Raw genomic sequence first — 70,793 nt, 5'->3', positions numbered from 1 at the left:
TGTACCAGTTTTTACATGACAATTTTAAATGTCACTGAAGCTCTACTGACACTCCCACTGGTGGAGTCACAGGTGCCACACACAGAGCTCCAGAGGTTGATACATCTGCTCCCAAGGAAGCCTTTATCAGCACCCTGACCAACAGGCACCTCCAGCACCTTATAAGGCAGCTTTAACCGCCCTTCACCAGCCTGACAAGTTCTCCTTGCACCTTTGACAGCGTCCCAGTATCACAGTCAATACCTGCTTCCCACCATGACCCAGCCTCTAGTGGCACAGCCCCTCAGTTCTGGGCTGTGGGCACTCAGAACATTCCTGCACAACTTCACTTGTACCTTGTGGCAGCTCTTAACATCTGAAGCACATATGCTTCATATGCCAAATTTAAATATCCCTGATGCATTAGAAGGATGTGTTTTCCAAAATCTGTGAACAGGGTTTGAGGAAATCTCTGTGGCAGACAGTGGAAATGGGACAAGAGCTGTACCATTGAAGACTCCATATTTGTGTCAGATTATCCAGCTCCTAATCTCTAACACCCCCCCCCCAAATCAAGCTCCAACACTACCTTTAAAGAGGTAGAGCAGTCATAGAGCTGTCAAAACATTTCCCTGGCAGGTGAAGAAACACTCTGCCTACCTTAGTTCACCAGAGAAGGAATCTATGCTGGTCTCTAACCAGAAACCGTGCCATTCAGAAGTTCAATGGTGTTACAATAGGGAGAAGTTGCTTTACACACCATTCAGGACTTACTCCCAGTAAGCATGTTTCAGAGGTTAACTCCATTTTGAAATACTTCTGAGTTATTCCTTGAACTCATAAGCCAGAGCTGATTTAGAACTGTTCCTGGGGGCAAAGCACCCTCCCTCAGGGCTAGGGAGATGCCACCTGGCACCTCCACCATAGCTGTTGCTTTATTAGTCCAAAGTGGTAGCAGAGGTAATGAGGCTGTGCAGCTCCGGGATCAGGTATGAACTAGAAAGTCACTTGCCATGTAGACTGTACTGTCAAAGGCTGAAGACCAGTTGTAGCCTTGCCACTGCCAGGACTTTCAGTAGAGGCTCTGCCTCTGGCACTCAGTCAGCACTTGAGCAGCCTGCTCTTCACATCAAGTGCCAGTCCCAGCGTCAGGACCAGCCTTTTGCAGCTGCAGGGACAGCTCAGTCAGGTCATACAGCGAGAACAGGGACCTTGCAGGTGAGTCAGTGACACCCTCTCGGTACAGGGAGAGGCTACAGAGAGCCTTCCAGTCAGGGAGATCCAATAGCACAGATCCAGTTTCACCAGTTGATACATTCAGAGAGGCTCAGAACCAGCCACACACACTCCACCAGCATTTGGTCCATTTAGAGCCAGGAATTCCTCCCGTGTCCCACCATGGAGAAGCAGGTTTCCACACTGCACATGTGACAGATTTCCAGAGCACTAACATACAGAATTCCCCTCCATTAGGAAGTGAGCTAGTGACACAAGTCAGATTTCCAATTAGGATACCACAGGTTACTACCACAGCAAGCCTGAAAGACCACTTGGGATGAGCACTTACATCTGGAGCCTTTTACAACTCATCACTATCAAATGGGCTGCCCTCTGCAGCTTCTCTGGGAGCAGACAGGCACCAATTCAACACCACCTGTCCATCCCTGAGCAGGTTGTTCTCAAATGGCTGGAGAACTGTTAGAGGTGACATCCAGGTCCAGTACAGTCCTCGCTTTGCCATGCCAGAAACCTGGGCACATCCAAAGAAACAGGCTGCTTGCCACTGGTTTTCCCTGGCCCCTCCCCATCCCCCCCATTTGACACAGCTCCACCTCAGGTTACAGTAACAGATAGTCCACGGCTGCTTGGAAAAACCCTGTTGCTCTTCCCAGGTGCATCTCCACAGGACAGCCAGGGGAAGTGTACTCGGAGCCTATGCAAATTCCCATCCCACTGGCTGAAGCCAGTTCCCCAATGGAAACCTGAGGGGTAAACAGAGAAGCCGCCCTACAAGAAGCTGTAGACTCTGAAGACTTTCAGTGAATCACCTGTTACAGGATTAGCGATGGCTTTTTGCTCTTCCCTAATGTAATGAAAGGGTGTGTGGATATCCACCAAGCCTGCCACTGTCAGCCTACATTATCAAAAACCCTGCAAGGCTGGCAGGCCTTTTACTCTTGTGTCAGTAAATCTGAGAACTTAGAAGTCCACCAGCTCCTTGAGAAGTTGTTGCAATAGCAGCAATCCAAGGCAAAGAGGACTTGCTAGTCAACTGTCCAAGAGCTGGGACAGCTGCAATTGGCACTCTGGATTGTCTGACAGCACACAGAATCCTTTGATTTATAAGTATGGGAAGGCCCAGCACTTACACCGCAAAGCAAAGGCTTGCCCTTCTGCCAGCAGCAGAGTCCATCCACCCACTTGTTATTTTATCTTTATCATCATACAAGCTCCCCCCTGCAACCTTAAAGACAACCCATTTCACAGCCTGGGTGACCAGTGCCCTCTAGGTACTGACTGGCAGAGTAGTTTGTTACACCAGTTAGCAGGACCCCTTTCCACCAAGCAGGTCCAAGGGCAGCTCACAGCACTCAGCAGCACCAACAGCCCCATCCCTGCAGTGTGGAAAAGCCTGCATACAGCAGACACTGCTGTGGTCAGACCAGCCTGACCTGAAGCCTCGTGCTCACAGGATTCAGTCTGGAGGAAGTGAGTTCAGCCAGTTATGCCTCCCTGGTGAAAAGCCCACACTGCTGTAAACCACTGCTTGAAGCAGCACCCAACAGCCTGGGACGCTGTTCAGCTTGCAACCTCTGCATGTGACCAGTCAGGCTCTGGAGACAAAGAAGAGGCCAGTTTTAGGAAGGAAAAAAAGGAAGCTGACCAAGAGGTCCTGAGGCAGCTGGCATCCATGTCTGCTGTTGCTCCCAATGTTCCCACCAGAGGGGAAGCACCTGCAGGCTCTGCAGTGACTCCAGGGTGAGACAGGGATCCATTAGGAAGCCACAGTACAACCTGCAGCATAACTGCTTCGGCCACATTCTGCAGAGCCAATGGCTTATACTGACGCTCCATCTCATTTTCAGATGTTCCCAAGACTGGCATTTACTGAGAAGAAGTGACGCCCTTGTCGAGATGCCTTCCCTCAATCTCGAGCTGCAGAAACATTGCCTACCTCACTTCTGTTACAGCACGTAGGTCTTAGCAGTCCACTGCTTTACCCGCTGTAAGGACGAAGGCTTAAGCTAATCTCTGGTGCAGACAGTCTGGGAGCTCCCACACCTGCCCACACCACCAGGCCTCTAGGGCAGAGACTACCTAGAGCCGCACAACGCTCTGCCACTTCATTTTACCTGCAAGCTCCTCTTGGGATTAGGTCCACAGCTCCTCCCTGAGAAGCAAGCAGCTCTCCTGTTCCTCCTCCCCGAGAAGCAAGCAGCTCTCCTGTTCCTCCTCCCCACCTCTCAGACAGTATTTCAGGAAGCACAGGTGCCATTTGCCTTTGAGGCTGCAAGTTGTTTATAGTCACGATGCCTTCTAGAATCAGACTGTGCTGGGCTGTCAGTTGCATCAAGCGACATGTTCTGAGCCAGCAACTCCACTGTGGAGGTCCCTTAAGAGCCAACCAACTGCTATAATATCCGCAGCCCTAGTTTAAAAGAAAAATACTATTTCATTAGCTCCACAGCAACAATGAGGAGACGCAGGACTAATCTAACACTGCTGGCTGGAGTTCTCTTTGTGAGGAATCTTTCAGCTGCTTGGCAGTGCAGTGGGTATTGAAAGCACTGAAAGCCCAACTGGAGTGCGAGTGTAAGGACAATTCCCCACACCATGAGGGGCGCAGTGGGCACATCTGGGACAGCAGGCTTTACATCACCAGCACACTCAGAACCAGCCAGCTTGGCCCAACACCACACTTGTCTGTTCTGGCAGCTCAAGTCACATGGAAAAGCCACAATAATTTAATCACTCAACAACACCTGACCCTGAGCCACCACATTTTACACATGGGAAATAAGGAACTGCAGCAATGAAACCAAGTTGTAATCTGCAAATAACCAAACAGGCTGGAAGATGCCCAAGGTCACAGCAGTCTGCTCTTGTCTCTGGCTGACTAGAACAAGTTCTGCTATCTATTTACCATCAGCAGGTACTGATCACAGGTCACACAGGACTGCACAAAGTCACTTGTTTTCACATCAAACCAGCATGGACAGTACGGAACCTGAATGTGTTTACTACAAACAGGTCTCAGAACTACAAGCTCCACAAGAATGTGATCTTCAGATACAGCATGAGTCAGACATGATCACTGCACTAGTTAACACTGATCTGGAACAGTTTTAGAGAGTTTTACACTGCTTGTCCAGACATAGCTCCTTTCTTCTAAATCAGGGTGGGTTTTTTAACAATATAAAATTAGCATCAGAACATGCCACAACTCCCTTACAAAAGCTACATGACACTGCAAATTTTAGTTTATCCTATATTGACATCTCTGCCATATTGCCTTAAAAATCCAAACTGCTTCACTACAACTCCACATCTAAGAAACAATTTCTCTTTGCAGTATCTATAACCTGTTGAACCCATCAGAGGCCCTAGCAAGAGCACCTGCATGGCTCAGACCTGCTGGTATTACAGCATCACTGGTTAGGAAAGACCTCTAAGCTCATTGAGTCCAGGGCCACCTGACACAGATTCTGCACCAAGGCCCAGTCACATACCAGCAGTGACAGGACAGATACCAAGCCTTCATCAACACAGCTTAAGAACTGACTGTGCGTTACCCCACTCAAAGCTCCCCCCTGCAATCTCGCAGCACCATGCTGTCACCGTGCAGCTTCTAGGAAAGGCTGCACTGCTGGTTCAGACACGCCAGCACCACTCTGAATTCCTGTTAAGGCACTGACTCAAGCCTACATCCCTCCCCAACGTTCTGATGAAGCACACTCCCATGTGTGGCTTTAGCTTGGTGTCTAAAGCCACACAGACATGTTCTTTTGCTTCTGAGGTCAACTCTGCAAGAGGAGTCCAGTGACTCCTCCCCTGGAAAGAAAGCTCAGTATTTAGGACTATTTTACAAAAGGCAGTGTACTGCTGACTGCTTTTTCCCAACAAGTAACTAGGTCTTAGTTTCTTCCTCCATTATCTTCATTAGGTAAGAGGCAGGTAGGTTGGCAGTCCCAACACTGGCTCCTGTGGCATTCCAACCACTGAGTTTTCAGGAAATCCTTACCTGTCAAGTGCGAGTACAATGTCTGAATTCCAAGGTGGCAGGCCACCAACTGACCTCAGCACAGACATCTGCATCCCACCACCAGGCACAGACTGAGCAAGACCAAACACGGCCAGCTAGGCTTTTGTTTTACCAAAAACTAAAACCCTAAATGGGGCTGGTGTGAAACCAGTCCATGGTGCCCACATCAGCATGGCTAGACAGCTTCCTCTCAAACACCCGTTTTAATCCACCACTTGGCTGTCTGCACAATTTAATCTACCACACTAATCAATCAAGAGCAGCTTCCCCAAATCTGTCCTGCACACCCAGCCACCATCTCAGAGGCTGTATTGACACAGTGAGACCCCAAGCACACCAGCTACAGCCAATTCGATACTGAAGGGTTTTGACTGCCCAATTGGGAACCAAGTGAGGTGGCAGATGAAGGCCAGTCCATATCCTCCGGCCTGAGGAGGCACCACCTAAGACTTCAGAAGAGAAAACCAAACTGGTTCCTAGTTCTTTTATTCCCAGTTGCTGTAACACTTGCACTTGGGAAAAGAACAGCTGAAGCCTTCCCCACCCTATAACCCAAACAGACCAGCAGGTCTGCACCCCCCAGGAATCAGCAGTCACCCTGTGCAGGGGTTTAGCCAGGCTCTGAGAAAGGGAAAGCACGGCAGGATAGTGTGTCTGGTGTAACCCAGCGCGGATGGTCCCCACACCAGCGCTACCGCAGGATGACCCAGTTTACACCGCACTGAGCTCACCGAGCTCGCCGCCCGGAGCCGCACAGGGACAGGCAGGGAGCGGGACCGGCCTCGCCGCTCGGGCATCGCCCCATGGGCGGCTCGGGAACCCCCTGGGACGGCGTCACCGGCCGCGAGCGCTGGCACGTTCAGGTTTCACCCCGCTGAAAAACCGGCTTTGCGTTGTACGGGAATGGTTTAAACGCCCGTCGTGCCCGACGCACAGGGGGCCGGGCCGTGGACGGGGGACCGTGCCCGGGGGACCCCCGGCCCCCGGTGCCCCGGGGAGGCGGCGGGCGGCGCCCGCCGCAGTCACGTGGCCCCGGGGGCTCCGCCGGCGGTGACGTCACCGGCGGACCCTCCGCGCTCCCGGAGCCCGGATGGAGCGGGGGGAGGGGAGGGGGAGCCACCGCCGGGCCCGCAGGACCCCCCACCCTGCGGGCTGCGCCCCCGCCGGGCGGGGGGAGGGAAGGGCAGGGGAGAACACCCTTCCCCCCCCTCCTCCACGACAGCCCCGGTACGGCCGGTACTCACCGCTGAAGACCATGGCGGCTGAGGCGCCCATCACGGCGAAAGAAGGAGGCGTACTCGGGGGCTGGCGCCGGAGGACATGGCTGCACGGGCCGGGCCGGGCCGAGGCGCCGCTGAAGGGGGAGCGCGCAGAGGGCGGAGGGAAGGCGGGGGGGCTCCGCCGCGGCGCCGGTCCTCGGCAGGCAGCGCTCGGCCACAAAAATGGCGGAGGCGCGGCGGGAGCGGGCGGGCGGGGAGGGAAGGAGGAGGCCGGGGCGGAGGCGGGCGGGGCGGCGGCGGGGGCCGGGCGCGGAGCTCCGTCCCGGCAACACTGGTGGCGGCGCGGGCGCTGCCCCTAAATACGGCCTCCGCAGCCAAAATGGCGGTGGCCCGCCCGTCAACGTGACCGCCCACCGCCCCCCCCGCCCGCCCCGCCTCGGCGCGCACCGACGCGCGCGCGCGCGCGCGCGGGGGAGCCCGCCAGCCTCCGCCGCTCTCCCCACGCCCCTCTAGCACCATGCCGCGGCGGGGCCGGCCGCAGAGCGGCCGGCAGAACACGGGCCTCCCTGCGCGTCCTCGGCGTGCGGGGCAGGCATTTGGCCGCGCCGGCCGCCCCGCTCTGCTCCCCTGCTCTCGTCCCCCCTCTCTCCCGGGTGGGCCCGTCCTGCCCGGTGGCCGCGGCCCGCTGAGCGTGATTCAGCGCTCATTAGCATAAGAGGGCGTGGTCTCACCAAACCACGCCCATGAAGGGGTGGCTCCGCCCCGGGCCGGGGGCTTCGCTGCCACGTCTCGGTGTTGTGTCCCGATGTCAGATCCCGGTGTCAGATCTCGGTGCCGTGTCCCGGTGTCCTGCCCCTGCGGCACCGCGCGGGCCGCGTCCCTGTCCCCTGACCCCGGGATACGGCCTCTGCCATGTGTTGCTGTGGCCATCTGCCACCTTGGGGGTGTCCAGCCCCTGCACTCACCTCCTCACCGGGTCCAGTACCACTAGCATCCTACTGGGGTTCTCCTGCTCCCCTCCTCCATCGATCCTGCTCCCCTGGAGATTACAGCCAGCGCCTCTGGCCCATCCCTCAGGGCAGGAGAGGAGCTGGCTCTGAACCACGCTATCACCCCCCTCCATGGGCACTGCCACCCACCCCGAATGCAGGCACTCCTCTGAGCCAACCTCATCCCGAAACATCCCAGAGGGATACTCCTACAGCCCGTCCTGGAAGGGTGACTGATGCCATTTTGTTCCCAGGATTTGGGGGGCTCCTTAACAGTCCCCTGTGTTGAGGTTTCCATGCCCCAAAAGTTACTTGAGGGCCACCTGCCTTTTCCCAGTGTTACCACTTTCCTGGACACCTCAGCCTTGTCAGAGCTCACAGGAAAGATGAGGACAGGATTTATTTGGGCAAATTCCCTGCTGCTGTTTGAGCACGAAGGGCCCTGGTGCTGCAGTGGGTAGAGGTGAGTGACACGTGCTGGGGACTGGCACCAGGATACGCCGGCTCCGAGGGGGATGCAGGCTTGTGGCAGACAAGGTCTTCATGGGGACATCCAGCATGTGGCCCATGGCAGGGACTGGCAGAAGGCACAGGGAGGAGGAGAGGGCTGGGGCACTGCTGGGGGTCAGAGGGGGACCCCATCCTGAGCCCTGGTAACGGTGGGTGCAGGGGCTGTGGGTCCCATGTGTGGAGCACACCACCACTGCCACTGCCACTGTCACCACTGCCCCTGTCACCACCACCACTGCCACTGCCACCTCCACCATCACCATCAGTGGCACCACTGCCATCATGGCCACCACCACCATCACAACCACCCTCTGGTTGCTTTTCCTACAATTGCACCCTGGGACCGGTTGTTTGTCACCGCTCTGTGGCAGGGGCTGTCACTGCTAATGACTTTTCCAGCAGCCCCCCAGAAACCTTTCACTAAGGTGGGGACAATCCCTGCCCCAGGGGTCCCGAGCAATTGGTCATTGGGTGGATATCTCACCCCTTGGGCACCGGCAGCATTGGCAGTTAGTTCACCAAATTTGGGCTGGTGAGGGGAGCAGGGGCTGATGGTGCCTCATCCCACCCTCTCACTGCAGTCTGAGCCCTTCTGGCGCTCGCCTGGGCTGTGTCCAGCCACATTGCCACCAGCCCTCACCTGGAATGGGCACCTCTCCCAGCACTGTGGCTGTAGTGAGGGGTCACTGCAGGGCTCAGAGTCCAGGCAGAGAGTGGCACAAGCATCCTGGCTGTCAGAGATGAGCCCAGATATCTGCCCCATGGGATTTATCCAGGTGTGATGGGAGCTGTCATGCTGCTGGGCCCCCAGAGGATGCTCTTCCTCCTGTGCCTGCACCCACTGCCCCTGAAGTCTTCCTGTGCCACTCCTGGGTCCCAGTGGGCAGTGCTGGCTGCCTGAAGGAGCAGCTCCATGACCCCCCACACCACAGCTGTGCTTTCTCCTCGATGGAGCGGCTCCATGACCCCCCAAACCACAGTGCCACTGTGGCTCCCTGTAGCCGTGAGCTCACAAGTTGTGCCGGCGGTGACGCTCTGGGGATGCCGTGTCTGCGGGGGGCTGAGTAGTGGGACCCCAAGGACCCTTTGGAGCTGGGGGATGCTGGGAGACTCCTTGCCCCTGTGTTGTGGTTGAGCAGCTTGAACCAAACCCTCTTGTCCTTCCTTCTCCTCCTCCCCCGCTCCTTGCTGGGCCTCACTCGGTGTCTCTGGGTCTCAGTTCTCCAGCACTGAAGATCTAACGGATTGTTTGGGTTTCACTGGAAACTGCTGATTCACAGAAGGAAGACTTTTTATGCTTTTGACAAAGCTTCCTTTCAAAATATTACATCTTGCATCTTCCCTGTGCTCTGTATTTATTCAGTCCCCCTATCCAGGCAGAGCCACAGAGGCCATGGTGGGGTCAGCACTGTTCCTGCTACACATCCTGGTGCCAACACAGGGAAGGTCTGGATGTCAGAAACAGGAGAATCCATCTTCTTCCATCCACATGGGGCTGCCCAGCTCTCCTTCACTTGCCTCACATCACCCTGGACTGACTGGGTACACAGAGGGACCGTATGCTGAGCATCCTCCCAGGATGCCCATGGAGCCACCCCGGTGGTCCAGGTGTGGCTGTGATGGGTGGAGTGAGTGGATGTAAGGATGCATAAATCCTATGTGGGCCAGAGGAGAGGAAGGACCATTTGGATGCTGGTGACAGCACGTGTGACCTTGCCCGGCTCCCTGTCGTGCCTGGGAGCTGCAGCAGGTAGCCAAGAACAATTTAATGCTATTAAGACCTTTCCACACTATTGCAGTTTAAAAGCACCACGGCATTCCCACCACAGCATTCCCACTGTGGTGTTCCCACCACCACCAGCCCTGCTGCAGCTGCATCCCCTGGCCCGTGCAGGTCCTGGAGTGATGGTGCTGCTCGGCCGGGGTCTCTCACTCAAATCGGGGTCTGTTCTGCCCCCATGGGAGCTGCACCCATCCAGTCCTCCCCGGGTGCCACCATCCCCCTGCCACCCCCGAGCAGGGGCACCGAGACTCTCCCACCACTGCTGGTTCTGCCTCGTGGAGGTGCAGGGATGTTTCTTCCTCAGGGAAAGGGCAACTGAAGGAGGGAACAAAAAGCAAACCAGGAGGCGAATGAAACGTCAAAAGCAAAGAGGCAGATCCCAGATACAGAACAACCCGAATTCCTGTTCCCACAGCAACCGGCACTCACCCCTCACCCCAGCGCCAGGCATTCCCCAGGCTGGCACTGACACCGGGGTGGGGGGGTGGGGAGCTTGTCACCTCCAGCTTTGCCTTTTCGTTTTGAGTTGGATTAACCCTCCTCTGTGTGCACAACCCCACACCAAACCCAGCCTAAGGGGGATTTTAGGTTGTCTGTTCCCATCCCAAGGAGGGAGCAGAGGGATGAGGTGCCACTCTGGCTGCCACCACCTTTTGAGGGGGCACTTTCTGAGTGGCCTTGTGGCAGATGCCTTTCCCACTGCCCTGGGCCATGCACATCTCTGTGTATGGACCAAACCTGCAGGAGAGCAATTCCAGAGGGCTCCAGCTTCTGTTGGCTGCTTTCAGCAAGCAGGAGCCAGCTACTGGCTGCTCCACGCTGCAGTCCAGTACCCCAGGGCTGCTGCCCTGCCCTGCCTCAGCTGTTTTTTGGCAAACTGGAGCAGCTGGTTGCCAGGAGATCTGTTTCTGAATGCCACAGCAATGCTGGTGGCTTTGCCCATGTCATGAAGCAGTGTGGAAGGGGTCTGGGGAGCTAGCTGGGAGCAGGTCTGGGCACGGAGGTGCCAGCAGGGAGGGGTGTTCCTGCAGGACAGGGATCTGTGGCAGAGGATGCTCCAGCCCCCTGGGCCTCATGAGGGGATTTGGTGTTAATGTGTCAAAAATGCAGCTGTGCTCTGGACAAGGCCAGGTGGGCTCCCAGCCGGGGAGTCTGATGGGGTCAGCGGAGCTGAGCCAGTACCAGGATTGGGAATGGAAAAAGCAGGTCTGACCTCAGCAGCAAATGCTGGGCAGCCATCGAGCAAACCCTGCAGAGCATTTCCTCATTCAGTGTCTCCTGTGGTGTCTCACCGAAATCACACGGCCAAGTCACGGGGCTGGGGGGCCCATCCCCCATCCCCCAGCTCCTCCCCACTCCCCGAGTCCCTGGGGTGACACCTTCCCCCAGGAGATTGGGACCTTGGGCCATTTATAAATGAGGTTCCTTTTGCTCTACTTGGGTCTTAATTAACTGATGCCCACCCTGAGTTGTTCCCTCCTTACCTGGGACATTCCTGGTGTTGGACTTCCTGATGAGACAATCGGGGGCCTCTGATCCCATTCTATTCTATTCTATTCTATTCTATTCTATTCTATTCTATTCTATTCTATTCTATTCTATTCTATTCTATTCTATTCTATTCTATTCTATTCTATTCTATTCTATTCTATTCTATTCTATTCTATTCTATTCTATTCTCACTAAGTCTCATCTAATCCTTTTCTCATCTCTCTGTCCAGGACTTTCCTGTCCTGTATAAACCCTCTGATCTTCCCCTTTCCCACACCACACTCGTGGGTGTATGCAGCTGGGAAATTATCCTTTTACCAACAGTTTCCTCAGCTCCTGGGGACAGTGTGGAGAAAAGCTGAGTTTTTTCCACCACCCTTTTCCTGATATGCCCTGTCAGGGGCCTCTCCAGGACCACAAGCTGTGCATGGATGGTCTTCATGCTTCCCTCCACAGGGCATCCATATTGGACCCCAGCACTCAACTGGCAGCAGGGATCAGCCAGGCCTTCCCACGAGGTGGTTCTGCCCAGGGTTTGAAAATAGCATTTATTTGCTCTGAGTTACCATAGTTACTGGTGGAAGTCATGCCATGCTGCTCCTGCTGCCTGGTTGGGAGATTCTCTCCAACGTGGCTCCATCAGTGTGCCACCCATGGAAATGGCAGGAATTTCTTGGGTCGCTCTCTGTGGGATGTCCCTGCTGCCCCTGGCACCCTTCAGCAAATCTCTTTATAAAGCACTGGCTGCACCTGCAGTGCTGCCACTGATTTCCAGTCCCCAGTCACAGGGTTTGCATTGCTGGGAGGAGCTGACGTGGTTTTCCTAGCACGGAGACTGGACCTGTGCTGCGTCTTGGAGCTCTTGGAAGACGGACACTCCAAGACCCCCCACCCCACCCCACGCCTGGATTTTGGGAAGTTGGTCTACAAATGGGGGCCTGGAGCAGCTGAGGTGTCCTGGAGAGGCAGTTTTGGAGAAGTGATTCTTAGCGAGAGGGGGTTGCAGCACGGGAAGGACACTCGGCTGCTGGGAGCCACGTGTGGGCTGTGCCCCCGATGCTCCCATGCAGAGACACCCAGAGAGGTGTTAGTGCAGGTTAGTCCAGCACTGGAGTCTCGCAAGGATGGGTTTCCTGAAAGAGGCTTGCAGGAACAGGGTGATGTGTGTTACCTTCCTGTAGCCACAGCAGACACCATCCCACAGGGAGAGCCAGGAGCCAGCCTGGCATGCCACTGGGACTCACCTGCCTGTGGACATTCTCCTGCTGCCCTGGGGACACAGGCATGGGAGGAAAGGAGCGTGTTGGGGACAGGATGTGGCAGGGCAAGGCAAGGCCCAGGGTGCCACACTCTGGCTGTGGGGCCACCTCTTCTTGGGAATGGAGCTGCTGGCAGATGCTAAGAATGGGCAGCCACAGGGTGACAAGGAACAGAAGGATGATTTTGGGTTATCACACTCGTTTTTGGGAGGAAAACCCATATTGGCTTGTCCCAGGAGATGTGAGGGCAGAAGCTTTCTGCTGCCTGGGCGGGAGCTGCTTCGGAACCCTGTGCTGGGCTACCCGAATCTGCCCTTGGCCACTGGGCTGGAGCAGTGCCCTGGCTCTGCCCCCACATCCCGCTCCTCCCCCGCGCTGCCAGCGCTCCCTCGGCCCGGCAGGCGGGGAGGGAGAGGAAGCCTTGGCAGAACACGACGCTTCCTGCAGAGCTGCCGCGCGCAAGACGCTGAGGAATTGCTGCCCTTCTGCTCCGAGCTGTGCCAGGGCAGGAGCCTCCACTGCCCTCCCTTCTGCCCGCCCTGCCTGGCTCAGCTCGAATCAGTGTGCCCCACTACTAATTAGCAAATTAAATCCAACCCCTCTGGCACTTTCCAGGTGTTCGTGCACAGCTGCTGTGCTTCTGGCTCCTCCAGCCTTGGCTCCCGTGCTCTGGTGGAGCAACACCTCTGGCACGCTGCCCTGCCGTGCCTCCAGGCTTCCCATGCCTATGGACCCCTCAGAGACTAGAAATGAGACTGAGCTGGTGTTGATGCTGGTGGCAGCTCGGTGGCAGCTGGTTGGGAGCCCCCAGACCACCTCTCCCCCCTCTTCCACACCCCTCCTGCACACATTCTCTGCTGGGCTTGACTAACACGTTTAGAGAAGGGTATTTTTGACTGGGTGAAGAAATTTGCCAAAACAGGGTCACATTTTCCCCAACAACTGTTCTGTGCATGAGTTGCGGTGACCGGTTTTTCTACAGATGGTTTCTGGGTGTGGGTGCTGGCAGTGCCCCAAGCCTGCTCTGCCTGGCTGAGGGGACCACGGACACCATGCTCTGGCCCCCAGCAGCCCCTGTTAGCTCAGAGTGGGGCAGGACATCCCATGGCCTCACCTCCCTGCCCTGCTGTTGGGCAAAGGATGTGGCAGCTGGCACTGCCTCTTCCTGGCTGTGCTCCTGCTGCCCAGCAGCACCCAACCCAAAATGCTGTGGGTGAGCGAAGTTAACCAGCACTCTGTTATCACTCTGAGCAAAGACAAACTGAAAGGGAGAAGGAACATGTTTCCTTTGCTTTGGTTACTTCCCTCTCAGGCTGTTATTTCCTTGCTCGGTTTGCTGAGCAATGGGGGCTGCCTGCCAAGCCCTGGCTGGCCCTGGAGCTGCTGCTGGGCAAGGCACGAGGCCTTTTTAAGAGTGATTTTTCTGTTTGCTGGGTTTGGCCTCTCCCTGGTAGGCAGTTCCTCTCCTCCAACACCCACAGTGAAACATCGTGCCAGTGGCGAGAGGACAGTTGGCTAATCATGGGGACAGGGTGACATCTGCTTATCTGAGCCTCCCAGAGCCCTGTGCTGGGGTGGGTGTCCACATGGTACCCACTGGTGGCTACAGAAACCAGCTCCTGCTTCCCAAAAGCATGGGCACCTCCTCTGGAATGAGCATCTCCTTGGGAATGAGCAAGACCACAACGACGCAGGAAAGGCTGTGGCAGTCGGAGGGAGTTTCTGTTCCTCTTGGTCTGGAGGAAACACTCACGCAACATCACGGTGCGAAATTTCCATCCCGAGATGGGGTGTGCCAGGCTGAGTTCTCAGGGCCCGCCCTGCCCCTGCTTCATGTGCTGCCTTCTCTTCTAAATCCGAGACAAAGTGCTGGTGCCGGCAGCCAGGGACGTACCCAGCCCCGGGATATGGTGTTTTAGAGCTGCCTTGGCAGGAGAGAGAAGACAAAGCACCAGATTTCCCCATCAGTCCAAGCCCCAAGGCTGGGAATTGCCAGCCAGGGTGCACGCTGGGAAGGGGGCTGAGCACTGAACGTCTACGGCTGCTGCAGCCAGGGAAACAGGAGGCAGGTCCGGGTGGGACCACAGTCTGGGGCATCCTGGGGCTGTTACACCCTTCTCCAGGGTGCCAGAGGTGGGCTGGGATTTCCTCTGCCCACGCTCATCCTCGACTGTCCTGGGCATGGCATCCAACACCTCTTCTAGAGGAAGCTCCATTGTGCCTACTCAAAGATGGCCTTAGTCAGACTTGTCCTAGCAAAGAGAGCAGACCAGAAGGAAATTCTGAGACCTCCAAAGGTTCCAGTGCAAGTTTGCAGTAGAGTAGGAAGCAGCTGGTTACCTGTGGGTTCCTACTTGTGCTTTTATAGTTGCATTACAGATGCCCACCCAGCCTGTGCCCACCTCTGCTGGCAGGAGATGTGCTGCCCTTGGGGCTGAAACACTCAAGAAAGATGAGATTTGAGAGGAGACATTCCTGCATGCCTTTGACCTGCTCACCTCAATGCCACAGAAGCAGCAGATCTGTGCCATGACCCCAGGGTTTCCAAAGCCCAGTCCTCTGGTTTTTGGTGCTTTTTAGGCTGCCCATTCATCATGGAATTATTTAGGCTGGAAAAGACTGCTAAGGTCACTGAATCCAACCATTAGCCCACCACTGCCAAGGCCACCACTAAACCATATCCCCAGGTGCCCCAAGTCTACTTGTATTTTTGAACACTTCCAGGGATGGGGACTCCACCACTGCCCTGGGCAGCCTCTTCCAGTGCCTGACCATTCTTTCTGTGAAGAAATTTTCCCAGTATCCATCTAAACCTCCTCTGGAACAACTTGAGGCCGTTTCCTCTTGTCCTGTCCCTTGTTCCCTGGGAGCAGAGCCCGACCCCCCCCGGCTCCCCCCTCCTGTCAGGGGGTTGCAGAGCCAGAAGGTCCCCCCTGAGCCTCCTTTTCTCCAGGCTGAGCCCCCCCAGCTCCCTCAGCCGCTCCTGCTGCTCCAGCCCCTTCCCAGCTCCGTTCCCTTCCCTGGACACGCTCCAGCCCCTCAGTGTCTCTTGTCTGAGGGTCCCAGAACTGCCCCCAGGGCTGGAGGTGCCTCAGCAGTGCCAGCACGGGGATGGGCACTGCCCTGGGCCTGTGCCCACACTATTTCTGATACAGCCCAGGGGCCATTGGCCACTGCTGACCACTGGCTCTGAAGGCATCACCTACTACAGAGGGAGCTTCAATCTGGGTGCCTTGTTGGGGGCAGAGCCATCTCTGCATTAACCAGCAGTTTTTGGAGAAGGCACAGCCAAGACAGCAAAGTTCAGTGGCTGCAGGTGAAAAGGGCAAGAGCGTTTGCAGATGACAAAAGATCACACGAGGATGTTGGCTCAGAAAAGGGGAAGAGGGAGAGGAGACTCAGTGGAAAGATGTCGGGAACATACAAAAACAATCATTTCCTCTTTCTACCATATCGCTCAAGTACAGTACAGAAATTAAAGGGCAGCATATGTGGAACAGATTAAAAGAAGATGATTTAAAGTATTTTATTTGCTGGTTCAGAAAGTTTAGGCATAGTTCAGCAAGTTAGAGGTAAGGAGAGCCACAAAGCCCAGGTGACAACACGGGTGACAACAAGGCACCATGTTTTCCAGCAAGGCTTTGATGGTTTATAAAACCAGGAGGCTTTACAGGGGGAATAAATAAATCCAGCTTTGTGATTCCTTTTGAGAGAGGGGGAAACACCATCACCTTTAGTCTGTGATGGAAACCGGGGGCAGCTGGGATGTGTGCAGCGCCCATGATGTCCTCACAGGCTGGTCCTGCACTGGACTCTCCCTCCTCACCCTCCTGTCCCTGGAATGAGAAAGTGGCCAGATGCTCCTGGCATGTGCCGGGAAAGGGAGGACACCCCCCTTCAACATGGGGGACTGTGATGAGATTCCAGTCCCTTATCTAAGATCAGGACAGGGAGCCTCCATCCAGCCAAACACCACAACCCAAGCCCAGTTTGGCCCCTCCTCCACTCTCCCTCCTGGAGACACAATGCTCTGTCCTCACCCGTCCCTCACACACTGCTGGCTCCGGGCTGGCTGAGCCCAGAGGAGAGGGGTGACCTGCCCAGCCCCAGGCCTCTCCGAGGGACATGCTGTTTCTTCCATCCAGGGATTTTTTCCTGTCAGCTGACTCAGTCAGGATCACATGGGCTTTGAGGTCTGCCTGGAATAGCTCGTTATTTCAGGATGCCTGGATGGCTACACGTGTGTTAGTAACATCTGCTGAGGCACTGGCTCACCCAAGCAAGTTCTTATTCTCTGGGCACTTCTTATCCTCATGGCCCAGCCCTCCCTCCCCATTTCCACACTTGTGGGGAAGCTCCCGTGTGCTGGAGCAGCACCGGCAGGGATGGAGATCTTTGCATCCCACGGGGAGCTGCGGGTGTCGGGTGGGGGGTGGCAGCCTGATGCTCCTGGATTTCACCGGGAGTGGCACAGCCTGCAGGACAGGCAGCAGTGAATATTTGGGATTGTGACAGAGATTTTTGGCCCCCAGGGGTTTTCAGGACAGATCCTCCCTGGAGGTTCCCATGATGGTGAGGGACCAGTAGCAGGGAGGATGGGCTCGGGTCAGGTCCTTTGGAGAACACCGGGGTTGTTTGGGGCCAGGGTAGAGCTGTCGCTCAGGGGACAGTGGCTGCCTCTGGGCATCACATGGGACCTGCTGGATAACCCCTGCTTCTGCAGCCTTGGGAGAAGGGAGACCCTGATCCCAAGCTTGAGGAGGGACAGAGCCGGTCCCACAGCATTGGTGTGCCCAGGGCCATGAGGGCTCACTGCTGGACTCATCTGCTCCTGCGGTGGGGTTTCTGCAGAACTCTGCCCAGAAATGCAAAACTTTCCCATTCTCCCTCTTCCCTGTGCTCCCAGTGCAGGTCTCCTGCCTGCAGGGTGATGTTCATCATGCACCTTTCACCAGCCCTGGCAAGTGGCTTTTCACATGGATTCACATCCCTGGATTTCACATCCCTGTGCTTCTGAAAATTGCCCAGGCTGGAGCCACATGGAGCCTGGGAAGGAAAAGGACCTTGGGCAGCCACCTCACAGGCTCCTGTAACCTCTGCAATTCTCCTTGTCAGTAGGGTGCAGATTAAACATTAAACCCTTAAAAACATCCTGTGCCTCAGAAAACCAGTGAAGGCAGGGCAGGAGTGACTGGGCGATGCCATGAACCTGTACCCTTGTCGTGTGTACAAGGAAACACGGATCCAGCCCCTGCAAGAAGGTTCTGGCTGCACAAGAGACAGATCACGGCAAAGGTCATGAGACACAAATCTGGCCAAAGGCTTCTGCCTGGAGCTTGTTTGTGCTGGTTTACAGGACAAGTGCCTGCCCTTCCACTTCCTTCGGGCAGCCCTGGACCCTCTTCTTTGCCAACAGCTCTTGGGACAGCCTGGGAGCCGGGGCTGGCACCGGCTGGAGGTTGCTCTGACCCAGGGAACGGGCTAGAGGGAACATCTGCTCCTGCCAGCCAAAGGAGCAGCACATCTCCCTCCTAAATGTGGGCTAGAAACGCTCCCCAAGAGGCCAGTCCGAGCTGGAGGCAGCTCCAACACTGTCAGAGGGCTGAGCACAAGGCAGGCAGCTGGCTGAAAAGAGAGGTGCTCCCACTCTTTCTTGGAAAGCCCTGGCTTGCCCCTACCTGCCCCCCCCGGGCTCTGTTGAACACATTCATCAGATTTCCACAGCCAGTCAGTTGCTCCTCCTGTGGTTTCCGCTTCTGCAATCTCAAAAATCTGTTCATGAGTCTGTTATTGCTCATTAGGGGAGGAAACCATCCCGAGGAGACCCTCACCCTCAGGAATGCTGGCAGTTATGGCCCTGCAGTCCTCGGAGCTGAACTGCTCTGAGTTCAGTTTATGAGTGGGAATCAACCCCAGGGGCATAACCCATGGGGGGCTGCAAGGAAATGCTTTCCCCCACAGGAGAACATGTAAGATCTGTGGCTGATGTTCCTGGAGTGCAAGAAAAGCCTAATGAACCCAAGAGAGAGGTTATGGCTGTTGTTGAGGAAAAGAGCATCCACAAGTATTTATGTGAGCTGTGGAACTGCTGAAATCCATTTTCCTCTGGCTTTGTCTTGAGGGCGGGTAACTGGGGGGGCTCTGCTCCCCAGCAGGGTCCCAGCCCTGCCATAGCCCTTCCCTGTGGGACAAGTTGTTACTCTGCAGGATTCAGAGAGCAGACAACCTGATTAGATTTGTGGTATTTGTTGGGCTTGAATTCAGAGCCTTATGAAGCTGAGTGTGCCAAGCACGGGGTATACTCAGACCCCTGCAGCAGGTAAGGGATGCAAAAGCCCAAGTGCAGGGAAAGGGACTGGCTCCCTGCAGCACAGCTAAGAGCTTCCCAGAGTAAGAGGGCAAAAGTGGGTCTTCACATGGACCCAGAGGGATTTAGGGCAGCAGGATTCCACAGCACAAGGACGAATGTTTAGGGAAGAGGAGTGGACTGTGTCCCAGCAGGAGAGCGCTGGCTGCAGCCAGCTGGGCCTGCGGAGCTGGTGGAGCAAACGCTGAGGCTGCTCTGGAATGATCACAGGTCAAAAATGGGCACTCTCAGCTTGTGGCTCAGAGGATCCAGCATCACCCAGGCTGGGAGGATGACGTACCAATCACTGGTTCGCTGGGTTTCCTCTCCTCCCTCCAGGTTTCCAGAGCCTCCTCCTCCTCCTCCTCCCGGCTGGAGGGATCAGAAACCTTCCAGTCAGTGGCAGGTAGAGGGCACAGCCACAACTCTGGAGGACCACTCAACCTCGGAAAGAGAGGTGAATCACCTTGCAAGCCATGAACTGAAGCTGTGTCAGCAATGGGAGGCACGTCCCCAGGTTCAGGGTGTTCAGACAGTCCTGGTGCCTTATCCACACTTGCCCAAGAGCAGCAGGACAGCAAAGCAGGAGTGGAACACGCTCAGATCTCCCCCAGCTGAAGTCTGGATCCAGCTCCACGGAGCAGCTGTTTGCGTGGCCTGAAATCAGAGTCAGCAGCAGCCCATGGCACCGAGCACGGCCAAGGAGCGGGGCCACCACCCTCCAGCGCCTCAGGCTCCGCAGCCCAAAGCGGTGCTTGGGAAGGGCAGGTCTGGAAACACCCAACAGGGGGCTTGAAAAGGCAGGAAACCCTTGAAGTTTGCTGCCAGAGGCAATGTGGTGCCACCAGCTGGTTATAAAACGTCTCCCAAGGAAACGGGTAACTGTGAGACATTTACAGAAAAGCCTGCACAAAAAATCCAGGAAAAAAGGCACAATTAGCAAATATCAGGCTCTTCTCACGCTGCAGCACCTCGGTGAGACAGAGCACAGCCTTCCTTTCCCAGGAGTTCAGGCTCCAGCTGCTCCCAACCCTGTGAGACATCACCCACGTTCCCACCATCCTCCAGGCAGGACAGAGCTCCCACTGCCTGATGCAACCAAGGACAGCTCTCAGTCACTGTGAGGTCCCAAACCAGTTGCCTGCACTGCTCAGCTCCTCACGACCCTCGGTTACACCTTCCTGCTACTAAGCGCCTTCGTTATTAAGGCCCTTAAGGGAGTTGTAAAATTGTGATTTGTGGTGTTTAAAGCTAAGGTCACTTTTAAGGAAACCATGTGAACAAAGTCTATTCACACCATTTTTCCCTGCTCCTGTCTCTTTTGACAAAGAAGGACAGTCTGATAGTGTATACTAAATTCTGGGACTTCTGGCTTGCAAGAATGGATTTACTGGTGACGGTGGGAGAGGAACAGGCTGAGAGGAACCTCTAGTGGCCGCGGGCTTTCTGTGCAGCAAATCCTCAGGGAAGTGCAAAGCTGGCTTGAGAACCCTCTGGGAATTTTCTGCCACCTCAGCAATCCCTCTTTTCCACACTGCATTGCCTTAAACCACAGCTGTGCTGTGGAACATACATGGAAAACATCCATGTATGGCAGCATGGGAAGCCCAGAGTTGTGTATGAGGTAGATATGGTGGGGGTTTATTTTTTTTTTTGAAAAAGGAGTTTTGTTTAAACCCCAAAATTTAGTGGAATTCCACTTTTAAAATTTACATCCTTGGTCACTGCGTTGTGTGGTCACAACTTAGAGGTGCTGGTGTCAGAAGATGCCTCTAAGTTGCATTTTAAACTCAGGCTGGGCTGGGAAAAACCATGCTCCTGAGCCCTGCAAAAGGAAGGCTCATGTCAGAATTTGCCAATCAAGAGCTTTTTTACAGTCAGCTTGGTACCTGGTCTCAGTGGAAGTCCTGTGAGTTCTGAAACAATCAGAAACCGTGTAATCACCTCACCACAGTGCAGAGTCCTGCCCGAGAACACACACCAGGTCTCTCTGTTTCAGGGTGCCTTTTGCTACAAGCTTGACAGGAAGGAAAAGACCCGAAGGAAGGACAAGGTCAGCAGCCCCCACAGTCAAATACCTTTAATATAATCCAAGATTCCGCACAGTGACAAAAATACCATCGACGTAGGGCAGCGATTCCAAGGGAGGGTAGAAAACCAAATCAACAGCACACCACCACTCATCTGAGAGAACATCACCCCAAATAGTGCACACAATCAACATGACTGTGAATAGTCTGAAATTCAGGACAGAGAGCTGGCAGAAAGGCGTCCCAAGAGCCGGGTGCGCACGCCTTGGATGTCACTCGCCGGAGCTGCAGCTCAGCTCTTGGTCCCTGCTGGCCGTGGCATCAGTGTCCCTGTGCTCAGTGGGCAGAGGACATCACTCCCCATCAAAAATGAGGATGGATTTCCGAGGAGAAAGTACACAAATTCAATGCACACACACAGACAGCAGTTGAAGGATCTGCACGTGCCACCCCTCTGTGGGTAACCACAGATCTCTATTGGCATGGTTTAACTCTATAAAGAACAGTACTGGCCCCACTCCATTTTGACTTCAGATATGTCACCAGAGAGAAAATGGGAGTTTTTCCCATCCCTTTGTTAATTTGCCTCTGTTAACAGGAGGGTGATTAATGTGCTTCAATCAGAAAAGGGAGTGTGCCAAAGTGCAGGAGCTGTAGGAATGGCAGCTCAGGAGCAGTGAAGTCTGTCCAGCCTGGCTGCACCTGGAGACACTTCCCATGGCCTGCAAACAGCCTGAATGTCATTCACAATGAAGTCAAGTTTCTGATGTCAGGAGTTTTGAATCTTTTCTGCTTTCAAGAGAATATGCCAGAGCAAAAGCAGGTTCTCAGGAAGGCAGACATGCTCTTGCAGGACGGTGGTGGCTGAGGCCCAGCCCAGCTCCACAAAGGGCTCATCCCCTGACTCTGGTACTGCTGTCATCGCTGCCAGGGGGACCACAAAGAGGGACTACAAACTACACCAACACTTGTTCAGAGCTGCAAGTAACAACTGACTAAAGCACTTCACAGCTGGAGCACTTGAGATAACTTGAACTTTCTGATAAGGTGCCCATTACAGTCACTGTCTTCAAAACCAGCCTGTGGCCTCCACCTCAAGGGCTTTGCATGTGACAAACTGTAACAAACTTTGATAAACACTTGGTCAGCAACAGCCATTAACTACAGAGAGGAAAAACGCCTCTTTGGTACTGGAAAGAAGCCAAAGTCTTGTTCCTCTAAGGTGTCTCACAACCACTACAGGAATGACAGATGAAGATTTGCATGTGACAAGGAACATCCACTTTTACTGAACACAAGGACTGTGTGAAGATGCCACAGGACTGTACAGCTCCTCTCCCAGGATTGTTGCAGCCTCTTGCTTACCTAGGCTATTCCAGTTCAAACCACATAGACCAGTCCCACAGGATGCCTTTATCAAACCAAACCAACCCTGTGCCTGATGTCCAGTACTGCTCCTTGGATTCTCACACAACAATGGATTTCTGAGCAACCAGGAGTTACTTCTGATTCCAAACACCCAAATCACTGTGCACTAAGAACATGGCAGGGAAAGGAGCATGTTTCTGAGGCATGTTTCTTAGGTATGGCTTACAACAAAGTATTGCCATTGCTGCATCCAGTGGGGATGGGAGTGAGGAAATCCCATCACACTGCTGAGGAAATACCATCACACTGCAGCAAAGATTCTGCAGATAAAACCTATTCATTTGGAGCATAATATTCAACTCCCACAAATCCTGCCAACACACAGCTCCAGGGAATTTCTGACAACAACCTGGAAATTAATGCTATTGTGTTTTTGAGTTGGTCTTTTTCTTTTTTTTTTACCAAGGGCACCTCACATAAGCTCAAAAGAGAAGATGCAGACAAAAGTGAAACTCACCTACACTGAGGAGAACCTACTAAATGGGATACGTGTTCTGAGTAATTTCTTTTTCTGATGAAGATTGTGGGATACCTGCAAGGGCAAAGTGACACAGGTGGCTTTGGAAAATATAACAGAAGGCAACAGATATATAACAGAAGCCTGATATGACTGAGTTCTTCCACATCTAAATACATCAGTATAAATGAATTATCTCTCCCAGTTCAACCAAGCCTATGGTAAACCTGTGAAAAGACAGCTGGACAGAACTCATTGAGTGGGAAGGAGGAGAAAGGGAGGCCCAGTGCTGACCCTCAGATAGGGTGAGAGAATCCAGTTGCAAACACAAATGGTACAAAAGACACCCTAAACTGTTCTGCACATAAGCCAATATTTCAGAGAGTTATTTTGACAAAAATTCAAAATGGCACCTTAAGCAGCAAAACATATTTTTGCCAAGTTTGTTCACATACTCTGCAAGAGGCAGCCCTCTGCCAAGCCATTTGGGATTGTCACTGCTGCCAAGCTGGACAAGCCACTATCACCAAAATCTCACCTCTGAACATGTACGTGACCCTGTCCAGCCTAACTTTTAACATTATTAATGCTTAATTTTTCCTTTTAATGAAGTTCAAGTAGCAATAACATTTCTCCCACTTTACAGCAATTTTTTAGACTGAACTGTTGAAAGAATCAGCAATTTCTCTTTCCCTTCATTTTACCTGTTGTGATAAATCTTACTGGTGAGTTACTCACTGAAGCTTTGAGCATCCTGTTGTATGCTCTGGACTACTCACTGATGTTTATGTATTTGTGCTTCATGTGGGAGAAGCTCCACAGTTGACAGTGCAAGTTTTGGGTAAAGACACTGGGAAACTGCCTCCAGATATTACATGCCACCTGCCATGCCCAAAGAGGACTGTAGGAATGCTCAGGAATGAGCAAAAGCCTCTCTGCATCACCCAGAACCTACTAGAACATGCTGGTAGGAAACTGCTACTTTTTCCAGGATCTTCCTCCCATCTTCTTCCTTCGCTTGTGGGGAGAGCATGAAGCTCCCGTGTCACCATGTCTAATTCCCCAAACACACAGGGATATCAGCACAGTTATTCTCAGATTTAAAGCTCCATTTCAGCTCCCAGGAAGGATGAGGAAAGGGCTGTTTCTGAGCACTGCAGATATGCTCTGGCTTCCAGTTGCCTGACACACAAGTCAGTCTGAAGTCATCATACTGATATGGAGTAGGAATGTAAACAAAATCAAGCCTTGGAGATATGACTGTCCAGTCTGGATGCCTCTCTCAGAGGCATACTCCTCAAACAGATACAACTGGGACGTGCCAAGGGTTCTGGTACAAGGAGAGGATTAGCAATCATGGTTCTGGTGTGAATTAAGAGCTTCATAACTTAATGGTACTGATTTGTCTGCACAAAGTCTGCTCAGAGTAGGGCAATGTTTTTATGAACTACTGTTCTACATCAAATCTGAGGTCACCAGTGTTCCCTGTGAGAAGACATTTGATATTCCTGGCTCAGGCCAGGCACTGGTGCCAGTGGCTCAGAGCTCTGCAGCACAGCTCAGCCAGTGCTGTGCCTCCGAGGAACTGCGAACGCCAAACCTACCCCGTGATATGGACCTGTATCCTCCTAGGATGGGTCTGAAATCATCAAATGTTCATTTCTACCTAATAGCAGGGCCTGAATACAGAACTCTAGAGGTAAAGAGACAAGGAGTTGACATTACTTCACCTTGACCTGTCTAAAACAAGAGTAAACAACTAGGCCCTGTATCCAAGTGGACCACTTAGGAATGACTGACAGCACTGAGCCCAGCAAAAAGGATGTTCCAACTTGGCCTCCTGCCTTGGAATTTGCCGTGGGAATCCTAGAACAACTGAAAAACTAGTTGATTAATGACAGTCATGTCAACCATTCATGGTGTCCCTGAAGCCCCACACCTCCAGCACAGAGATCTGGAAGTTTTCAGAGCACAGTGGCTGGTTATTGAAAGTGTTGCAGTGGCTGGTTCTCCCGTGGTTCAGATCTGCATCCAGGTACAGAGCCTGGCCATCACCTCCTCCTGGGAAGAGACAAAGAGAGGGTCAGAGGGGGTCTCTGCGTTTCTTAGCATGGGAAACAGCTACACAAAACCAAAATAAAGGAAAGACTTCAGTGCTTTTCTCATGTGAGTAACTGGAAGCCCTCAGTGATGTCTGAGAGCTGTCTTCAGGTGTAACAAGAGTATGATCCGATGTAAAGGTTTTAAATGATAATATCAGAACTGGATAATTTCTTTTAATAATAATAAAGTAAAGTAATGCAGCTCAGTAAGAACAAGAAGCCTGACACAAATACCTGTACTTAAGATTTGTTTTTCAGTGCTGGAGGATACTGGAAGCAACCAACTGCAAATTTGCCTTCCAGTTAAGAAAAAACAAATAATTCTGTTAGCAGTCAAAAATCAAAGGTGGGAGAAGAACAAGATCAGTAAGTAACAGTCTGGTCTTCTAAATCACCATAAAACATGTAAGAATTAAAAGTATTTTGATTATCTGTGGGTCTATGTCAAGGTTCACATTGCTTACAGTCAGAAAATGCAGAGAACTGAAATAAAGTTAGACAGAAATATGTTAGGAAAACAAAAAGGAAGATCTCCTATTGCTTATAGGGCAACCATCAAAGAACATCTACCAAAAACATCTGAGGAATCAAAAGGGTGGGAATTCTGGTCCACAGCTGGAGTTGTGTACAACACTCACTTCCCTGTATCTACCACCCAAGCCTGGATCTCTCTTATTCCTCCCTATAGTGTAGAATATGGTAAATATAAGTGACTCCCTTACCCAAGGCTGATAGGAAGAGCTGGTGGGACACATCACACTCTACAGCTCCCTGACAAGAGGGTGGAGCCAGGTGGGGGTCAGGTTCTCTTCCCAGGGAACAAGGGACAAGATGAGAGGAAACGGCCTCAAGTTGTGCCAGGGGAGGCTTAGGTTGGATATCGGGGAAAATGTCTTCATGGAAAGGGTGGTCAGGCCCTGGCACAGCTGCCCAGGGCAGTGATGGAGTCACCATCCCGGGAGGGTTTTACAAGCTGTGTGGATGTGGCATGTGGGGACAGTGGTGGCCTTGGCACTGCTGGGAGAGCAGTTGGATTTGATTATCTTAGAGAGCTTTTCCAACCTAGACCATTCCATAAGTCTATGATTAGAGCACATGCTGCAGGGTGGGAAATCAGCCAACACCTGATATTACAGAGGAAATCACAGACCAGTTGCTCTCCTAACAACTGTCAAGTAAAGCCTTTTGGGAAAAGGACAACTATGGTTTTATACATGTTCCTTGTAAATCCCATTTAGGTGACGACATTACTAAGAAGGATTTTGCCAAAGTCAGTAGCACCACAGATGCAGTAAAGTTCCTGGAGAATTAACATGTTTTATAGTTTAGTCTGTGTTTCAAAAGCCTTGATGTAAACTAAGTTCCTTTTTGAGAACTACTTCTCATCCTGAATTAGGCAGTTTGAAGGAATGGCTGTGCTTAAAGCCACGAGTCTTCTCTAAAACACTTGCATGCAAGTTCTCCCACAGAAAAATTTTGCTGGGAAATAATATCAGGTTTTGGGCAGTTTTATCTCTAACTGTGGCGATACTGAAACAGATACAGGGGTCACCTGTATTAACCACATATCTGAGGTGGATAGGAAGAGCTGGGGTAGGATCTGTGCTTGGATTCTCACACCGACTCACCGACGATGATGCACTCGCTGCTGCCAGCCATGAACATGGAGGCAGTTTTGGAAGGCAGGTTGAAGTGCCGCGCTGACAGGAAGGGAGAGAGGCGATCCGAGGGCTCCGAGGGGCCACTGCCGGAGGAGAGCGTGCTGGGAGCTGGGGAGGAGTGGTTCTCTGTCTCTGGGCCAGCTGTGGCCAGTTCTGGGTGCTTTATGATCACCCACTCGTAGCGTTCCACTTCTGGCTGCAGCTGCAGAGGGGCAGAGAGAGCAGGGCTGTAGTTAGTGCCCACACTGCACAGAGCTCTGCTCAGCAAAGGACATTCCAGACTCTCGGTCGCCACCTGCACAGGCAGTGGGAAAGATTGGATCAACCCTTATTGAGGCCAGATGTTGTATTCTTTATTCCTTTGCTTTTTAGGTGATTGAAGAAATGATGAAGTGATTTTTGAGTTACCTTATTACATCTCTCATCTCTGCATCACCTCTCTCTACAACTCCCTGACAGGACGGTGGAGCCAGGTGGGGGTTGGTCTCTCCTCCCGGGTATCAAGAGATAGACAAGAGCAAATGGCCTTAAGTTGTGCCAGGGGAGGTTTAGGTTGAATATTGTGAAAACTTCTTCACTGAAAGGGTTGCCAGGCACTGGCATAGGCTGCCCAGGAAAGGGGTGGTGTCACCATCCCTGGAGGGACTTAAAAGCTGTGTGGATGTGGCACTTGAAGATGTGGCTTAGTGATGAACATTGTGCTGGTGCTGGATTGACAACTGGAATTGATGATCTTTAAGGTCTTTTCCAATGATTCTATGATCTTTTAAGAAAATATTCCATGCAAGGGAAGAAACTTAAGCAGAAGGGAAGTAAGAGTTACACAAGTACAGTGGTTCTGTCTTGCTACTGGGCAGAACAATAAAATTGTACTCACCCTGAACACAAAGCACTCTCCAGTCCCAAAGAAGCTCAGCTTGTTCCCTCCTCGCCGGCGCTCGCTCCAGTCCGTGGACAGGTAGGCCCCACAGACCTGGCACACACAGCATAGTCAGGCTTCCCATCAAAGGAGGAAGTGTGTTAAACCCACTGGTACTGACATTTCAGAGGCCAAAACTGCAGGTTTTAGCTGGAGTTTCAGAATCTCTCTACCAGTGGATTAAAGCAGCACAAGTATTTATATCTAAAGATAGATTTAAATTGCTTTAATCTGCCTGCAGTTTCCCTTAAATCTGAAGAGTTTCATGAATTATTTCACATCTCTGAGGCCTTAAGGGAGAAATGTTCCAAGAGAACCCCAGTACCAAAGCACGAATCACTCCAAACCTGTACAGCCTGACTCCCACTTCCTCCCTTTGGCATCCAAAGCAACAGTGTTGTTTTTACAGTATGAGCAGCTCTGCCTGAACATGTTCTGGTCATAAACAGTGGCCTTGGTGGCTTTCTTACATTTCCAAGTGTAGGCCAAAGCCAGCTTAGCTAAGCCAATGGTGAACTAGCTCAGATATTCAGCAGCAAATCACAGGGGGGTCACTAATCTCCAACAAAGGGAAGCACCCTCAGAAAGCTGAGCTGATTTCTGGAGCGTTTTGTTTGCAGAAGAATTTTTTGCTACTGGCAATACACATCCCTGCCAAACGCACACACAATGAAGCTCCAAGAGCGGGGTGAAAGCATCCCTGCTTTTTTTCCCCCAGAAACTGGAAAACCAGTTATGGTTATACAGAATTATTCTAAAGAACACTTGCTGTTTAGCCTTCACCAGCATTACAAAGAGAGCTCCTAGGACAAGATCCTTGAAGAACAAGTTTTTTATATAGATAAATCTGTATTTGGAGTTAAATGTCAATTTAGAACTAAATCTAAATGACCCAGAAGTCCATTTGATGTGATATGCCCAACGGATATGAGAGATAGAAAATCAGAAGGCAAATTTTCTTCATTCTAAAAAGTAACTATAGATGTATGGATAGAGGATGAACAATCCTTTGCATTAAACCTCAAACCTACAATCACCAAACGAAACCCCCCTTATTTTTCTCCTGCTTTTTTTTTTTTTTTTTGCTGCATATATTTTTTTTTGAGAGGTAAGAAGCAAACCATGCTAGAAAAACCAGCATCCCTTACAAAGACTTTTGACATAATCCAGGACAAGAAGCAAAATAATAAACAAATATTCCCCCCTTTCTCCTTTAGACACCAGGGGTATTCCATGAGCCATTGGCATGTCAATGCAGGTCTGGATGTCCAGAAACCATCAGAAATATGAAATGACCCAGAGTCTGAGCATTAGGTAGCTGCAAATAAGAGTAGAAATGGGCTTGTTCATGGACAGTCATCCTGCAGGGACATAGGGAGTAATATAAGCCCACAGGCTGCAAACAGCTTAATGTAATATACAGGATATTTAAAAGTCATGCACAGTGGCACAGATAACCAGCACCATCACAGGAAACTCCTGTGTGCCCTCCTGAGAAGGTTCTGGGAAGACTTCTTGTTTTATGTATTAAAGCTGCTGCTTTCACATTATGCTGCCTGATACTGTCACACACAGCAAAGCAGAAACAAGGCACCTGTGTGCACTCCTCCTCAGCTTCTCACAGCTGCCCTGGCTTATTTATCTCCCAGTCAAGAAGGAGATGAAGCTAAGGCTTTTGCTTTCACATTATGTAGTGTAGCATTATTCATACCATTCAAATTCTGCTACTTTCTCTCCTCATATCCTGGAGAAAAGAAAATATCTTCTATGCATCGAGAGTTTAACACAATTCCCACCCTGTCCCTTTGATTCTGCAATTCAGAGTGTGTCCAAGAGCAAAACGAGTTACTTTAGTCCATCATCCCACATTAGTTACAGGAGAAAAAGCAGCTGACCAAGACTTGGTTTACAAGATCTACTCAAGAATGCATAGTCCTATAACCAACAAATGGAATCATTTAAAGCATGGATTGTTAAAAAGCCAAAACCAACCCTTGCTTATTCATTTTATTATACACAGTTTTGTGTTGCAATACAGCATTGCACACTGCCCAAAACCCAGTTTAATCACTCTCTTTCACTTCACTCACCTCTTTTGCTGTTGTCTTGATGAGGAGAAGAGTTGGTTCGTGCCCCTCACTGTGGGAATAGAACCTGAAGTGCAGAGCACACAAAAATGAGCACTCAACTACCACCAACTGCAGCTCCTTCCCTCCTCAGCATCATGTACCACCTCCTCCTCCAGCTGATGCCATAGCAAAAATCATCTGAAGACTACGAACATTCCTGCAAATGCTTTCTACAGTCCATGTAAATCTTACAGCTGAGTGTAAATGAATATTATCAAGCAGTTGTTCTCTACTCAGTTCTCTGCAGTTGCTTATATCTCTGCAGAATAACTGGAAACCTGACCATCCCAACAGCAGCATTTTACAGCATTTTGAATTAAAACAACCCAGAGGGCTAGCAGCTGTGTCTGAAGGGCTTTGGGTCTTCATAGAAACTAATTGTGATGCATTCTCTTTGCTTGCTTTTGCTCTTCCTCAGGCACATGGGGCTGGGAGAGCAGGTCACTCCCTGCCTCAGTACCTCACCTGTCAACGACAGTCATTTTTAGAAGCTATAGGCTTATAGTCTTCTGTGCCAAGTGGAAGGAGAACTCATATCTAGTTTATCCCACTTAAAAAATAATGACAATCAGATTCATGTAGAGGAATCTCCCTTATTCCTTGGATCAGTCTCAACACGGTTTTCTGTCAAAAGAGCCCGAAGATCTGCCACTGAATTGAACCATTCGACCCCGTGAGGAATGAACCATTCTCAGACCAGCACAGTCAGGGAACTGATGGAAGTTTGACAGCTTTGAAGGTTGTCCTTACCTGCTCAGGCTACAGCCATGTTCCAAGGTGGTGAAAAGCAGGAGGGGCTGGCACAGAGCAAATCGCTCTGGGATCCATGACCAGATGTCTCTCATTTCCTTCACACTGACAATTTCTGACTTGAAGTTCTCAGCATGAACTGCCAAGTGCACATTCTGCCTGAGAAATACAACACAAAACATTGAGAAACAAGTTTTGTTTAACGAGTTTTGGATTACAGGACAGTAACATGCAAAGACAGCTGAGCACTAACAGACCCTAGTAGATAAATTATTGTTCACAGCTCCACCTCACGGGATTAGAAGGCCATGGCCTAGTGAAGGTAATAAATTACTGCAATTTAACATAATCCTGAGAGGCAGAGATCTAGTCTGACTGAAATACCTGGAGCTATTCCTCTGTATGGCAGCTGTTGCCTGCACCTTTATACACAGAGGACACAATGCTGAGCCACTGAGGATGACCATGACCTTAAATAGTTCAAATTGTATTTGCTATTTGAGATGGTCTCTCTCTCAAATTGCACTTGTATTTAAGCACAGAGAATAGAATGCCAAAACAAACAGCCAGGATCTGAAAGGAAGGGGTAGTACTTCCCTCCCCCCACCCCAACCTCAGGTCCTGCCTGTATCAGGAGTTAGAGAATCCCTAAAGCCCTCAGAAACCTTCGAGGAATTAGTATTACCAGGTTGGGCAACTTTAATTCAAGGAAAATATTTGAAGCTTTCTGAAAGTTCCACCTCTTGGACACATGTCATTAGCAATGACTTCCACTTCATTAAGAACCAAAGAAGTTCCTGGGCTCATGGTTACAGATGGAGCCTGAGAACATGAAGGAATGGTGGACATGGACAATGGAAAGGAAACCCCCACGCCTCCCAGAGGGGTCTGATACAGTTATAAGGATTGATTAATGGCTTTTAAACACTTGAGGGTAACAACCATCATCAGCTTAACCAGCCCTCAGTTCTCAGATTAAACAAGCACACAGACCCAGAGCCTGGGGATTAAACAAGTGTTATTGCCATGTTACACACTCAAAATGCAAAGGTGACAGCCAAGGACGTGGTGCAGCGACATAGGAGCTCGCACAAGACACTGAGTTACTGGGCAGCCAGCAGTCAAGTGAAGCTTTATCAGTTTGCTCTGCATGCAAGGGTTCAGGCGCAAGTATTTGCCTATTTCTGATGTTTTTTTTCTGATAATTACACATTTCTTTCAGTTTCATGGAACATAAAGACACCCTCAGTAGTGTATATCTACATGGATCTGGACAGCTTAGCTCACTTTCTAAAACACAGTAACTATAATTGTTTACTATTTTTCATGCTTGCAGTACCAAAAAATCAGCAGCATTTGTACTGTACTTCAGAGTGGTGCTTGCTTGGAGACACTGGGACCTGCTTTCTGAAACTCACTGTAACTGCCTTAGTGTCAGCATTTCTAGTGAAGTGACTCCTTAAGTCACTTAAAAAAAAATACAAAAATTACTGCTTCCTCCAGCCAAATGAACCAAATCACTCCCTGCATTGCTACCCTGAGTTATTTAATGAGCAAGGAACTTTTATGGGCACCTATTGAAGGAACTTGAAACTCTTAATGGCTTTAAAAACTTACAGTATCACTGACTAGGGAAATTATTCGTGTTTTTAAACAGCAAGCTGAGCCACAGGAGAGATCCACTGAAGCAAAGTATGAGCCAAGCTTTGAACTCACATCTCCAGAATCTTACTTTAGGTCTCATTCTCTGGATCCTGTCTGGTCTGCAGCTAAAACTGGTGGCACTACGGAACAGAGCTGAGAAACAAAGCCTTGGTTTCAGTTCAGCAGAAATTAGATTTTTTTTTCCATATTTAAGTAATCAAAAAGTTTGTTAGAGTGAATTTCTGGAGGAAAAGTAACAATGATAAATAGGCTAAGAGTTAGTAGCAAATATCAAAAGTTTTAAAGTTATACCTCAGGCAAGCCTCCGAATTATTTGTATTTCTGGTCTGTATATTTTTCACACTTCTGTGAGCTGTTTGGGCAACTAGACTTCAGCTCTTGTTCCTAAGAGGCTCTCACACTCAGAGTGCCTTTGCTTTTGCCTTTGCTCCTTCTGGCTGATCTGAACTACTGGCTTAAGGACTTTCCTCCCCAAGCCCCACTCAAAGCCTGAGCTCAGCAGTTTTCCAGGAACACATCCCTTTCAGAACCCTGTGTCTTCCCACAACTCTTCCATGGAGGTAGAATATTACCTTTTCAAACAGATCTTTCTGATTTACTAGAAAGCATTTGCCACTATATTGACCATTTAAAACTATCCCAGGAATACAGTTCCTTCCCTTTGAATATCATGGCAAATCATTCCATATTTAATCTCATCATCTAGTTCAACCTAGACTATAACTTGGCCAAAGGATGTGAAATCAAATGACCTGCTATTTCCCAGTCACAAATCACAGCTGCAGGTGCCTGAGACTGAAACCTGACCCTGTGTTGATACCAGTGTCCACACACAGCCTGTGCCTATGTCAAACCATCTGTGCTGCTGAGCAAAAATATAAGGGGTTTTTTTTGGGGGGGGGGGGAGAGGGCCCAGAAAATTGCATCTAGTTACAAGTATCTAACCTGTATTAGTTCTCCTATTTTTGACAGTATTTATCTAATGACACTGAAAAATCATCTCCTTCAGTTTGGCAGCTGCTCTTCAAAGTAGTAAATGAGTGAAAATGAACAAACGCAAGTTGACTAAGAAAAAAAACAAATGTTTTGGTTTATATTTACTGAGGAAAAATAAGTTTAGCCTTCACCATACTACAGGTCTTTCAGGGTTATCTGGTAAAAAAACAAGCAGTTTGAGAAATCAGTAAATTTGGATAGCATTACAGTCTACCACTAGAACTGAACAAATTCAGTAAGATTTTACCCTGCCTTACTGTTTCCTCAGTTACTGGGATGAGAATGACAACTTTCTATTGATTGCTGATGTCAGAAAGACTTTTTCAACTGCTATTATACCAAAGGAAATGAGATTTAGAAACCCAGCACAACGAATTTTTAATAAAGCAGCTTATTTGCTGCTTTCACTAGGAATGCTGTTTTTTCCAGCTGTATCATTAATACAGTGTGCTTCAGACACCTCAAAGGTCCCAGTGATATGCCCATCACAACAAATATCCCACTCCAAGGTATGACTCACTGAGTTACATCGTCCTGCTCTATTCTGGTTTGGGTCAAATCTTACAGGGGCTGCATTAGCTTTAAATTCCATCATAATTTCAACGAGGGCGTAATTGTGTGGGAAAAGGGAGATGTTCTTTTTCAGTCATAAATGGCAATATAAGTAATTTGTGGGGCATAAGCCTGAAACCTAATCCTGTGTAGAGATCAATGTCAACAGACACCCTGCACCTACCTAGGCCCCCTCAAACCCAATCTATTTCCTAGCAGAAATTAAGGCTTTCTGCTGCTTTCAGAACAATTTAACTGCATCAAAATAATACACAGCTGCTGAAGGTTTGCTTGGCTGGAAATAACAGCCTGCTGATTTATAAGGGGTAAAATCCTCAACACAGAAGTTATGGTATGAAACATGCTTTGATAAGTCTCTTAAGATGTTCTTTCAAACATGAAAATACAAGAAAATTAATTCCAACTTTGATTTTATAAATTAGTATAAATGTTAGTGTCCATCACTCACTAAAGTTAACTCAGGGCACCTGCAGCAAGGCCAGAGGATTCTCAAATGCATCAATTTAAACCCAAATATCTGTGGTATTTAGTACTCACAAGGTAGTCTTTTTCCTTTCCAAGTTCTCCTCTAATCAGACAACACAATCCACCGGGTTTTGTTCTTTAAGATTTACTTTCCAGGTCAAGACTCGATGAATGACTTTATTGACCATTAATGCTCTATGGCTGAGTAATTCTGGCCTCCGTGACACAGGAAAAGAGTCTTGTCTTCTCACTTCTAAAAACCCTCTGCCTACTTAAAAATAATCTAGTATTAATAGAGACAGGTCACTTTTAGGAGTGTGCCAAGTTGGGGTCAGTCTCAAAAAATCTTTCCAAATAACTGCTGAAAACTTGCAAAGAAGAAAAAAAGTTCTGTGTGTCTCACATCTAATGTAAGAGCATACACCAGGTTTGGATGTGGGATTATACCCAGCAGCTCTGAAAACATGTTATTTGACATGTTTAAAAAAAACCCACCACCTTTTCTTCTCGTGTAGAAAGGACCATTATTATAACGGTCCTTTATAGCCATTACCATGATCCCACCATGTCCATTACTCTTTCCCCCTCTGCAGGGCACAGCTGTGCTGCTGTCTGAAGTGCTCTGCTCACTCCCTGGGCCACGATCCCTTCCCTTACAGCTTTGCAGGTGCTTTGAACTAACTTTGCAGGAGCGTGTTCAGGAGCTGTGGCACAGCAATGGGATGCTCCAGTTGCTGCCCTGCTTCTCCTGCCCCAATGTCAGCGATGACAACAGCCTTGGAACAAATAACCAGCCAAAGACAGGGGAAACCAGCAAAGTACAAAGGGTTCAAGTGTTTTAACCTACCTTTTGGGAGGTGCAAGGCTGCAAACAGGAGGGGTGCAGTGGGGATGGAATGGACAGAGGAGAATGTACAAGAAGAAAGACAAAAAAAGATAGAAAAGATCAGTGACTTCCTACATCCGTGACAAAGTGAGTGAAAGGAGCCTGGAGAGAAACAAAGCAAGGTTTGATTTGAGTCACCAAGCATGAGAAAAACAATCAGACAGGTTAAAACATTTATATTTCTATTCCCCCCCCTTTTTTTGTTATGTGATTGGAAAATAAATCATCTCCTTGCACAGGCCAAACAGACCTGGAGAAGAGAACTCACTGGCATCCTATGGAGCCCTGGAGAACAGCTCACTTCTCCTGTGCCCATGCTGGGATCCAAACTGAGCCAAGCTCCCCAGGACACTGAGAAGTTTCAGTGGGTTCACAAAAGTAGCCAAGAGAGGATACAAACCTTTCAGTAGCAATTCTGCTTGATGTAGCAGTAGCTACTGGCTTTATTTGGGTATATTACCGTATTTTGCTTTAAAGGCACCACAGTTGTGAGTGAGAATTTCTCTGTGACATGTAACACAGCAGGAGTTTCTGGGGTTTTTGTGGTTAGTTGTGGTGTGGAGTTTTTTTTCTTTTCTTTTCTTTTCTTTTTTTTTTTAAAGTTCTTGTTCTGTTTTAAAGAATATACTCAGAAAGGATATTACAACTTTCCTGAACTTCAGAACAGGAAGAAAAGACACATATTGAAAGAGTTAACACTCCTGGTTGTGAGTCTCAAATGCAACGGTCTGAACTCTCCCTGATGTGACAATCCACTGGCTAAAGGCCCTGAAATAGTTGCATCTGACAGAAAAATGAAGCAGCTGATTGTAAACAAGTTGTGAGTCTAAAAATTAACCACTGGAGAAGACTGGAGGGAACTTTACATGTGCATAGACATATGAAGGAGGTTCAGCTAAGATTTATGTTATTTTATAGGCTGAAATGTGCTCAGCGTGTATTTCCATTCCATGGAATGATATCTGTTTACAACTGACTCAGCAACAGTTAGCTGGAAGATCCTACTACATCAGGGGCTGGTACCTTTGGATTTTTGAAGATTTAGAGAAAATGAGACTGTGCCTATAGAATACCAAATTCTAGAGAACACACTCACTGACCCAGGGAGTGTAGAAGTCACCCTTCCCTTCAGAGGGCAGGGCAGCTCATAAAACTGTCCAACACTTAAACTCAGATTTCAAAAGTGGCTGGGAGAAGTTTGCTGCTGTCAGAGGCCTCTGGAGAAACAGCACATGCACCACCAGCATTTACCTGCACATACATTTGCACTTGGCAGGATGTTAATTTTGATTAGATTAATAAATTGCTACCTTTTCTATATCCATGGAGAGGTCTTTCAGCCAGGCTTTTTATTAGTATGGCTTTTACTATCACAGTGGAGCAAGATTTCATTCCCTAGTTTCACAGCTGGTTTTTCCTCCCATCATTTCTGAAAAGGAATTGTGATGACACAATCACGTTTTGGACCTGCATACTCACTCTTCTCTCCCACATTTCTTTCAAAATCATTATTTCTAATAGTACACGAACCCGTTACAAAATAGATCAACTCCTACCTTTGACGGATACTCCTGACTTTCAGGAGGCTTGCAGTAAAATTAATTTAAAAAGTAACCTGTAAATAAGACTTTTTTCATCCTTGCTCTGTTAAAATAACTCCCCAGTTAGGCAAAATGTTCCCAGCTGGGACAGCACCTACTTACACTAAAGAAACTGCTGAATTCACAGTACTGGGCAGCATCAATTTGACATTTTATACAGCTAATCTCATATTTAAGAATTAATTTTCACAGTTGTTTGTGTATGTTTCTTCCAAGTAAATTATCAGTGCTTTTTCCAGCTTTGCTAAAATACCTTTTCATTTAAAAAAGAAAGACACTTTTGAGATGCAATACTTGTAATTAATATGTACCTGTATAAATTCATCACTGAGCAAGCTATGAGAAACTGCTCTGTTCCGCCTGTGTCATAACACTTCAGTTACACTTCTCACTAATGCTTAATTTTGGGGCTGCTGGCTTTTTCGTCAGAGAGAAAACATCAGAGGACACTAGCACACACGAGTGGAGCCGTCCCAGCAGTGCCCCAGGGTTGCCTGACTGGGAAAACTCTGGAGGTGGCTCAGGCTGCCTGTGGTGAGCCCCTACCTTTTCTGTTTGACCGTGATGCCCTTCTGCTGCAAAGCCTTCTCGTTGGCCATCTGCAGCAGCTGGATCTCCTTCCGAGAGAAAAGGCGGATAGCAAAGGCTTTTTCCAGGAGCCTCTCCGGAGTAACTGACTTGGCGATGTCCCTCACGAAGGCTCGGATGTCCTGCTGGATGCTGTCGGACTCCATGGGCTGCCCAGCTCTGACTTTGTGAAAGAACTTCAGAAGAGCCAGCGCGACACGATAGAGAACCTTGTACCCTTCCACCAGGAACACGTCAAAGACCCGCGCGACGTAGGCCATGGGCAGCTCCCCAAAGAGCCACCGCTGCCAGTCCGAGTACACCTCCAGCACGTCCTCGGACACGGCCACCATCAGCTTGTGGGCTGCCTGGCAGTACTTGTTCACCAGGTCCCCGAAGGTCATGCAGGAGGACTCAAAGGCCAGGAAGGTCTGGTCGATGAGCCGCTTGGAGGGGTCATTGCAGGCCAGGATGCGACAGACCTGCTCAAAGCACTCGGCCTCATCCTTGCTGTAGTGCAGCAGCAGCGCGATCACCGCTGGCAGCGCCGGGCAGAACGAGATGTCCGGGAACTGGTTGGCGATGCACAGGATGATCTTCCTGACCGCCCCGATGCCCTCTGCGTTCAGGCAGTACGTGGGGACCAGGCTGTTGTCCACAAACTCTGGCAGGGGCAGGGAGCTGCTGCTGCGCTTTCCCACAATCTTCACGACGATGTCCCGGTACACGTTGGCATCCGGGGTCACCGTGCGGCATGGGATGCTGCTGATGAGTTTGTGGTACACTTTGGCTCTCAGACAGTGGTTCTTGGCCCAGTAGCCCTGCCGGGCCAGGTGCTTGAGCTCCTGGAACTCGGTGCAGCTGAGCTCCTTCGTGTCCTGGCTCTGGGCACTCACATCCATTTTGTCCCAGTCCACAAAGCGACTGTACTCATCCATGGCTCCAGGAGAAGTAAATCAGATAAATCATAAGAACGGAGACCTTAATTAGTCATTGAAGGACTTGCAGATTTTTCTGCAAAAGGAACAATAAAAAAAATAGAAGTTTGAGTAACAGGTAATCTCCCATTTTCTTTAGGAACAGAGACACGTACATTCAACTTGTTCCTGCAATAGCAAAACTGTTTTCTACAGCAAAGAAAGTTAAAGGTGCCTCTTTATTTTTAAGCCCAGCTTTCCTTGCATTGTCAGTAACTACTACTGCAGTAACTGGTCAATGTCCAGCCAAGACACCGATCCTGAGGACATCTTCCCAGGAAATTAATTTCCCTAACTGAAGGTCTAATATGAGGCATAGATCTTTATATTCACATCTCACTTAAGAAAACAGAAGACTCTCACTTCAAAAATATCCGTTGTAAGGTCTGTTCAATTTGCAATCTCTCTTTCCAATTCTCTGGGGAAGTTAAGCACTACTCATACTAGAAGGATGCAGTCTCAGAAGTAGTTTACACTGTTCTGAGACTGTGTGGCCAGTGAGATCTGATCTCCTACTAGCCACAGCCATGCGCTCCTAGTCATTTCTTGGTGCTCGTACGGGCACTTGTGTGACCACACAGTCACTGAGATCAGCTTGTTAATCTGGTACGACTTTTGTTTTTCATTGGATAAACAATATTTCTTCATGGAAAAGGTGGTCAGGCAGTGGAACAGGCTGTCCAGGGAGGTGGTGGAGTCCTTGTCCCTGGATGGTGTTCAAGAAATGACTGTATGTAGCATTCAGTGCTCTGGTCCAGCTGACAGTGTGGGGATTGGTCACAGGGTAGGCTCCATCTTGGAGGTCTTTTCCAGTCTCAGTGATCCTGTGGTTCTGTGTCAGTCAGATCATCACTAGTGCCACAACAAAGATTAGTGCAGGACAGATCCACCCTTCCTGACTGCAGTACATGCTAGGGTCAGCTTCAAACAGCTTCATTACAGAACTTCCATGTTCCCAGTGGTGCTCTGGACACAGGCCATGCCCTGTCACACAGGCACACAGCAGCTCTCCCATTAGAGGGCCTGCTGTCCCCTGCACTGGAGATGTCACAGACACCTTGGCAAACATCAGGTTCTGGCCTCGCTGCCTCACACCCCGTGTTTACCTCATCTACCAGCTGACTGCAGGCTTAGGGCACAGCTGTGTGCCAGCAGACAGTGTGGCTTCGACCACTAATGGCCACACCCGAACCAGCTTTAATCAGTCAGTGCAAAACCAGATGGGGAGATACAATAACCTCCACTATCACAGCAGGTCTGCCCTGCTGGACCCTCTCTGCCAACGTGCCCACAGTGCTAGACTGAAGCTGGGAACGTGGCTGTGGATGCTGCACACTCTGCAAAGGCAGACAATCCCTATAAAATGCAACAGGCCTATGAAACTGTTTTGTATAATTAAGACATTATATAGCAAGGCTGAATCAACAAAAGCTGTTACTGAAAGACTTCCAAAGAACCCTTAGTCATTCCTGTGTTGACAGACTGGAAAATGCATGGAACTTGACATTTATCACATGGTCTTCCATAAATCAGGTGCTTTAAAATGATTTGAAACTCATAAGGTAGATACACTATCAAGGCAGGGAGCTCGCCCTCCTGGTTTCCACACAGGAAGGTAAACTGAACATTTTTTCTGAAGCTGCCATATATTTAATCCAGACAGTTTTAGATTCTGACTAAATACTAATCTGTGTATTTTGGAATCACATGCTGAAACTCCAGAATTTATCTCCTCTTTTAAAAGTTGGCAGCAGCACGCAGGAGCCTTTCAGAGAAGGCTTTTGGATGGCTCTTCTCTACCATATTTCAGGGTTTTTTTGAGTCGTCTTTGTACAGTGTAAGAGCAATACAAAAATGCTCACCATTTTGTTGCATTCTTCCACATCTGAAGCTAATTCTCAGACAGTAATTACATGAGGCAACCCATTGTCCTGACAGTGAGAGATCTCCCGGGGTTCAGCAAGGGGCCCCGGTGTGAGATGAGTGTGTGTCTCCAGGAGCTGCAGTAGGACACCAGTCCATCGCAGAGCCAACGTCAGCTCCAGGGAAGTTAACATTTCTCCGTCATTCTCCACCTGGGAATCATAGAAACGCTCAGTATTTTTAATTCAAATCCTAGAATAAGGTCCCTGTGTAGAAGAGAAAGTCAATCTATTTTTGCAGTGGCAAAGGACACAGAGATGAGCCACTCTGCTCACGGACACTTCAGCATAGAAACTATCACTGCCCTGTTCTTGCTGGATTCTCCAACATGCTCCCACCTTGTGCCACCATCCCTTGGGAGCTGCTTGATTTATATTAGGGAGGGTTAAGTATAATGTCCATCATATAAGACAACTTCTAAGATACCCAGAGATACATCTTGGCTGTCTGTCTTTTTCCTGTAAACTTTCTTCTCCTGTCTTATTTTCCATCATCCAGAGATGCAGGCATACTTAGAGGCTGCATCAGCCATTTTTCCCTCTAGAAGCTACTGCCCATTCCAGGAATTTACCAATTTGATGAATATGTGCTCCTGAAGCTCACTGAAATCCATGGCTAGAGGATGGCAGTCAGACTGCCAGAGGTTTTGATTTGAGCTCACAGTTTTATACATTCTTTGGCTGGGATAACTGTGCTGGGTCTGCAAGTATGTCTGGCTGCATATGCTTTTCACAGCTTGAGATGCTGTGAGAAAAAGTGACAGCAAAGCAAATGGGCATTGTCAAGGCTGCCAGAGCATGACCAGCTCTTAACTCTGCTTGCAAAACCAACAGAAGTCGTGTGCTCCAGTGTAATGGTGCATAGCTCCTGACACTGTGCCAGCAGCTACTGTAAGCCAGCAGGCCTCAAACGAGGAGGATTTACTTGCCAAAGGAGAAGAGCCCAAGAAATCTCAGGAAAATTCCAGACAGCCTTCTTCTCCTCCTCCTACTCTTTCAGAGTCTTCCTCCATCCCTCCCTCCTGCAGGGCAAGTTCTCTCTCTTCTGGCAATCATGTGAAGAGCAATGCTTAACTTTGGGCTGGTGGGAAGAGGAAACAGAAGATGTCTCACCCTCAGCAGCCAAGGGCCAGTGAGTCAGGGCTGTCTCCTGCCCATCCCTCCCACTGCAAGGCAGCAACCAGGCAGTGCAGATTCATATTTGGAGGGATAGAAGGCTGGAGTTTCAGTTAAAGAGTTAAACTAGAGGAGGATGGCTGTGTGAGAGTGCAGTTGTGTCACAAAGTCCCATCTTCACCTAAACTACCTTGCTTACACATATAAAGGGGCAAGACACAGGCAGAAGAGAAAAAACCATTTCAGAATGAAATGTTTCTCTGAAGATGTGGTTAAAAGCAGGCAGAGAGACTCATAGCCCCTATTGTAGCAAAACTCTTTCCTTCCTGCTGAAGTAGCTGTAGAGAAGCCAGCATCACATTATAGTAAATATCTTCTAACTGGACATTGGACCAACAAGAGGGATCAGCAATTGAACTGCACAGAACTGAACTGCTGTCAAGTACGTGACAGAACAGAACTACAAGTAAAAACTCAACAGAAAAAAAATTACATTACTTATAATAACCATAGAACCACAGAATGGTTTGAGTTGGAAGGACCTTAAAGCTCATGTCCTTCCACCCGTGGGCAGGGACACCTTCCATTAGCCCAGGTTGCTCCAAGCCCCACCCAATCTGGCCTTGAACACTTGCAGAGATGGGGCAGCCACAGCTTCTCTGGGCAACAACAAAGCTCTAAAGTTCTGTATTCCTTATTTAGGGGAAGCAGTCATTATCCTTTCTCATCAGACTGACTTGTACAACACAGCAGGAATTAACAGAGAACAGAAACAGGAGAAAAGACTTTTTTCGTAGTACCTGCCCCACAATTTGGAGATTGTTAGATCTATTAGTTTATAATGGAGCTCTTCAGGTAAGTGCAATATAAAAAAAAAGCAAGCGCATAAGTGAGAATTACAACTAGAAAAGTGCATATTGAAGATTTGCCAGCAATGGCTGCAGCAGAGGCAAAAATTTTCAAGGTTAAGTTTAAACTATGCAGCAGGTAAAGAATCATTACAATTCAAACCCGAGCAAGGACCATGGTAACTGGCATGAGTTCAAGTCAGTGACTGAATTTTCAGGAAATAGCTTGCTAGTCCAGCCACATTTTCCATTTCATTCCCTTAGCTCTTCCCATTGTCTTTTGGGCTGCTTTCAGAAGACTGCCTAAAACTGCCTGAATCTGTATAAAATACCCAGCAGTGAAGCCAAGCGTGACAGGCAAATTCCCATACTGCCTGTGAAGAAAAAAATCTCTGAAAGTGTCTAAAAACACATCAGCAGGAAAAAAAGATTTGAATTATGACTTATTTTCATTATGGGGAATATAATGCTTTCACTAAAGATAACATGTCTGGGGACTTCAATAATTTTATTATTGAAAAGAATTATTTTATTATTAAAGGAGGTTTTTTGTTGTTTGTTTGCTTTGTTTTTTCTTTCCAAAATGTGAGAAATAGCAAACTGAAATATCTGAAGTACAACTAACCCAGAGGATAATTACTGCAGTCAAATCCAGAGTACACCCAGTGCTCTGCAGTAGTGAAATATTTACAATCTAAACTTCTTAAAAATAAATTCCAACTTTAGTTAAAGCCTGAGATTACATGATTTGATATTGCTTTTAATAAACACAGAAGAGTGTCCTAAAAAACCTCAAGCTATGATTAATCAGGAAAACCTTGTCCCCTATTCCATTTAGGTACTCTTGCAACTTCGTGTTCTGAAAGTCTGACTACAGTTTAAAAGCTTATTAAGACACTTAATTTAAATCTAATGTAGCTGCTCTATAAGAGGCACCTCCAAACTTTGAAAATAACATTTTTCTTCTTATCTGTGGGCAGTTACACCACCCTGGATTCAGCCCTTTGCTATGTACAGATACAGCCAGATACGAACAACCACATACTGGTATGTATTTTTATAAGTTGCTAACAGAAAGCAAATATTCCTTTTTGCTGCCCTGCAAATCAAGACTAATGTAAACCTCCAGACCTGCAGAGTATCATTTGCTGTTTATACTGCTGATAGGCAGGGAAAAGACTCAAATTTACTCTTTTTCATAATCTTGTTGGACTAATCCATGCAGAAGGCACATGAAGAGAGAATGAGAACTGCTTCCTCTAGACAGCTTGGAAGTAGTCCTTATCCCAGTATGAGAAAATTAACCACAAAAGTCTGCGTAGATGATTTCCATCCGTGAGGAATACTCAAATCACCTCTGAGATGTTTCCTTCATGCATGGGAGAGTCCGACAGAAGCACAGAGCAACACAGCAAGACAGCAGTAACTGCAGAACAAAAGGCACAGGGCAGGCAGCTTCCCTCTCATTTCCCAGTATTCCAGTGCATCCCGCAGCTTTCTCAAGCCTGGACTTAGAGCAGCACACCTTGACATCTCTGCTCTGTGGACCTGGAAACGAGATTGGACACCACAGTTCCCCTTTGCCCAAACAACCCTGTTCACAAGCACGGTTTGTCACTTCTATGCGTTCGTCACTTTTACAGCCTCAGTGAGGTCCTCTGCCACCTCTCCCCGGGGCAGCTGTGTGCTCCAGAGCTGGGATTAAACACTCCATTTAGCATGAGAACAGCATGGAGAGATTGGGAACACACGATCCCTTCTGGCAGAGCACACAGAGATCCATGGATTGCTTTAACTGCTTTAAATGCAGTTCGATCTCTGCGTGGTGCCCTGGGCACTGTGCACAGCACACGCTGAGTACCAGGGAGAAAATCCCTGATAATGGCCTAATGCAAGTTTACCAACAATGTGATACGGGATTAGGAGCTGCTTCCTGCTGGTTTTTTTGTATTCTTTTAGGACAAAGTCTAGAAACTTCTCGGTCTCTCAAATAACTGATAAAAGACCTGATATCAGAGTACTCTACAGGCAAATAATTTTAGCCACCTACATGATTTCTCTCAGGATATCAGTGCTGCATATGAAGCACAGTCACAGAGGTCTGTCCTAGAATCCCATGTGTTCAGTCCTAGGAACTTATGACCACCTCTTTAACTTATCTGTAATTAATTTGTTGTGCACTTCACTACAGACTAAAGTTCAGACACACATTGAGCTCTTCACTGCTGGGTAGGTAAGTGACAGTAACTTATATTTAGGAGAATGTGTATGCCATAGAATCATGGTATGATTCTATGGGTGGGAAGGGACCTTAAAGCTCATCCAGTCCCACCCCCTGCCATGGGCAGGGACACTTTCCACTGTCCCAGGTTGCTCCAAGCCCCGTCCAACCTGGCCTTGGACACTTCCAGGGACGAGGCAGCCACAACCTCTCTGGCCAAGCTGTGCCAGGGCCTCCCCACCCTCTGAGCAGAGAATTTCTTCCCAACATCCAATCTAAATAACATCTCATAGCTGCAAGCACTTCAGTAGAAAGCAGCCCCTCATTCCCATCCACGCTGGGATGACACAATGATGCTCAATCCCTGTGAGCTGCACTGATCAGTAAAATGCCATAAAGGCACAATATAAACACACAAAACCAAGCAAGAGGAAAGTCTGGCAAAAACCACAACACGTTCTTGTTGAAAAACTGGATGAGAAAAAAATGGTTCATGGTTCCACAAAAGGTCAAAAAAGCTAAAGAGCAGAGCTCTGTAAGAGGATACGGGAGATAAATGTTATCAAAGCCACAGATTAGCAGTTTTCTCTCCTGCCTACATCATAAAAACACACAAGAAACAATTAATGAAATTAAAGAGGATAATTCCTATCTTATTTCCCTTCAAACCAAAAGAAAACTGCACTTAGCCAGCAAAACTATTTTACATGATGTATTAAAAATTATCCATTAAAAAAAGATATATGTCAAAGTAGTGCAAAAAAAATCAATGTAATTTTTTTACTACATTGTCTGTATTTTCCTTCTGGTTCTTCCAAAGTGTAAGACTGAAAAAATTCCTCATGTTGTGCTAATTATTCTTCTTCCCTTTGTTTCAGAAATAGGGGTAACTAGAAACATGTCTCCCTTCAACAGCAAACTCTGATTCACTGGCAGTCTTCAGTCTTCTTATTTTTTTTCCTTCCTCTAAGACCTTCCTTTATATCTTTCTCCATTTGGAAGTACAGTCAGCTACACAGAACCAAAGACACAGTGCAACTGTCAGTGAAACACCTGACATGGTATCAAATCCATATGCAATAAACCAATCCCCTTTTCTGCTCTGTTGCACTGAGTGCTCTGTCAGTTCGACATCTATCACCTCTAGATCTTTCTCCACTACAAACATTTACTGGCAGAAAAACATATTTAAATATTTGTGATTTGAAACGTTCTCCTCTTAGACATGGTGTCTGCACTGGTTTACGTCGAAAACCGATTTAATTTTCTCTTATCTAAACCAGAAGGTACAGGTACATGTACTCCACAGGTACATGTAATCAGGTTTTATTTCCTACACAGTTAGTGCTTCTTCAGGTCCAGAACAAGCAGCTGACAGCATGAATGGAAACACAGGGAGATTTTTACATGCAGAAGGCACAATCTGAGATACCAGGAAAGGGTACTCCTAGGAGAGAGGTTTGCCAAGAAGCGATTCCCAGTCCTTGGCAATGTTCCATGGCTTCATTAGCAGGACAAAGCCATTCAGGGGCTGAAGAGCTCACACCTCCTACACCTGCTCCTCCCACTGCCTGAGCAGTCTCCACAGCATGTGATTATTCCTTTTCAACAGGTTTTTGTGACCAGGGGTTTTCTCTATGGATCACTGGGTTTCTACCCTGGGCCAGTCTTTCCCTGTGCAACCACCAAGCTGCTGGGACGCTTTGCACCCCAAACTGCAGCAGGTGCAGGTCCCAGAGCTAACACAGCCCAGCTAGAATACAACAAACCCCTCAGCTTCCCAGGGCTTAGACTGCTAGCTTATCCCTGGCCTCAGACTGCCACGGTCATCCTCACACTGAGGGAGGGGATGGGAGCTGCTCCGTGAGGAGGAACGCACCTTGTGACAAAGCCTCTCCTACCAACAACCTCTCCAAGTCATGATCTGGACCATACTGTAACTGTGGGGTTTTTGGTTTTTATCCTTTTGTTCCATACAATAGTAGCCTTTTTCCATGTAGGATTTAACAATATGTCTGCTGTGCTGGGCCAGGTAGCACCAGGAGCCTTGTCTGCAGGCTCCAGGGAAGCCTTTGCTGCTCAAGTGATGTACAAGCAGAATTAGCTCATCATAGTCTCAGCAGTAACTTGCTAATACAAATATATTTTCCTTTCAAATATATATACACACCCACAAAACATGCACTGTACATATTGTATATATACAATATATGGACATATACATCCTATTTTTAAAAAGTAATGCTCAATTTCTTCACAATATTCATATTTATCAAAAATACATCCACACAGATGAATGTTGCACATTGTCTCTTACAAAAGGTTCAAAATATGAATGGTACCATCTAAAGTCTATTAAGGAAACAGGCCAATGTCCCAATTCCCCACATGTTCTTTAAAACAAAACAAAAAGGCAAATTAATCAAAGCAATTCAAGTATCAGTGTGGAAACTTATGCCAATTTAATTTTTCTGTTAAATCAACTGATATGTTTATAGTGATTTAAGACCCCTCAGTGCAATACTTGAATATACAAAGCCTTAAGTGGCAGTGCTGGAGAGCGTAAGAGATACCTAAATTAGAGAAGGGGTGGATGAAGCAGTAACCCTGGTGCAGTGGAACACATAAGTTCTTAATCTCTGCTGAGCCTTTGGAAATCACTGCACACACTCCTTGACTCTGTAGTAAGCCAGTGGGACATATACTCTATTCACGCCAGCAGTTATCCCTAGAACTTGTTTATTCCAGGGTAGACTTGTGCTTCCATAATTTCAGCCAGCAGATAAAATCAGGGTAGGAAAATCTTACAATCTCAGACTATTTCACTAAGTGTAAGGGTGTAGCAGTTTTCTTTCGAAAAAAAAGTCGATTTACAGTAAGATGAGCATATAAAAATTAAAGCTGTCAGTTTACTCAGGATTTATTTTCTTCCATCTCTGCAAAACCCTATAGATTTTGTTCCTTTCTTCTGAGATTGCTCAGGAGAAAAGCTTCAATAATCCTGTATGCAAATAATGGATTACCCTTTCCTGAAAAAACGTGTAGGTTATCCTACACTCAGAAGATATTCAGACACCAACCAGTTCCAACTACACTTTACAGCTAAAGGAGGACCTAAGTTCAGCCAACAGCTGCATTTCAGGGAACTGGAACAACACTTCTTCATCTGGGTACTGATTTCTGTTGTCTTTCTAAACTCAGGCACTATTAAAAGATTAGCAACAAACACTCCTGTGCGGCAGCAAAGCTACAGAAACAGCATCTCATAAGAAAAACTGATCAGTGTAGAATCCCAAACTAGTCCTGCATTACTTTGATTATGATTTTAAAATCAAAGGGCATTTAAAAAAAACAGACTGGCTGCCAAGTTTATAATCTTACCATTAGTGTACATTGCTAATCTTCTAGTCTTAGCTTTGAATTTTAATTTGTACAGATCTTCTTATAACTTATTCCATTCTCCTGGGCCTGTTTGTGAGGGGAAAAAAATGCTTGTAAAAATTAGACTGTTTTTTAAGCAATGCACTGGGCAACACTGATGTGCATCAGGTGCACCAGTGACCTCCAAACCTTTAAAAAACAAAAACTGGTATCTGCCTGCATGGCTCCCAACCTTCATACTTGGAATTGTGGTACAGAAAACAAGGTGACAAATATCCTCACAGTGGAGAAGAACAGCTAATTAACCACATTATTAAAGTGCTTGCAGCATAAACAACTCATTTCAGTCTCTAAAATAACAAACAGGATTACTACTTGTGGCAGTTATGTCATGAATTCCCCCCCCTCTATACAGGATGTACAAAAGCCTGCATTAAATGGGCAATCTCCATAAAATGTCTCTCTTCCTGGGAATAAGAGGTATTTGCTGCACAGGTAGGGGGTTTTAGAATTCAGTTTACAGTGTTTAGAAGACCAGTTCTGAAACAAACCTAACTGAAGATACACAATGGACTATGGGGTTAAACCATCTGACTTGCTGAGGATTGATATCTGTCCTCTTAGGTAGAAAAATCTGTCCTAATCTGAACATTATTTTTCTTTTCAAACGACTGATACTCAGCCCAACAGATTTGGAAATAGTCCAGTACTAGTTTCCTGAAAAACAGTCACTACAACAAATTTGTGTACAAGTTATTTCTCCCTCAAATAGTTTTCCCCATAAAAACATAACAAAACAATCCAGTGTTGGTGCATCATCAGGAGAAGGGGGAAGGGTTTTAAACTGAAAGAAAGTTTAGATTAGGTATTGGGAAGAAATTCTTTCCTGTGAGGGTGGTGAGGCCCTGGCACAGGGTGCCCAGAGAAGCTGTGGCTGCCCCATCCCTGGAAGTGTCCAAGGCCAGGTTGGACGGGGCTTGGAGCAACCTGGGCTAGTGGAAGGTGTCCCTGCCCATGGCAGGGGGTGGGACTGGATGAGCTTTAAGGTCCCTTCCAACCCAAACCATTCTGTGTTTCTGTGATAATGTATTTGCCTACACCCCCAGCACCCCCATTAACACAGACACTGGCAGTCACACAGATTTCTTCTGAATCTCCTTCCCAGGACAGTGGGAATCAACAGCTCATGGTCCTTTGCAGCATGTCTGAAAGCTCAAGTAATTGTCCTCTAACCTCAGAAGTTTAAGCAAGAGGAGAACAAATGAGTTATGTTAAAACCTAAAGAGTGTGAACACCACAGATATGAGCACTTCCATATATTAGTATTAGAGAATTAAAAACATTTTATTGCAGAGTTGGGCATCTCCAGCACATACTCCCACCAAGACATGTGGACTCCACGGCAGTCAATTACTAATTACAGTGCAATGAGGTCCATTTTCATATCAGAAAGGTCACATGATTGTCTGGTCAAGTACAAAAGCAGGAAATGGCTCAAGAATACCCTTCCTGTGACAAAATCCACTGGACCCCCCAACACACCCCATGCAAACCTGTCAGACTGTTGCAACTAAACCTGACAATAGAGGCCTCCCCAAACAAATTTAAGAGAAATTGTAGTTCTTTAGTCCTTAATCCCAATCCAAGGCTGTGTACAGACAAAATATAAGGAGATATTTTTCTTTCAGACCATTGGTACAATTTATCTATTTGGAGTGGTAACACACATTTATGTGTCTGAGCTCTGCAGCCATAGCCCAACAGCAGCAGTTCTAATGTCCTCCCCAACCTCATAGGCAGGGCAGAGTGGATCCTACAGAGCCAGAAGAACAGCAAGCACTGAACTCGTGGTATCTTGCCAATAATTTGCTTGTCACTGACTGTATGTGGCTTCAGCACTAAAGGAAAGGCACTTGTGACCCAAACAAATGCCAGGGCAGCATTATCAGATTGCAATAACCTTGGTGTTGGAGATGGTGAGACACATGTGCAGTGTGGACTGGTTTGCTTTGCTTGCCTGCCTTAAATATACAGACAGGGTCATTTTACTGCAGGGATAGCTTTTTTTTTTTCATTTTTCTTTACAGTCCAAATGACAAGGCTGATCAGGGGATGGAGGCCCTTACAGATTTCAGATTAACAGAATGAATAAGCAAATGGAACCAAGGGGAGAAAACAAAGGTCACAATTAAAGGATTGAGCTGGGAAGAGCAGACGTGCTTAAATATGTGACAGATCCACAAACAGCCTGCTAGAAACATTTACTTGGCAGCATTTAATTATTAACAGAAAAAAAAAAGACAGGGAGAAAGCTGTTTTTCCTTTTCTTGGCTGCAGGAACACCTGTTAATTTTCAAATATTAATGACAGAAAAGACATTCAGGACAAGGATTCCCAACAGCTAATTTGTGCAATACTATCCACAGCCATTTTGCAAATTACAAAGGATACAAGTATCACATACTGCTCAAAGGAACAAAGAGCTACCATAAAATGTTGCTGAAGTCCTTGGATTCAAGTTGTCAGTGCTGTTCCCAAGTAACTATCTTGAAGAGAAGTCTTTTGCAACAATCTAATTGCTAGTGATTGCAGAAAGAAGGAAATTCCAGCAACAGGGAATTCCCTTTTCTAGTAATACAGTTCCCTAGATGTGACCTATGTAATTTCTGTGCTCTGGGTATTCCTGGATGCTCTGACAATCCTATTGGGATTTCTTGTAAGCCAGAAAAGCTTTGAGATGCTCCAGCTTCCTGTAGGAATTGGATAAAATATATATACATATAAAAATGCAAGGATTGTTATAATACAACTGAGAAGCTCCCAGTTTTCTCTCATCACAGGTAGAGGCACCTGCAAGGTGTCATCCCTCCTGCTGCCCTAGGACACCCCTAGACATGCCGCATCCCCTTGGCTATTGCTCTCCTGCTCACAGGCCCAGAGAGGCAGAGAAGCATTTCAGCAGGTACCCTAAATCTGATGTTTGGGTGGTGGGGAACAGTTTGGCAGTCCCAATACTCCAGCAGCAATTTTCACTGAAGGACAGGCTGTACAGACATATACATATATATGTGTGTATATATATATATGTATGTTTCATAGAGCAGCTCCTGGAGGAAGAGCAACGTGAGAACAAACCCTTAACAAAATTTTACTTTCATTTCAGAGATCTTAAAACCCTGAAGGAAGAGGCCGCAGAACACAAGTGCTGGGTTTAGAGGACCCACCGCCCCTCCGAGGGGCCCGGCCAGCAGGACAGGCGTGAGCTCTGGGTGAGCACCACCAGCCACCGGGGGATCCTCTCCGCCTCACCCCCAGCTTTTCCCACATTCCAGGGACTGGAACAGGGCGGACCCGCACTGGAGGCACTGGAAGGCACTCACAGGCCATTTAACCCGCACACACCGCAGCAGCCCCTGGGCGCTGTCCAGTAGCGTCCCGCGCCAACCCCACGTCCTCCGGGAGGCTCCGCAGCCCACAGCAAGACACAGCCTCCCGCAGCTCCCGCCCGGCCTCGCAACGGCAGCGGGCGACCCGCGCCCGGACGCGGGGCCCGGGACAGGCCGAGTTCCCGGGCCGCCCCCCCTGCCAGGTCCAGGGTGGCCGCTGCGCGAGGAGATGCTGGCTGCCCGGCCCGGACTCCATCCTCGCCCGGCCTCCCCCGAGCCCGCGCCCTCACCGCCCTCACCGCCCTCAGCGCCCTCTCCGCGCATCCGCGCCGGCCGAGCCGCGTCCGCCGGACGGGGCGCGCGCGCCTCCCGCGCCTGCGCGGAGGGGGCCGGTGGCGGAACGGGCGCTGCGCTACGCAAGTCCCAGGCCGGGCGGCGAGCGGGCGGAGGCGCCCCCGGCCCTTAGGGCGGGCGGGGCTGTGAGGGCCGTGGGGCGTGAGGGTGATGGGCTGTGAGGGCTGTGAGGGGCCATGGTGGGGGGCGTGAGGGGGGATGGGGCTCTGAGGGGCCATGGTGGGGGGCGTGAAGGGTGATGGGGGCTGTTGAGGGGCTGTGAGGGGCCATGGGCGGGGGCTGTGAGGGGGATGGGGGTTGTGGAGGGGCTGTGAGGGGCCATGGTGGGGCGTGGACGGGGATGGGGGTGGTGAGGGGCTGTGAGGGGCCATGGGGCTGTGAGGGGTGATGGGGGCTGTGAGGGGTGATAGGGGCTGTGAGGGATGGGGGAGGTTTGAGGGTCTATGAGGGCCTGTAAGGAGTGATGGGGGGCAGTGAGGACCTGTGAGGGTTAATGGGGGGCTGTGAGAGGTGGCTGTGAGGGATAGTGGGAGCTTTGAAGGATCAGGCTGTGAGAGGTGACAGTGAAGGACTGTGAGGCATCAGGGGGATGCAGGGTAATGATGAGCGGCTGTGAGAGGTGATAGGGACTGTGAGGGCTGGTGGGTGGTGGTGAGGGGCAGTGTGGGCAGACAGGGCAGTAGGAGCAGTGTTGTGATAAGGGTATAGAAATTTGGCAGAAAAGAAACACCCTTGTTCAGCTGGTCTTTGGAGATCAGAGGGGCTGGGGGTGGCTGGGCTTAATCTCTGATTATAACCAATTTGGCACTGTAAGTGGTTGTGTTCGATAGGAACTTCCGCAAGCACAGGTTCTCAAACTGGGAATCTGGTAGTATTCTATTAGAATTTTCACCATCACAAATTCATGAATAGTGTGGTTTATTGAAGCAGCAGAAATACAAGGGAGAATGGCTTCAAACTGAAAGACAGTAGCTTTAGATTAAATATTAGAAAGAAATTCTTTACTGAGAGGGTGGTGAGACCCTGGCACAGGTTGCCCAGAGAAGCTGTGGCTGCCCCATCCCTGGAAGTGTTCAAGGCCAGGTTGGACAGGGCCTGGAGCAACCTGGGCTAGTGGAAGGTGTCCCTGCCCATGGCAGGGGTTGGGACTAGGTAAGCTTTAATGTCCCTTCCAACCCAACCCATTAATGAAATAGAGATTTGGAATTGCCCTGGATGAATGCACTAGCTGTGATAGAGCTCTAACAATAACAGTAGTATAATGTTAGTCCAAGTAATAATAATCTTATGCAGAAATTTAGCAAGAAGCCTTTGGAGGAGGGAGAGGAGAGTAGCCCATCAACTGCCTCCATATTTACAGCCCAATCTTATCCCCCTGCTCCTTCTTCGCATATAGCATGATCTAGGCAGAAAGCCTAGATGAGTCATATATGTGGGAGCATGTACTTAATTAAGTCTGTTAGCATATGCAGGGTGTGTGTTTTAATATATAAATGATGCTTAATCAGAAAAAAGTTACCTTTTTTTTTTTCCCCATGGTGTCCTTCAAAGTTCTGGTCATACAACTTTGTTCTCTGTTGTTCTGTTCCTCAGAGCCAGACCATGTCTCCACAGGACCTGCTCCTCCAGCCAGCTGAGCCTTTCCTGACATCAGCTGTGCAGATCTCCATCCACAGAGATAACTCAGAGGATACACAGCATAGGCTGCAGATATTCAGCCCTAGCCCTTGTCTGGCTCCTTGGTCATCATCCCATAGACAGCAGTGAGGGGTGAGGAGGCCTTGGGCTGTGTTTCTGCCCTGTGGGCTGGGGAAAGCTCAGGGCAAATACTGGGTACAACTATTGCTTTAGGAAAGCTTTAAAATCTGACTACTTTTGTGCTCAGTAACAATGTGACTACTTTTTTGCAAAGCCTACAATGTCCGGGACAGAAATTGGTTCATTTTAAGGATGGAGGATTTCCATAGTGTTTATTTGACTTGGCTTGGCAGCAGTGTTCTGTTTACGACTGGATAAATAACTGCCACATTAAAGATTATTAACTAGCAATGCTTCAGTGACCAATAAAGTCCTAATCTTTTATATGGTGTTGTAAATGTACACAGCTTGGTAACGGAGGATCTTGCCAAAGAGATAACAAATCCCTTACCCAGAAGGTTTACAATCTTAAGGAAACCACAAAGGACCATAAGGAAAGTAAAAAGCATGATAATGAAACATAGAACACACAGAGGACTTGTAGCCATTGCATCTGGATTTTAAGTGGGGATCTTAAGAGGGTTTTTGTATTTACCTTAAAGCTACTGGGCAGTGATTAGAGGCAAGATAAAATCCCAGAGTTGTTCGGGTTGGAAGGGACCTTAAAGATCACCCAGTTCCACCCTCTGCCGTGGGCAGGGACACCTTCCACTAGTCCAGGTTACTCCAAGCCCCATCCAACCAGGCTTTGAACACTTCCAGGCATGAGACAGCCACAGCTTCTCTGGGCAACCTGTGCCAGGGCCTCGCCACTCTTCCCTCTTTTAGTTTAAAACCATCACCCTTGTTCTATTGCTACAGGCCCTGCTAAAAGAGTCTGTCCCCATCTTTCTTACAGGTCCCTGTTAAGTCCTGCAGAGGGACACAGGGTGACAGGGTGAGTGGGGTCTCGGGCACTGCCGTGCCCCTGCCTCTGCTGGTGGCCAGGCAGGGCAGTCCCACTACTCCAAGGAAGGTCTAAGCTCCAAATTGGTGGGAAGCACTGAGCAGCCCTCCTGAAGTGCTTCCTTCCAGGCTTCCTTGTGACTGGTCAATGCTGCTGTGGAGAGCAATGAACTGGTGTCATGGGGCACATGCCAGAGCCATTTCCTGAAGCCATTTGTTTATTCACATGTTAAATTGGAAATATAGTACATCATTTTATATTCATTTGTAAGCTCTGTAGAGTCCTAGAGGGCAGTTCCACACATGGAAAGGATTATATTCCCTGTGCTAAATGAAGCTGAGCTTGCAAGGAAAGCAGGCTTAGAAGAGGATGAAAGTGGATGGAGAGGTATGGGAACAGAGATAAGTGTGGGCAGCATTTGGTAAGATTTTGTAGGAGGGTGAAAAACTTCCATCTGTCTTCAGCATTTATATATCCTTTCCCTGTAGTATGTGGGGCCTGTGTAGTCTGTATATTTGGGCTCATGGTGCCTCTCTGAGGGAAAGCAGGGCTGGTATTCCCATGTCCCTCCCAGGAAATGGCAGCCGAGGGAAGGTGTTCACATGGTGCAAAAAAGGAGGCAAAAAAAGCTGGGAATTGACAGGCTTTAGGAAAGCAAGAGCAGGCACAGGGAGAGGGATTGGATTCCTGGAATAATTTCTCTGCTGAAATGTAAACTGTGACTGGAACTGAACATACGCTTTAGCCAGATATATGTTCTCAGTGTACTGAAAATAGCAATAATTGAAGGCTCTCTCCAAACTTCTGTCCTGATGCTCAGTGGTGCACTATCAAGAGATATTTTAGGAGTGTAATGGTGACACTCTTGTTGCCAAAGCCTCTGCATTGCCTGATGGTTTTACCTAATTCCAGCACTCTGGGTGCCATAGGGGGTAGTGTTCAAGGAGGCAGAGCCCTGCACAGAGAGAAGATCAGCATGGGGACATCCTTCAGGAGGGGGGGGCCTGTGTAATGGCAGGATAAAAGGCAACAGCAGTCTGTGGGCTTGTAGAGGTTGTAAAAATGTCAGATGATGTGTGCAGAGTGGGTGCTGGGTGTTTTGGAGGCTGCATGAGTGATGTGTGTCAGCCTGTGCTCAGGCTGTTGGACTGTGACTATGACTGAGAGAAAAGGTGAAAACCTTGCTTGAGTAGCTGGTTGATGGCTGATGGAGAACATGTTTGAGTGCATCTACTCTTGGAGAAAGGTGTTCATTGCTGGCAGCTTTACAGAAGCCAAGGAATGCTGAGGCTCTAAGTATTAAACCCTGCAACGGTTCAAATAGAGAGCAAGACCTGGTGACCTTGTGGGCACTGAGGGCAGTGAATCTGCAGGGGCTTTTTAGGGATGAAAGGAGGGTATTCATTTATATCCTGCATAAAAGGATATAAGTGTTCCTTGGGAACACACTCAGGTGGCATCAAGTTCCACAAGTGCAGTGTTGGGTGAAGCCTGTTTACCTATGGATTTGTGTTTTGAAGGTGGCTTCTCCCTCTGTTCTCTGAAGACAAGTGAGCTCATACTGAACCATTCTTTTGTGTGGGAATGCTATTCCCCCTGAGCATTCATTTTCCCGAGGCATATAGGAACAGAAATCTCTCTGGTTCATGCAGTTGTATCTCTCATTTTTTTGTGAAACCAGATTGGAGTTATGGACTAGGCACTGGATGTAATGGAAGCTTTTTGGCAGGGGCAGTGGAGGGACTGGAAGGCTGGACTGGGGAAGGACATGAAAGCAAGAAAAGAAAGTGAGGAATGGCTGAGTCCACATGAGACCTGTCCTCATGGGTGTCCAACAGCCTTGGAGAAGAAGGCTTAGCGCTGGTAGGGTGGGCTGGAGAGCAGATGGAGGATCATCAGAGAATGCTAGGATGCACCGAAGGGACTTAGGCCAAAACTTAAGCTGGGCTAGTAAAACCGTGGCTTTGTGCTGGTCCCACAGCAGTGCTGTTTGCACTGGGCTGTTTGCATGGAAAGCTGATAAGCCTTGGCAAAGTGTGACCTCCTGTGGGTGAAACAGGGAATTACCATGGGATAATTAAGTAAATCCTTTTCCTATCACGTGCCAGCATCTTAATGGAAGGTTTGCTTAGTGGTGTAGATCACTTCCACCTGCAGCAGCCAGACCTGGTTTTGCCCTTCTGGATGTTCTGCCCTTCTGCTGTTCCTCTTGGCAATGAGGGTAAGGCTCAAGCCAATGGTCCCAAAATTGGGAGAGTGCTGGTGGATGTTTTAATGACACCAAATGGATTGCAGCCACCTTTTCCTGTTTTTTTGTCCCTTCGCTCGACCCAGCTATGGCAGCTCCTGCCTTTTAGGGGTGAGCAGTCACATTGTGCCAGGAATACCATGAGAAGAGTTAACTTCTGGTACTGGGTGATCCTCTTGATTTGGACAGCGGATTTGTGAGGAAGGAATTAGCAGGTTTCCTTTAGGATGACTTTAATCTCCCTCCTCCCTGAGGGAACTGGGTGGTGGTGTGTAGTACACTCTCAGCATATCACACCAGGTATTCCAGAGGGGGATGTTGCCTTTTAGCATCCAGTTTTGCCTACAGGTACTGCTCTGGTGTTTGGTACCTGGTAAGGTCCAGTCCACAGAGACCCCTCTGGCTGTTGGGCACTTTTGGGGCACTCTTGCCACCTCCTGACTCTCTGGAGGAGGAGAGTTCATTGCAGAGGGATTTTGGATGTCACAGTTTGCCTGCATCCATGGAGTGTCTGCCTGATGACCTGTGGGATTTTAGGGAATGGCTTATTTTCCAAGGTCTTTTCCTGAGAAGGTTATTCTGAAGGAGTTTGGTTTATTCCAAGTGGAGGTGCATCCTATAAACTCCAGGGACTGTTGGTGAGTTACGTGCTACAGACATGGGTGGATACATACATGTTCCTTGATTTATGCTCTGCACTCTCTTCAATAGTGGCTTGGTCCCTTCCTTCCCCCTGCACTGCTCTGACCAGCCCAAACACATCACTGTCTCAGGGGACTCACTGGCTTTCACCAGGCAAAGCAGGACCCGTTTTTTGGGGACTGGGATTCCTCATAGCATTGTGCCTCTGCCTGGGCAGCCTGCTCTGGGTCTTCAGTGCATTTACCTTGTAGGGTGATGGAGTGGGAGCAGTGAGGGACCGGAAGAGTTCACAGCAGAGGTGGCTGGACAAGTAAATGCAAAACCAGGCTGTGAACCCATGGCTTTGCTTTCTGGAGACCTGAGAATAGGCTGAGCCTTCCTGGGTGAAGGACAAGAGGGTGTGGTGCCCAGAGGGCCTCTGCCTGGAGTGGGATCCTGTCTGTTCCAGCCAAAGGGCCAGGGCAGGTCCCTGGCTCAGCTCTCAAGTGGGCTTTACACCAAAATCTGTGGCACTGGGTGCTTTCACACCTGCCTGTGTTCTCCTCTAAGGCAAGGCAGAACCTGCAATTAGTGTTTCCATAAGGTGTGAAATGGAGCTGGAGCAAAAGCAGGCTCGGTGGGTGCTCTGGCCCAGGCCTGGTCCTTGCAGCCCTTGCACCTGCGCCGGAGTGTGAATCGCTGCTCTGTGCTGTGCCCCTCACCCTCCACACACTCTGTTTGCATTAGTGTGTGCTTCTGGGTTAAGGACCCTTCTCACTTCCAGCTGAACAAACACTTTCCATCGCGTGTAAAATCCAGTCTGGTGCTAATAGGCGTCTCCCCCCACCTTCCTCCCTCCCCTCTGCCACCTTTTGTGCAGTTGGCAGGACAAAAAAGTGTCGCTATTACCTGACTTATTATCGGCACAGGACTGTAATTTATGGCATATGCTTGGTAAAGAGCCATGCTGAAAACATTTATGGCCCTCTTAGAGTCCTGCAGGGTGGTGGGGAGGGTGATGGCTGTGGAAGGGAAGCCAGTTGTTCCACCCTTGCTAAATACTGCACGGTCTAAAAGCTTCCTCTGCCTTCTGACAGCAGCACTGTGGGCGGCGAGCTCAGTGCCCTGCCCCACCGATGGCAGAGTTGAGACACCAGTGCCCGGAACAGATGTGAGCTTTTGCTGTCCTTAGGAAACACACAGTTCCTCCCTTTGGGCAGTTATCGAATTCCCCATCTTTACCACTTCTGGTCCTGCACAGTCTCACCCCTCAGGTCAGGATCTCAGATCTCCCTCATGTTCCCACATATGTGGCAGAAGCTGCCCTATGTGCAGCAGGTCAAGCATAAGAGCTGTGAGTAACTCCTCCAAAAGGCAGGCATTGCAGTTGGACAGCTGCTCTCCAGCAAACTGGATCATGCTCTGTCTGCATGAAACAACCCAATCATTTACTTCTCTGTGTCTGGATTTGACCTGAAAATGTGCTGTGGAGAGAAGGGGGCAAATGAATTGTCATTGCTGTAGGTGGGCTGGATTTGAATAGTAATCTAAGGGGCAAGGGAAAGTCATTCCTGGCAGCACTGACTTTTCCAGTGATTGTGAGAAATGGGACTTTATATCCCAGTCTTGTGATGGGTGGTATGGAAATTTGGCATGAAAAAGAGCTTTTGACACTGGGCTATTTGCTGATGATTGAAAAGTTAATGTTGGCTGTTGAGCTCCTCTCAGGAAAACATCATCGTTCATCTTTCAAAGGTATTTTGAGCTTGGCTGTCTGCCCTGTCCACTTGTCCTGATTCAAAGGATGGGAGCAGAGCATCATCCAAACCATTTCCTGGCTTCAGGAGCACACTTTCCCTGAAGCTGCTCAGTTAGAGAGAGCATTTACTTGGCCTGCAGTGAGCCTGGCTCTCTGTACACCACGGGGAAGGATCACGTGGAAGTTCATCCTCCTTCCTCGGTTCCAACTTTGCCAGTTGCTGGGTGAGAAGCAGGTCTTATGAGCCTTCTGCTTCAATAGTGCCATGTGTGCATCCATGTGCTGGAGCTAAAGGAGATGTTCTGGCTGGGGTTATGTTGCTGCTAAGTCCTGAATGCTCTCTGCTGCTTGCTGTCTGAAGGTTTGGAAGATAAAGCTTTGGAAACTGGATGACACAAGGAGTCGCACAAAGCCCACAGTGCCAAGCTAATGCCAATTCCAGAGCCATCACCCCTATCTGCTGTTATTTCTGGACATTTTTTCTGAAGGGTCTCAGGGCTGAGGTTTTGGTCTGGGAGAATGCTTTGAACTGGAGTTGCTTCATTCCTGCTGTGGTTGGACAGAGAGTGTGTTTTGGATGGCATTTATTTCCCCAAACAGTATCTGTCTAGAAGTTTGCCATCTGGTATAATTCTGTCCTCTGAGCTCCATCTGTGCTGTGCAGTGGGGAGAGACTGAAGCCTCCTGTGAGTGAATCAGCTCGTTTGTCTTAAGCACTATCGGGTGGAGCAGGTTGCTCTGAAGCTGCTTCTGTTTCTTCTCACTGGAGCTTAGATGTTCAGGTGCCAAACTGGGTGCTAAAATCAGAGGTGAAAACCACCCGTTTCACTTTTTGTGTGAGGGAGGGATGGGGGAAAGCTCACATCGTCTGTGGGGTCTGAGCCACCTCTTGGCCTTGTTCTGTTGACTGAATTCCAGACACCCTGTGCCCAGGTCAGATCTCTACCTGGATCCTAGAAGGAGCCTCCTCCCTTTCTCATCCGGTGTGAAGCAGATGGGTGGTGCTTCTAGAATCGGATCCTGCTGATAACAGGGAAGAACCACAACCTTGAAAGGTTCCCAAGTGTCCCGCAAGGTGAAAGTAGTTTGGCTGATAATAAAACCTCTGCTGAGTGCGAGATTGTTCCGTGGGAAAAGGCGGGGGGAAATGGCAAAAAATACCCGTCTTAAGAGGGTTCACTGTATGTGCACCTGATAAAAATCATAACATGGGATCAACTTTCTTCTCTGCTTGCTCGGCTTTTGGCATGTGTAACCAAGCTCTGGCAGGCAGGGCAAATCTCCTCCCCAGGGTCGTTAAAAAAAGACCATTTCCCCATTTAAAGAGCGTGAGGGAGGTGGGGATGGAAAGGGGAGCTGAGCCAGGCAGCGGGCGAGCCCTGCCCACGCTGCTGTGCGAGCTCGCAGAGCAGGGGCTCTCCCACCCCCACCGCTCTCTGCAGCGTCAGGCACGTGGGATTGAGGGGGGCTGGATGGGTATGAAAGCAAACACACATCTGGAAGTTCCTCCAGTTAATTGGGCAATTATTCATACCACTCTTGCTGGAAGCAGCCTGCTACTGCTGTGCCAAAACCAACAACAACAGACCATGGGCGTACTCCATCCCTGCTCGGAGTGGGGAGGTGTGTGTGGAGAGGTGGGGCTGTGGAGGGCAGGTTAAGCTGTGAGGGCATGGACCCACTATTCCTGGGCTGCTCTCTTGGCTCTAGAGGTGGGTGGGGAAGCCCTGGAGACCTTGGATGTGGTGAGATGCTGGGGCAGCACTTGCTTCACAGCGCATGTGGGCCCCAGGTGGGGAGGGGGAAGCTGCTGCTCTGGAGCACCATGAGAACCCAAGTCAATCCATGTTGGGTTTTATTAGGAGCTTGGCAGGCTGTGGTGTTGGTGAAGGTAGTCCAGGCCCAGCTGTGCTCTGTAGCACTTTACTCCTCGTAAATAGTGGATTCACTGCCATTTCTGCCCAGCTCCCACCTGAGCAAGGCTCTGGCAGCTGATGTTCACCTTTTCCATCCCTCCTCCTTTCTCACATCCCTGGTTCCTCCTTAGTCTGACAGCCGTGTCACTGCATGTACCTATCCCCTGCCAGTACCAGTGCTGTGCAGGTAAAGGGCTGAGGGAATGCAGAGCTGGCAGGTCTTGGCTTTGGCAGTTCATTCCCTGGGATTTGCCTGTGAGATGAGAGCTGAGTGTGAGCACTTCAGTCCAAGTGGTTTTCCCTGTGGCAGAGTTAATGGGCCTCAGCAGATCCTCAGGGAGATGATGTGCAGGGGGACCCTGGACACCATCAGCTTTGAAGCATTGTCTCCTCTCTATATCTGGTGGGATATAGGGTTGCTCCTGAGGCTGAATTCTCCGTCAGTGCCTATAAGTGGGACAGACCACATCTTGAAAGTGTTCCCCTGGAACCCTGGCTGACTGCTGTTTGAGTGCTTTGCCATTCCCTCCTCACTGCTGGAGCCCACAGGAAGCCAACCCCTTCCAGCAGAATCTCTGTGACTGACAGAAACGACCCCCTTCTCTCCAGCTGTGCCTGCCACGAGGAGCTGGGGGTGCCGTCTTGGCCCATCTGCTTCCCACTTTGCCTGAGAGCGCATCTCTGGCACTGGGAGTCATTGTGGCAGCCTCAGAAGTGCACGCAGTGCTGGGCTTCACCAGCATAATTGGAGCCAGCTCCAGCCAAGCCCAGCTGGGATGTGGAATTCCCGTGGTTCCCTCTTTCCTTGTCTTTTTCCCTTTGCCATGAGATGGGTCTTCTCTGAAGAAATGTGATGCCATTAACTCAAGATCTTCCTTAGGATAACATAAATCAGACAGACAGTTTGGCTCCAGGATGAACGTGCGAACGTAAGCAGGGCTGCACTGGTCACGCCATGGAGCTGTTGAGTGCGGGATCCTCTCTACAGCATTGCTGGAGTGAGTGCTCTAGGAAAGGGCTGGGAACAATGAAGGCATGGTGTGTGTTGTCCTGCCTCTTCTCTGACACTCCATGGATGTGGTGAAAGGTTTATCTAGTGGGTGATCAGCAAATATTTTGTATCTTTGTTTGTCCATTTTTGAAGTGTCTTAGAAGCCGCGGTGGTGCTAACTCAGAAAGGCTTGGGGATGTAAAGCTCTCTGCGTGAGCTTTAGTAGTGGTCTCAAAAGTACTATGAGGACATCTCACCATCAAAAAACACTGGAGAGAGGGGAGCACGATTCCCGGTTTTACAGGAGGGAGCGAAGAATTTAAATGGCTTATCTGAAATCTCAGTGGGTATCCTTAACAGAGCGCGGTGTTGAAAACAGATTCTCAGAGTCCTGTGACTGTCCAGCTTTCCTCTTTGATAATCATCCACACAGAGATCTAAGTTAGGATGGGAACTGACCCTCGAGGAGCTAATGTGGAAATAAACTTAACTGAAGGGAAAGCCTTCCTTACTGTCCAGCTGGATGACCGTGCTGTCGAAGGAGGACATTGCCCAGGTGGAGAGGCCAAACAACAAAACCTGCTTTGGCAAAATTTAGGAAATGGAAACATTGCTGAGGGCCCAGCTGAGGAAATATGATGCTGAAGGTGCTCAGAAAATCAAGATTTGTGGTGAACAACAGTGTCAGGGAACAAGGAGAGAGTTTGGGACAGGATCCGGCTGTTCAGCCAGAAGGCAGAGGGTAGAGCTGCCAGCCATGTGGAAAGGATGGGAAAGGTAGGAGAGTGTACGGAGCTGGGTACTGAAATGGAACAGCCAAGATACAAGCACCAAGGGACAGCTCTTGCTCTCACTGAAGGGAATGGACTGACTCCCATTGACGTCAGTGAGGGCTGAACTGGGACCCTTGCGAGAAATATATTGAACACAGACAAATCCAGCAAAGTCAAAACAGATGATGCAGGCCGCTTAATGCAGTCACAGGGAGCTGATTGCGAAACCTCCTAATGAGGCAGTTCTGTCAAGCAGCCATCTCCAAGCCCAGTAGGCTCCAGCCTAGGAGAGGAACATGGAGAGCTGTGGTCCTGGAGAAGGCATGCCCAAGGTGGAAGGCTGAACTGGCATGGGATGGGTCCTTGTTGTGCTTCAGCATAACCCCACTGGCCACCTGGTTTGTGTGACCTCCTTAACCACCTTACCATACCCCAAGTGCTTTTCCTTGAGCCTTCCCTGTCCCACTGATGAAGCTGTTCTGAAGCTGGAGGCGCAGACAGACTGGACAAGTTGTCACAGAGGAATACACTGCTGCACATCACCTGGCGGTGGGGGGCATCTGTGTGCACACCCTTAATCCATGGTACATGCAAGTCAATTTGAGTTAGCCAACGTGACAGAACCGCACTAAGCTGGCTGAAATGACCTTATTTGCACGGACTAAGCGAATGCACATGGACTGCAATGCTGACACGCAGGAACTGGTTACCGCGTGATAGCCTGTGCCTGTGTTTGCGCTCAGCCTGTGACTCATCACCCCAAACTCTTCCCTTGCTGTGCTTCCCAGTCCCTTGTTCCAGGTTCCCAGTGCCCGGTTTCCTCTGCGTCAGGGTTGTCTGTGATCCTACCGCAGCCCCTTGTCTGTCCAGAGAGTAGTTTTGGCAGCTCCTCTGCTCTGTTCCGTGGAGTCTCAATGATCTTCTCTGGGTTCAGACCCTCCTAGTCCTCTTCTGAGGGTACTTAGACAAGCCAGCTCCCTGTGGGGACCCAGGTCATGGCTCTGAGTGTATCACCTCACTGCACAAACCCTTTCCAGCCCAGCAGCCCTCCTTTGGCACCAGGGCCTGCCTCTCCTCCCTCTTTGCTCATGTTCCCCCCTTGGAGAAAGCAGTAAGTCAAGACAAGGCTCTACCCTTGGAGAGCAAGAAGATGCAGAGCACCCTAGAGAGCTCAGCATCTTCTCTTTGCACAGTGGGAGTTTGGAAAAGGTGGTGGAGTTGAAAGGAGAGTGCAGGATGGAGTTACTAGTATGGAATATGAAGCTGGAAACAGAACGAGCTGAGTTTCTGTGTGCTCCTGAGGATGTCGGCCTCTGAAAGGGACCTGGCTTGTCCCTGACCAAGCCCTGGCTCAGGCCGAACAGCAGAAACTTCAGTGAAGCCACTCTTACTCTCCAGCATCTTGAAATAGAATTCAGTCCTGAAAGATCCATCTCCCCTAAACCTGGAGTTGCATGTCCTAGCTGTGGTATGAGAGAAGGGATCTAAATCAACTGATTTGTAGGTGGAAAATTCAGAGGAATCGGAAGAGAGCACTGGAATGGAGACAGGCAGGGGGCATTGTTGCTCTTAAAATGGTCCTGCACTGTGTGTGCAGCTTAGATGTTTTGGGAAGAGTGGAATTTCACTCTTGATTCCCCCTGGATAGACTGCACTGAAACTTTGCCTTTTTTTTCCTGGATCCACTGAAATAGCAGCATCTTGGACAGGGACCAACTTCCTTGATGTAAGAGCAGTGCTTGGGGGGAACCCAAGAGCGGACACAGGGGCAGCGGTAGACACGGGGACAGTTTACCTACAGCAGGCATTGAGGCATTGCCTGAGCTTCCAGGAGTGGAATGAGGAAAGCCAAAGTGCTGGAGCCAGCAGACATGAAAGACACCAAGAGGGGCCTCTTTCAAGTATGCCAGACACAAAATGAAGACTAAGGAAAGTGTTGGCTTGCTGCTTCCTGGGGCAGAGGACCTAGAAACAAAGGGCATGGAAAAGGCAGAGATATTCAATACTTTTTTGACACCGGGACTAATAATGTTTAGTGCCTTTTTAATGGCTTAGAGTGCACTCTCAGTGAGACTGGGGGCAACCAGCTGATACCCCAGAGGGCACAGCTGCTGCTCAGAGGGCACTTCACGAGCTGTCGCCTGTCTTGTGCTGTACATTTCAGGGCTGATGGCCTGGCTTTTCTCTGCCACCCATGCTGCTCGTTTGCTTCTTGCTTCCATTTCAGGCAGCTCTCTTTCTTCAAAGATGGTGGAAACAAGCTTCCCTTCTCCAAGTGAGCAGCTGAAGGGACTGTGTTAGACTAGTCACACCTCAGAGAGTGAAATTTGCACCATGAGCCATAGTTTTTCCCACAGTACCAGTATCACCAGGATGTAATCACAGCATTGCCACGTGTAAGCTACTATGTCAGCTACTTTTGCTGGCCGAGGTGGGAAAGGGGCTGGATCTGAGAGGAGGTGTGGGCTGGAAGGAACACTACTCTGGGTTAGATCTCCAGCCACAGCCTCGTACAGAGCTGCATCCACCTCCCTGCAAGCTGGCACATGGGGACTGTGTTCCTGGAGATGAGCAACCAGAGTGGTTCACACTGTGTGGTGAGGTAAGGGTGTTTTAGAAGCACACAGGAAAACAGCAGCAGCATCACCACCTTCTCAGCTGTACCCAGCTGCACAGCAGTACAGCCAATACCGTGTCTTCCAGACAATATCTGGGACTGCCTCCCCCCATCAGTGCTCCTACTTTTCCTGGCACATCATAGAGGGAGGTGTTATTATTTATAAGACTGATTTTTTGCCCTCCCTTGCCTTTTTATAGCAAGCACTGCTCCTCTCCATGTCCCAGGAGCATTCACCTTCCTCAGATATCTGTATGGGGATGTTTATTGACATGACAGCAGGCAGCAGGCAGTGCTGCCAAAGTCAATGTGTCCCATGTCCGCTGAGGGCAGGCTGGGGCTGTCAGCTCTGTGTCTCCTGAGAGATACCAAGGCTGTTTGTTGACTTTGCCTGTGGCTGATGTTAGATAAACAGTGAACTTGTATTATTTTTGTGCTTCTTCCTATGACCAGCTCAAGCACTGTAGTGGGCACATCAGTCACTGACATCAATTGTTTCCCCTGGATTTCCTTGTGAGTGTTTGGTGAAGCCTGGAGAAAAGACACCATTATTTCTAAACCTCATCTGTCAGGGTGAGAAAATCCTGACTCTTATGCTGTTCTGGGACATGGTTGATGTTGCCTGGCATTTTTGAGTGCTGGTCTCCCAAGGTGGGGCTTCTTTCCATCAGGTACAGGTGTTCTCAGTCATTCTGTTTATCAGTGTTAACTTCTCTGTTTTATGGTGGTGACATCCTCAGTGCAAAACCAGAGGCAGCAAACCTCCTCTCCCAGGGCTCTCTCTTCTCTGGTGGATCCTCTGGTGTCCTGGAAAGAGTGAGTCCCACCCAAAGTTCCTGCACGAGGAAGCTCTGTGTTTCTGCATTTGGGGAAACCCTGTGTGTTCTTTCCTGGTGTCTGATAGAAGCTGAGCTCTCATAGCCACGCAACTGGTAGAAAAGAGGGATCTCATGTCACACACACCGAGTCACACCAGGGTCTCATGTCACAGGTCCAGTCAGACCATCGGCTTCTTGACATCTCAGTGTTATTTGGGTGAAATTTGCTGATGGGCTCCGAGCTGTTGGGGATGGATGAACAAACACAAATGGCATGATTGCTTAAGTTTTGTTTCCAGTGGAAACCAGGCTGAAACAACCAGCTCCACCATTCCCTATGGGATAACTTGTGACCAAAAGCATTGCAGAGGTAATGAGAACAATGCTTCCTGCTTACTGGATGGGATCTTTTTTTGGTGTAAACTCGTTCTGTGCCACTGGAACCAGCGAACAGATGCTGATGTTCAGCAGCTGGACTGAAACAGCACATCCTGCTGCACCGGGGGTTCAAAGATCAGGTACTCAGAGGAAAAACTGGGTGAAGAAATGCTTGATCTTGGGCTTCTGACAACAGAGAGCAAGACCTGCTGACACAATGGGGACACAGAAGTGAGGTGCTGCAGCCTTTCAGACTATGCTGGCCCTGGTGGGGTGGGCTTGCTCCAGACAGGTCCTTCCCACTGGACTCCAGAGAGGAGGATGAAGATGCTGGGAGAGGTGACCCAAATAGTCTGGCTTTCCTGACTACCTAGGACTTTTGTCTGTGGCAGTAAAGTTGGGAGTCAGTCTCCCTCTGCAGCACAGCAGAATCATAATATCTTAGAATGTTCTGAATTGGAAGGGCCCCATCAGGATTATCGAGTCCAGCTCCTGGCCCTGAACAGGACACCCCAACAATCCCACCCTGAGCCTGAGAGCATTGTCCAAATGTTTCTTGAACTCTGCCAAGCTTGAGGCTGTGACCACTGCCCTAGGAAGCCTGTTCAGTGCCTGACCACTTTCTGGGGGAAGAACCTTTTCCCAATATCTGACCTAAACCTCCCCTGACTTTGATTCTTTACCCTGCATCAATAAATTATGCCTAAACTATGGGATTAGAGCATGCCACAGTTTCCTTCCAGGCTCTATGCCCATCTTTCCTTCCCCCAAAACTCAGCAAGGGAGAGGGCAGGTCAAACAGTCCATAGTTGGTGTGAGTGACCACAATCAACATATTCTGAACCACAAAAACAGTGAGCAGAGATGCTGCCCTAGTGCGATTCAAGGCTCTTTAAGAACAGAGGAGATAAGGACAACCAGTCAAACTGTCCTTGGAAACATAAACAGAACAATACAAAGTGAGTTACTGCTGAGTTAGGAAGAACAACTGCTTCGAGCAGCAAAGGTGTTTCTAGACAAAGAACAGCAAACATTTTAAGAGGGAGCCAGAATAAAGACACCATGAGCAACTGGGCAGGCTGTGACCTCCTCTGAGCCTGAAAGAGGAGAGTTGGCTGAGCCCCCCAGCACATCATTTCCATGTTTCTGATGCTCTGCAAACATCTGCCCAGCACCCTGAGGTCTTGCTAAAGGCAGGGTCTATCGCTGCTCAGGGCTGTGTGTGAGTCCAGGACAGCGCCTAACTGCTCAGCTCCTGCTGCCTGGACTGACTGACTTTGGCACCGGGTGGGAAGGATGACTCTGTTATCCTGCTGTGGAGCTGTGATGTGATTTGGTTCCCACCAAATACCAGTGCTGAAATGAGTTCCTGGGTCCTACAGTTTAGGCACAGCTGGTGTTTCTCTGAACTATCTTGTACATCTCAGTCCTCAGCATTGAAAGCCTTGGAGGTAGCAAAGATGAAGAGCTGAAAGACCTTATTTTTATGTTAAAATACCCTTCCTGGCTCCTTGTCTTCTGTCATGGCCAATCACACTAGCAGTCTCCCTTTCACAGTTCTTGTCATGGCACATGGTGGGATTCTTGGGGTTGTCCTGTGCAGGGCCTGGAGGTGGACTTAATGATGCTTCTGAGTCCCTTTCCAACTCAGGATATTCCATGGGTCTATGATTCTTCTACCACTCTGTGCCCATCCATTGCCCTTCTGCCCCATCCTTCATCTCCCTCCTGCAGCCTCCTTGGTGCTGTGCTGCCATGGGAGCAGATGTGCTGTCGGGGGTGGATGGAGGTGGTTCATGCCACACCGGCGCTGCCTGTGAGCTGTCTGGCTCCTTGTGCAGTTCCTGGCACAGGTCCCTGCTCGGCAGGTCTGTGCATTGTGGTCACACAGCTGTTTGTGGAACCAGCGCATGGCTGCAGCATTCCATGCATTTCCCATGGCTTGCAGCACCCACACAGTCATGGATGGCAGCTGGCAGCAACGTGCCAAGCAGCAGTAACACAGTCACATGTGAGCATGGCTCCACTGTCTTGTGGCAGCTGCCTGTGGGCATGTCAGAATAGCCTGGCCCTAGAGCCATCTGCTTTTCCATGTGGATCTCCCTCCTCCTGGAGCGGGTTGTACAAAGTGAACTCTGGAGGTCCCTTCCAACCTCAACCTTTTCATGAAATAAGAAGTCCCCCTCCACAGGGGAGGATGTTCCAGCACAGAGGTGGGATGGCACATGGGGTCTTTATCCATGGGGTCATGCTCCCCTCCTGTGGCAGGTAGTGTTGGTGTTCAAAGAGGAGAAGTGCAGTGAGTTTTTTACCAGGAAATGAGCTCAGAGAGCTGGGTACTCAAGTGATAAATTGCTGGAGTGTGTAGATGTGTGTCCTGTAGCTCTGTGCAGAAGCCGGCCTGGAGACCAGGAGAGTTTTAGAAACAAACAAGACAGCAAAGATGTGCCGTGGGGCCATGGAGAGCAATCTAGAGCATCCAAATGTTTGCCTTCCTAATGCTGCTCCTGGGAGCCTCGGCTGCATGAGACGATAGTGTGCCTGTTATCTCAGTCAGGCAGGCTGAAACACCCAGAGACTGTAAGATTTTTCTGCAGAACCAACCTAAAAATCTTTCTTGGGGGCTGTGTGCACACCAGTCTCCCAAGGCAAGAGCTATCCATTTATAAAACCGTTTTGCAGGATAGTGGGAAACAGAGATGCTGAGGTTATTACAGTACTTGCAATACAATTTGCAAGTATTGCTGGAGGAAACATGTTCCCCCTCTGAAAGCACTGGCCTGGCTGTGGGCTCCAGGCTGTGCTAGACCACAGAGGTTCATGGTGTTCATCAGGTGTTGCACACCTTACCTCCACCCAAGGCCACTGTCTTGACTTGTCCCCAGCTTCAGCATGCCTTCTGCTCCCTCCCATCTGAGGACATGCAGAAGCTGGCTCCCACATTACCTGCAGTTGCTCTGTAATAGGTAGAGCAAGGAGACTGTAACAGAGGTTTACTGGCATGCACAGAGGTTTACTGGCATGCTCCTTCCCACCCTCCAGATAATGCCACTGAGGCTGGGATGTTTTGGTGTATGGACAAACTTCTGCAGCAAATGGCAGTGAGGTGAGTGATGCTTGAGGCCTCCCTCATGATTTCAGGGCAGGGCAGGGTGTGCATGTCCAGCAGAAACACCCATGGGGCTGACCCTGCTCCAGAGCAGCTCTCTCTGCGTGCACACCCACAGGTGCATCCCACCAGGGGGAAGGACAGTATCCTTATGCTTTGCAAGCCCTTTCTGCTGGTGGCTGAGGACACCCAGGACTGAAGGAGAGGGACAGCACATGTGCCATGTGGCATCCCGGGTTCACACTGCCCTGGGGTCTCTGCCTGCAGAGGCAGAGGTCTCCCTTGGTTGCAGCAGCCCTGCTCTGTCTCAGACACAGCCTCCTGTGAGCAGGCCCTACGCAGGCCCGTGGCTCCATCAACACCTCCTGCACCGGGATGTGTCTGCCTGGAGCCAGGGCTGCCCAGGGGAGCTGCTATGGGACAGGCACACACAGCCCCCCGTTGTTTGCAGCCCCTGTTTACCGCCAGCCCTGACACGGTGCCCTCAGTCTGTGTGTCCTGAAACAGCGAGTGCCTTACGGCAGGAGAGCAGCCAGGCACCAGAGGCAGCAAAGGTTTTATGTCTGTTCACGCAAGGCTCAGGTTCCCCCTGTGCTCTCACGGGGCCATATGAGTGGGGCAGGGGTACAGTATCAAGAAGGCAAAGATTGCTGGGGATGGGGCAAATGCTGGGAAGAAATGGGATGGTCCTAGAGCAGAGAGAAGTGAAAAAAGTTAAAGACAGTGAGGAGCTGCTTCAGAGGAACCTCCTGCTGAGCCTGATGCTCCGTAGGCCAAATCCTCAGCCAGTGCACAGATGTGGGCACTGAACTGCTTGGGGACAGTGTGAGGTGGCTGTCACAGACCTGCACCCACATCTGGGGACCTGTACCTCCAGACAAACCTCCTGCTTGTGACCCTCATGGCACACCTGGCCAGGGCTGGTAGGGACAGCCACAGAGATCCACCCTGGCACAGGAGCAGGGCCCCAGGAGGGAGCAGCATCCCAGCTACAGTGCTGCTGGCAGCGGAGCCTGCCAGGGAATTACGGATTAATGTGGAACTGATCTGAGATGAAACACTTTGGATCGGGACCACAACCAGAAATATTTCAAGTCGGATCAAACTGAACCAAACAAATCTGTCTTTTTCCTGCTTTCCCAGCAGACAGTCAATCTTAAAGGTCACAGAGCTGAGAAGTGTGGCTGGGCACAAGTGGATTTTCCTTTAGGAAAATTCCTGACCAGCTTTGCCTTGGGGGTGAAGAAGGGGGTGATTCACCTCTCCCAATTTTAGTCCCCTTTGTGAGGAGCTGAGACTGGGAGTCCTGGGACGGAGAGAGTTTGGCAACTCCGTCCAGCACAGAGGTCCCTCTCCCCAGGGGACAAGGCCAGCAGGAGTGATAGCTGATCCCCTGCATATTCCTGCACACTGAGTGGAGGCTGGGACTCCTCAAAGCAGCCCTCCAAACTGCTGACTTTTGGGAAGTGGGAGCCTTTCCAAGCCTTGGGGACTGTGCCGACGTGGTGTGAAGGTGTGCAGACAGGTTTAGGCAGACAGGGACAAGAACAATCAGACTTATCCCTTTCGACAACTGCTTTTTTGATAACTCCCTGTATTGTTAGCCAGCATCAGCCAGTGACTCAGACACAGGAATGTGCAGGGA

The 70,793-nt window shown here is 49.3% G+C and overlaps 2 protein-coding genes across 3 annotated transcripts in view; both read right to left on the bottom strand.

Annotated features, from left to right (window-relative positions):
- The window catches only part of ATP6V0C (ATPase H+ transporting V0 subunit c), a 12,461-nt gene extending 4,201 nt beyond the window's left edge, over positions 1-8,260 (bottom strand). The window contains 4 exon segments of the mRNA XM_029957885.1: positions 6,487-6,526; positions 6,528-6,811; positions 6,910-7,147; positions 8,150-8,260. Coding sequence (XP_029813745.1) covers positions 6,487-6,526; positions 6,528-6,811; positions 6,910-7,147; positions 8,150-8,260 — 673 coding nt within the window.
- Positions 8,261-20,905: 12,645 nt separating this feature from the next.
- TBC1D24 (TBC1 domain family member 24) lies at positions 20,906-51,265 on the bottom strand. 2 transcript variants are annotated; one of them, XM_018067569.2, is made up of 11 exons: positions 51,220-51,255; positions 49,986-50,284; positions 41,082-41,185; positions 39,909-40,121; positions 37,049-38,083; positions 34,863-34,880; positions 30,317-30,475; positions 29,528-29,591; positions 27,396-27,491; positions 26,486-26,720; positions 20,906-24,816 (listed from the first exon to the last, which is right to left on the bottom strand). In XM_018067569.2, exons 5-11 carry the CDS (start codon positions 38,005-38,007, stop codon positions 24,662-24,664), a joined length of 1,686 nt encoding a protein of 561 aa, XP_017923058.1. In that variant the 5' UTR covers positions 38,008-38,083; positions 39,909-40,121; positions 41,082-41,185; positions 49,986-50,284; positions 51,220-51,255; the 3' UTR covers positions 20,906-24,661. The 2 variants fall into 2 exon arrangements, with proteins under 2 accessions (XP_017923058.1, XP_008927807.1); XM_008929559.3 differs by lacking the exons at positions 39,909-40,121; positions 41,082-41,185; positions 49,986-50,284 and having other exon boundaries at positions 51,220-51,265.
- Between the last annotated feature and the right edge of the window lie 19,528 nt (positions 51,266-70,793).

This window comes from Manacus vitellinus, unplaced genomic scaffold (genome assembly GCF_001715985.3).
Source record: "Manacus vitellinus isolate BGI_N305 unplaced genomic scaffold, ASM171598v3 scaffold_12_pilon, whole genome shotgun sequence".
NCBI lineage: Eukaryota > Metazoa > Chordata > Aves > Passeriformes > Pipridae > Manacus > Manacus vitellinus.
The sequence above is the reverse complement of the archived record's forward strand: the minus strand, read 5'-3'. Positions and strand labels throughout refer to the sequence as shown.

Bases quoted from the DNA above. Each gene is read 5' to 3' on its own strand.
- TBC1D24 (XM_008929559.3), bottom strand. From the start codon at position 38,007: ATGGATGAGTACAGTCGCTTTGTGGACTGGGACAAAATGGATGTGAGT. The intron at 27,492-29,527 runs GTGAGTGAAGTG...TGTGTGTGCCAG, and splicing joins TCAAGACAACAGCAAAAGAG to GTCTGTGGGGCCTACCTGTC. The intron at 26,721-27,395 runs GTGAGTACAATT...GCCCCTCTGCAG, and splicing joins GAGAGTGCTTTGTGTTCAGG to CTGCAGCCAGAAGTGGAACG.